The sequence below is a fragment of the Leucopleurus acutus genome (assembly GCF_964270905.1).
Source record: "Leucopleurus acutus genome assembly, chromosome: 2".
NCBI classification, from domain to species: Eukaryota; Metazoa; Chordata; class Mammalia; order Artiodactyla; family Delphinidae; genus Leucopleurus; species Leucopleurus acutus.
Window position 1 is genome coordinate 43,765,768 of NC_139143.1, and position 61,901 is coordinate 43,827,668.

General features: G+C 37.0%; 2 protein-coding genes across 2 annotated transcripts; both read left to right on the forward strand.

The window, feature by feature from the left end:
* Positions 1 to 30,064: 30,064 nt before the first annotated feature.
* Positions 30,065 to 60,696, forward strand: CR2 (complement C3d receptor 2; the record flags this gene model as incomplete). The annotated part of the gene is made up of 19 exons (XM_082864506.1): positions 30,065 to 30,122; positions 43,416 to 43,805; positions 45,210 to 45,398; positions 45,484 to 45,583; positions 45,811 to 45,893; positions 46,414 to 46,821; positions 47,422 to 47,598; positions 47,678 to 47,768; positions 48,061 to 48,137; positions 49,052 to 49,456; positions 49,843 to 50,019; positions 50,094 to 50,181; positions 50,538 to 50,620; positions 51,485 to 51,877; positions 52,918 to 53,103; positions 54,215 to 54,403; positions 55,728 to 55,751; positions 56,450 to 56,525; positions 60,606 to 60,696. 19 exons carry the CDS (start codon positions 30,065 to 30,067, stop codon positions 60,694 to 60,696), a joined length of 3,285 nt encoding a protein of 1,094 aa, XP_082720632.1.
* On the forward strand, positions 31,081 to 42,254 carry CR1L (complement C3b/C4b receptor 1 like; the record flags this gene model as incomplete). The annotated part of the gene is made up of 8 exons (XM_082833635.1): positions 31,081 to 31,171; positions 36,133 to 36,312; positions 37,675 to 37,774; positions 38,202 to 38,287; positions 38,857 to 39,255; positions 41,163 to 41,339; positions 41,422 to 41,524; positions 42,161 to 42,254. The coding sequence occupies 8 exons, from the start codon at positions 31,081 to 31,083 to the stop codon at positions 42,252 to 42,254; spliced, it is 1,230 nt and encodes a 409-aa protein (XP_082689761.1).
* Positions 60,697 to 61,901: the final 1,205 nt, after the last annotated feature.

Here is a 61,901-nt window from a genome sequence, read left to right on the forward strand (position 1 = left end):
TTAACTTCAGGATTTAATGAATTCAGTATTAGCCAATAATGTGATGAAATAGCCTACACTGCTTCTGTTATCCTGGAACACGCTGACACAAGTATAGTGTTCAGGAAAAGAGAAATGATAATCTCATTCTTCTCTTCACTGTTTATACTGCACAGTGTTGAGGTCAGCTTTGCCCACCGTATTTTAGAAACAACATAAGCAAACTGGGTTGTATCCAGCTGCGAGTGAAGACAATCGTACTAGAACTTGAATCCATAATGTAATTAATGAAAGAAGCAAAATACTTGCCCTATATAAGAGAAAGACATAGCTGGTGTCAAATATGTGAAGTAGCATTAGATTCATTCTGTGTAGTTCTAAGTGGCAGGACTCAGAAAGGCCAATGGGTGAAAATGGCAAGTAAGCAAATTTTGTCTGTGTGCTAAAATAAGTAAGAAGAGAATGGTTTAACAAATTTCAAGCCAAGAGGGAACTAGTAAAGCTTCTTGGGGATAATACTAACACAGAAACTCTTGCATAAGGTATAAGAATAAAATGTTTAGCAGCCTTCAATAATTGTTCAAATATTGGTGCTAAGCTGACTACATGCAAACAATCACCTGGGAGATCATTAAAAAAAAGTTCTAGATTCTTCACCTGGGGCTTCTAAGTTATTTGGACTTAATTGGGTTGTGGCACAGGAATCCAGATCTTTAACATGCTCTTGGGTGGTTGTGATGAACAGCCATGTTTGGAAACTACTGAATCATAATTTTTCCAAAAGTCTATTTCAGCTCTTAAATTCTATAATTCCAAATACTTAAAAAAGATCATATTATTGGCCAAATGATCTAATGAGATATTCAGTGAGGTTAAGATTTAATTTGTCATTGGTTAACATATATGAATGTCCTAAAAAAACATGACCTGAAAGAGAATTTGGAAGAAGTAAGAAGCAAAACCAAACACTAGGTTTTTTTTGCTATCTAGTCATTCCACTAGATCATTTAAGAACATAGATGTTTGTTAGATGTCATGGAAGCCCTGGGGTCAAATATAATACTCCTTTGCAATCCTGCAGAAAGCACCGGTCTTTCTTAGTTTGATATAGGGGTTTTCCAAAAGGGAGCAAGGGATCTTTTGTCCAAATAGCCAACTGTATTGTCTACTATTGCTGCTCATTTAAAAAACATATTAGAAAGAAAACTGTTATGATTAAAAGTTTCACAAAGCACAAATGTTCTTTAGTCAGCATGAACATAAGCCAGTAACACTTAGAAATTGTTTCTGCAATATCTGTTTTCTACTCCTGGATTCTTGTCCCACTGTGTGTACTCAAACATGTGGCAACCAGGACCTTGGACAGTAATTTGTTTCTTCAGAACAAGGATACCTGAACTGAAAAGGCTGGGATAAAAACAGAGTTTTATGGGTGAGGCCATAGACCTATTTTCAATAGGTCAGTCCTGAAAGTGCTAAGAGACTTAAAAACCATAACACACAAGAGTTGAAACAGCTGTTAAACAGTATAGAGTGCAACCCCCTTTACAAACAAGAAAACAGATCCAGAGAAGGACTGTGACTTGACGTAAGTCTTTCCCTTAGATAGTAATAGAACTGGGACTGGAATCTGAATCTCCAGTCTCAGGCCTGTTGAAAAAGAAAATCCAAGATACCACTTTGAGGAAAAGGAGCCCCATATAAATGGAGAAGTCGTGATGGGAGATGTAATTAACACTTGATATGCTCTGTGCTGACAACCAGAACTGGATAGTGATTTGCTCTGCATGTAGAAGGCTGGTAAATAGGATGACAATGAGGTGGAATCAATAATTGTGGTAATTTAAGAGCCAGCCAAAGAAAAGAACTGCAGGCTAAATTCAGGTTATTGGGATGAAAATTTAATCTGGGCTCTCTGCATTAGCCTTTATAAAATGTCATTTATGTCATAAATAGAACATGAGAAATAGAAAGAGAACCAGAATCTTAAGAGTACAAAGAGTGCAATCCTGAAAAGAAAGAGAATTAGACGCACTGTGGATTCTTTGGGGCTGGAGTGGGAGAGATAACATCTAGAGAGAAAGCATTGGAGTTCCCTGTACCACCACAGTAGTATCACACCATTCACGCTAAAATACAGTTCTAGAGCAATTTTAAAATTAAAAATGAGGTAAACGTTAGAAGGATCTTCAAATAAATTAGTGTCTAGGAGGGAATATTAGGAAAGAATATTCTAGAAGGAAGTTAGGATTTTGATTCACCTATCAAATTGGAAAACAAATTATAAAATGAGACTTTGTAGAAATGCTACAAACCTAAAACTTAACCAGCTGTCATTCAATCTTTTTGGATAGGAGTGTGGAGTCATAGTTAAATTGGGTAAATGGTTAAGTAAATTTTGGAATATGTTTGGTGAATATTATGTGACTATTAAAGTGACACATATGAAAATTTTAGAAATAAATTTTTTAAATGTAAGGCCTAGGATAAGTGAAACATATATCACAGGTTTATTGTGAGGATTAAAATAAATAATTGATGATAGTAATTTTAAACAATACAATGGCATTAAATATAAAATATCATTATTATAACTACAGGAAAAATATTTTTACATTTGGATAAAGATTTTAGAAGACCATAGAATATATATAGCTGTTGTTTTAAGAAGAGTGGTCCTAATTTTTCATAAAACCGTTCAAATAATAAGCATTTGTTTTAAACAGTTAAATTAAATTCTTTACCAAACGTGAGAACTCACATATAATGTAAACTTCAGGTGCTTCATAGATGGAACTTAATGGATAAAATTCAGTTTTATCAAACCATAAAATCTTTAGGAGGAAACACTCAAAGAAAACATGTACTGCACTTGTAATGATCTTATTGAAAGTGAAGGAATTGTAGAATTTTTTAGTGAAACTTTTTCACGGTATAGAATTAGAAAGTGGACCAGAGAGCTAATGACTGGGACAACAAAGTTGACCCCCAAACTCCAAACTGGTTTGGAAAATCTGCAAAATACATGACAAGATCCAGAATTTTGTGTGGGATAAATGGCAGCTTCCCAAACAGGTGGTGTCAGAATCACAAGGAAAGAAGTTTGTGTGCATTCCTGATTTAGCTAAGAGAAGTCTTCTGTCCTCATCTCACCTGAATCCTACCACAGTTAGCACTCAAACAGAAGTATCTGGATTGTCTTAATTCTACCGTGAAAACCCTATGCAGCTTGGAGATGACTAAGGACATTCTCTTTTTAAAAATGCTTCTCTAAGTCACAGACATCTTGATGTTTCAAGTTTTTAAAATTACCTGCTTCTTTCCTTAGCCCTCATCTTGACTTGTGTTGCCCCAGAAGCAAACCTGAGTACAAGTAGTCTGAAAGGGAAGCGACTCCAGGAAATACTAATAGGAGTATGAGAAGATGAGACATGGAAGGGAAAGAAACCAAAAGTGGGCATTATCACACTCCAGTCCACTGGGGAACTCCAACAGTGAAGAACCTACCTCAAATTTATCCCAACCGAGGGGAAGAGAAGGTGGGATGCTTCTCCACCAACTCCCAATTTGTCACTAGTTGAGAATTGCGTGGGGGAACATGGCTTTCAAACAGTTCTGACTTGCCCTCTTTGGGCCCAATATTCCTTCATAGTGAGAAAAAAGTCCATGGACAGAGGATCCCAGTGTTTACAGTAAACAGCCTTAGGTATGTAGAGGTAAAACAACAAGGGGACCTCTAGCTATAGTGTCATCTGCTACAGACCTTTTCATATAGGACAAAAGATATCCCTCAAGAAAAGTCTCTGTGCTTCTGCTCTTCTCTATATATATGAATTTATTCAGAGACCTAATTGTTACTTATCACTTTACACCTTTTCTGTGTTGCAAATTTGTAATCTGTATTTCACATTCTGTCTTTCCCTCAAACCCTAGTTCCACATCCCTGGCTGTTGATAGCATAAATCCATTTGGATATCACCATCAACAAATATCCACTAATATTTTCTGAGCCCTAGCTATGGTGCCAGGCATTGTCTAGGTAGTGGGGATATGCCAATAAATAAACTAAATTTGCCTTCACAGATTTTAAAGCCTGAAGATGAAGAGAGGTATATAGTCAAAACAAACTGGTGATTTTAGGGTGTGAAAAGCCCTGGGATACGGAACAGTCCAGAGTGCTGTGGGAGATGCCGGAGAGGCATAAGCTTGGGTGTGAGGAGTCAGGAATGCTCCTTGGAAGAAGTAAGGCCTGAATTGAGACCAAAGGATGAGTAGAAGTTAATGATCCTTGTCAAGGCTGTTTTCCCAAGACTCAGCTCAGGGCCTAGAGCAAATTCCCAATTAATGTTTGCCAAATGTGTGAATAAGGAAAAAACACTTCAGGTACAGATAAAAATGTATAGGGAACTCAGTGTTTTGAGAGAAGTCACCTTACATTTGGGCAAATGGTAGTAACATTGTATGGATAGAAAAGGGATGAATTTCCATCTGAGATGAATAATACTGATGATAAAACTATTCATTCCAATAGATAGAAATGTGATTGCAAACTTTTAAAAGTGCATTTCCTTCCTGTGCATTGCGCACTTCCTTCTAGCTCCAATAACACTGAGAATAGTTAAGCAGTAAAAGAGAAGGATCCCCAGGGGATGTGAGCTCTAAGTTTGAAACCTGAGAGATGAGTAGTTGTCCAAAAGAGGGAAAGTGGTAATAGTTGTGGAAAAGGAGTTGGAAAAATATCCTAGGCAAGGGAATACCTTGTTCAAGGATGAAAGCTCAGAGATTTGGCAACTTTAGGTGGTAAGGCAAGTGATTCAGTAGTGTGGAAGTGAAGACAAGAGCAAAAAGCCCAAAGGACCCTACTCCTAAGTCTTAAAGGTCTTGTTAAAATATTTGGACTTTACTTGAGGATAATGATGAGTCAAAGATTTTATATGGAGCCATGTGATCAGTTAGAAAGAAAGAGTGAGGTGTTGAGAAAATCTGACTGGATGGCCACCCAGACAAGGTTTCTCATGGTTACTATTTGTATCCCCACATTCCAAGGTCTAATCTTTGACTTCAGAGTTTCAGAAATTGGCTTTCGTCAACATAAGGACAATGGATTGTTAGTCTCACACTAACAGAACTTCCAAGGAACTTTTTCTATCAATTATATAAATTTTCCAGTGACCAGTATATTCATGTCTCCTACACGGAATCTCACCTCCCTTCTCTGTATCCAAGTCTGGACCTCAGAAAGTTACTTCTTAAGTTAGAATCAGAGAAAAGAGACAAGTCAAGTATATTGAGGGATATTTTACCCCAGCCTGCAGCTCTCAACCCTGACTGTACATTAGAATAATTCAGGGAGGATTTTTAAAAAATTATTGATGTCCCTTTTAGCCCAGTTAAATCAGAATCTCCAGGAGTGATCCCCAATTTACTTTTGTAAACCTCTCACATGATTCTAATGTACAGCCATTGACCTAGGCCCTGGTCTAACTTGATGAGACAACTCCACTACTGAGTAGATGTTCACACCCTTCCAAATTCAGTGTTTGCTCACTGGACAAGACAGGATACATATTGCCAACTTCTTGTCTCTGACCCCAGGTTTTCTAGTTTCTGTTGCAAACCACCTCTATTCCATTGACATATACTTTCTTTTTCACTTTAAACTATTTCAAACATAGACTAGAATAGAAAATAGAATAATGAATAACTGTGAATCCAAAACCAAACTTTCTCAAATCTAACAATTTTGTACATTTGTTTCAGATATTTTGTAAAATTACAGATATGAATTTTAGTCCCCTATACACTCTTGTCCAATCCAATTTTCCTCCTTCTCTGCTTAGAGGTAACCATGATCGTTAAAGTGGTATTCATTATTTCTAAGCATATCCTTTTACCAAAAATGGATGCCTTTTTAAACGGATGCAAAAAACCAGAACTGCTTTGTGTACTTGTAATTTTTATATAAATGACATCATCCTTCATGTAGCCTGCAATTTTCAATATCGATCAAGAGTATGTTTTGGAGAATTATTTATTTTAATACATTTAACTTCATTTCAACCATTTTCACTGATGTATAAACTATATGAATTTATATAAATGTAGCTTCCATGCTAGAGTTTCTCTTGGGTATATATCTAGAAGTGGAATTACTGGGTCAATATATATATATATGCATATTTAACTTTCCTTGATGTAACTAAATTATTCTCCAAAGCAGTTCTAATTTAGTCACCCACCAGCAGGGTATGAAAGTTCCATTTGCGTCACAGCCTTATCAATGCTAGACATTGTTGCCAATACGAACTTTAAAATTTTGCCAATCTAATGAGTGTAAAATAATATGGGTTTTAATTTGTAATTCCTTTATTACTAGTGAGATTGAGCATCTTTTCATATGTATTGGCTATACAGTTTTCCTTTGCTAGGAAACAAGAGTCAAATATTTTTATCCAGCATAGAAAAACTTAATGATCTTTTTTTTATTTGTTCTATATACAATGGAACTTGAAATGACTACTAATTACCAGTTAAAATTATATGTTAACTGGCAAGAATTTATAGACTTTCTGGGAGATTTACAGTTTGGGGGATGACAGATTGTCTAAGTTTCCTATTTGCTGTCACTGCTGATTTTGTGGATCTTTGCTCAATAAAAACCAGAATCAAAAGTGAGATTGTATACGTTGTGTGCTTTAGTATATTGACTCTATTGTCTTGTGATTACAAGTTGTAGACCCTTTATGAACTTTGACTTTTTCATCTACTTGCTATATGTGCAGATGTCAGCTATCTATTTCTACCAAATATGTATAAAAATACCATAATCCCAAATTGTTTTGTATTACCCAATGATCTAAGAACTTTAAAAAGGGATTTTTCATAATCTCTAGGTCCATGCCAATCACATTATTTCATTCTTTTTTATGGCTGAGTAATATTCCATTGATATACATACCACATCTTCATTATACATTCCTCTGTTTATGGACATTTATGTTGCTTCCATGTCTCGGTTATTATAAATAGTGCTTCAGTGAACATTGGGATGCATGTATCTTTTTGAAATATGTTTTTTCTGGATATATGCCTAGTAGTGAGATTTCTGGATCATATGGTAGTTCTGTTTTTAGTTTTTTAAGGAACCTCCATACTGTTCTCCATAGTGGCTGTATCAAATTACATTCACCAACGGTGCAAGAAAGTTCCCTTTTCTCCACACCCTCTTCAGCATTTATTGTTTGTAGACTTTTTGATGATGACCATTCTGACTGGTGTGTGGTAATACCTCATTGTAGTTTTGATTTGCATTTCTCTAATAATTAGCAATGTTGAGCATATTTTCATGTGCTTTTTGGCCATCTGTATGTCTTCCTTGGAAAAATGTTTATTTAGGTCTTCTGCCAATTTTCTAATTGGGTTGTTTGGTTTTTGATACTGAGCTGTATGAGCTGTTTGTATATTTTGGAGATTAATCTCTTGTCAGTTGCTTCATTTGCAAATATTTTCTCCCATTCTGTGGGTTATCTTTCCATTTTGTTTATGGCTTCCTTTTCTATACAAAAGCTTTTAAGTTTAATTTGGTCCCATTTTTTTCTTTTTCTTTTTCTTTTCATTACTCTAGATGGTGGATCCAAAAAGATATTTCTGTAATTTTTTTCAAAGAGTATTCTGCCTATGTTTTCCTCTAAGAGTTTTATAGTATCCAGTCTTACATTTAGGTCTTTAATCTATATTGAGTTTATTTTTGTGTGTGGTGATAGAGGATGTTTTAGTTTCATCCTTTTACATGTAGCTGTCTAGTTTTCCCAGCACCACTTATTGAAGGGACTGTCTTTTCTCCATTGTATATTCTTGCCTCCTTTGTTGTAGATTAATTGACCATAGGTGCAAAGGTTTATTTTTGGGCTTTCTATTCTGTTCCATTGATCTATATTTCTGTTTTTGTACCAGAACCATACTGTTTTGATTACTGTAGCTTTGCCATTTACAGCAACATGGATGGACCTAGAGATTATCATGCTAAGTGAAGTAAGTCAGACAGAGAAAGACAAATATCACATGATATCACTTATACGTGAAACCTAAAGAAATGATGCAAATGAACTTGTTTACAAAACAGAAACAGACTCACAGACTTCAAAAACAAACTTATGGTTACCAAAGGGGAAAGGTGGGAGGAGGGATAAATTAGGAGTTTTGGATTAACACATACACAGTACTACATATAAAATAGATAATCAACAAGGGCCTACTGTATAACACAGGGAACTCTACTCAATAATCTGTAATAACCTATATGGGAAATGAATCTGAAAAAGAATGGATATATGCATATGTATAACTGAATCACTTTGCTGTATACCTGAAACTAACACAACATTGTAAATCAAATTTACTCCAATATAAAATAAAAATTAAATTAAAAAGGAGATCTCTCAAACTTTATAAAATTAAGGTTTTATCATGTTTATTGCTGCTACCGCTTTTTATTGTTTTTGAGTTTAGAGGCATTGTTTTTATTTTAATTTTCAGATCCTATGAACTCAAGTGAACATACTGATTTAGAGCTTTTACAGAGGTCTTAAAATTGCTGTAATAAGCTTATCAACTTTTTATGTATATAAGTATTCTTGTCATGAACAAATTAAAATTTTCACTGGGTTAGTTATACTATTTGTCATATTAATTACTAATTTTACAGATTATAGATTTTGACAGAAATTCAAAACTACTTCACTTGATTACTCTTTGTCTTATTTCCGATGTTGAGAATAATTCTTTCTAATTCCTCTTAATACACAAACTGAACTCCATCTTATAAAAATTTGCTTCCTGTTAGAATACCAAGTACTCTTGGGCTTATAAAGATGCCTTTATAAACTCATACTTTGTTCTTTGTAAGCTTGTATATATATTTCAACTAACTACTGATAAACTGTATAATTTGGCACTGTCTTTCCTCAATCTTCAAATCTTCAGCGAAAAGTTTAAAAAATATACTTGTTTGCTGAGTGAAGTAGGGAAAGTGATTTTTTGAAAAATAAAATTATGTCTTAAGTGTTTGGAGTTTAAATTAGTGTTATCAGTAAATTAGTCTGTTGAAGTTATTTTTAAAGTGAACTCTCTGCAAGGAACATCAAATGAGGATTTCTTCACGTCAGGCAGAAATGCGAGACAATGAGCTGTGAGAGTCCTGTGTCTTCTTGACACCAAAGATCTTTGTTTAAATGAAAATTTGGATAAACCCCAAGTAAGAGAAACAAAGGAACCATTAAGAAGGTTGGAGAAGTCTGGAAGGAGTGTGAAAGGACACTTTCCTCCACTACTTACTGTCCCCTCACTACTCTTCTTAATCAGGCCTCCTCAGGAGGCAAGATAGGATGACAAAAAGGACAGCAGTCAGTCTCCTTTCCCAGGGCCTTCACAAGGAACATTCAGGGGTTCTGCACTTCTGAAAACTGTAATTGGTCAAGCCTTTGCTTCAGTAACCTATAAACACAGGATCACAGGATATAAGTTAAATATAGAAAAATATGATATGTAAATTCATGAGTTTTGCAGGTAGGTAGATCCAAATGGTAGCAAAATCTCTTCTGCCTTGACTTTAAAGGAATGAAAACAGAAATGGCGATGAAATGAATGGCTATAAAGAGTTAGGCAACCTACAAAGCCCCTGTAAATGTCCCTGTCCCCTAGTCTCCTGACCACCCCACACCATTATCACCACTAGCACCACCACCTGGACTCAAGGCTCTGAATTAGAAATTGATGTTTGACCACTTTCGTGGACATTTCATTCATTGATTAACATTATGTGATAGAAGTATTCTGAGGTAACTTAGTATAGGAGGCGCTTGTTTTAAACTGGCCACTCACTGAAATAATCAAGCAGTTTGGGAGGGGGAAGGAATTGTCCTAGCCAGAATCTAGACACTGATTCTACTCAGTCTGAAACTACATTAAATCTGCTTTCCAAAAGAGAAAGAACATTCTTCCTTAGGTGACTCCTGAATGAACTTTTTAACTATTGAGGTCCAGCATTCCACACCCCCAAGCCAGTGTGGAAACTCCCCAAAGGAGCAGTTCCTCTTCTGCTTTTTAAATGAATTGACCATATCTTTTTTCCCCAAGAAATCCCTAGGGATTCTTTCCTTCTTTCTTTCACACACATTACTTTTGTTGTATTCAAGAGACCACATTCCAAGTAATGTTAATGTTAATTAATTAGATGGTAAAAATATTGCAGTTCTTTTAAAACTCCATATCAATGTCATGATAGGATTAGTGTCATGATAGATTTTTTTTAACACTATTTATTTTAAGTTGCGAAAAATTAAATTTCATGGAGAATGATTTTCCTCTCTTGTAGCTATCTGGGTGCTCTCTACCATGCCTATACACACACCCCCTATACATATGTGTTCTTGGCAATACCCCAGGAGGTTTGCGTCCCAGATCCTGTCACCACTGAACATCACAATATGCAGATGTGGTAGCCCCACTCTTATAATGGCAATTGCTCCATGCTGGAGCCATGTGCCCACCCACAACCTATGGTAACCTAAGCGTAAATATAATTTTGTCATAGGAAAGGGGGACTGGGGATTATTTATGATGACTTGAAATCAATCTCCTTTATAATTCACCAGAAGTTTGGAAGTTCCAAAACTGCTCATAGTCATAGATAAATATCTTTGGGTAAATCATAGACTGGGAGGCATTTTGCGAGGGAGTTCTGGGTTGATTCATTCAACAAACTTAGCATGACTTTTTTTTTTTTTTTGTGGTACACGGGCCTCTCACTGTTGTGGCCTCTCCCGTTGCGGAGCACAGGCTCCGGACGCACAGGCTCAGCGGCCATGACTCACGGGCCCAGCCGCTCCGCGGCATGTGGAATCTTCCCGGACTGGGGCACAAACCCGTGTCCCCTGCATCGGCAGGCGGACTCTCAACCACTGCGCCACCAGGGAAGCCCTAGCATGACTTCTTGATCCATCTGCAGTAATGACCCTATAGATTTCCCTATTGTGGATTTTCATATGAATGGATCATATAATGTGTGAAATTTTGTGACTGGCTTCTTTTGCTTAGCATGTTTTCAAGGTTCATCCAACTGTAACATGTATCAGTACTTCATTCTTTTTATTGAAGAATAATATTCCATTGTATGGTTGCTTATCCTTTCATCAGTTGATTGACATTTGGATTATTCCCACCTTTTGGCTATTAAGAACAATGCTACTATAAACATTCGTTTACAAGTTTTATTATGAACACGTTTTCATTCTCTAGGGTATTTACCAAGGAGTGGAATTGCTGGGCTTAATCATTTGAGAAATTCCCAAACTGTTTTCCAAATAACCTGCACAATTTTATATTCCCACCAGCAGTGTAAGAGAGCTCTGATTTCTCCATATTTTTAAAGCACTTTTGTTATCTGATTTTGTTATTTTAGTCATCCTTGTGAGCCTTGATTTCTGTTCTCCGTGGCTCAAGAAACTTTTAGAATCAAAGCTCAAATTCTCCCACACCCCCCAAAATACCTAACTGGCTTCCCTCTCTCTCTTTTATTTTGCCCTGATAATTTCACTTACATATTCTGGTTACATATACTTATATGGATATCTAAATAGATCCACACACACACACACACACACACACACACACACACACACACACACTAGCACTTAGAATTGTTTTCAGTAGAATGATTTGTCTAATTTACCTAGGACATAATATAACTGAAAGTAGAAATTTGTTCTTTTGTCCATTTTTTATTGGGACCTTTTTATGATTGATAGTAGGAGTTCTTTACATATTCTGCATAATAATCTTAATTTTAGTTATATGTGTTGTAAATGTCTTATGTAGTTTATATTATTTTACTCTTAATACTTTTAATGAACAAAATTCTTAATTTTAATATAGTTGAATTCATCAATCTTTTCCTTTAGGGTTTTCATTTGTATGTCTATTATAAGAAATATTTCTTTACCCCAAGGTCATAAAAATACTGCCATGCATTTTCTTTTAAATATTTTAATGTCTTTCACATTTAAGCCTTTATCCATTCGGAATAGATTTAGTCTGTGAGGTTGGGATCCAATTTCATTATTTCATTATGTGTAACTGACTGTCCTAACAGTGTTTATTGAACAGTCCCATCTTTCACCAGTGCTATACAGTGCCACCTGTGTCATATAGCTCTCTTCTATATATGACGTCTTTTTCTTTTTTTCTCATTAATTTGTCTGTGTATTTATAAATACCACACTGTCCTAAATATTAAGAATTTATGTCTTGATACCTAATAGAACAAGTTTCACCAAGTGCCACATTAACTGTTTCTGTCATTTTGCTTTTCTTGTATATTTTAGAATTATATTACCAAATTTCTTGAAAGCTGTTATTAAATTTTGACTGTAATTGCATTTAATCTATAGATCAGTTTGTAGAGAGCTGATATATTTTCTTTGTCAAGTTTTCCTACCCATGGGTGAGCTTACTTATCCACTTATTTAGGGCATATTCAACTTCTCTGAATAATATTCTATAATTTTCTTCATAAAGAGTCTTCACATATTTTGCTAAATGTAGTAAGCGTCTTGTCTTCTTTGGATTTAAAACGGGATGCTTCTAATAGTTCACCATAAAAAATGGTATTAACTGTAGGGTTTTTTTGCAAATACCTTTATCAGGCTAAGGGAGTTCCTCTAAATTCTGATTTATTTGAGAGGGTTTTTTTTTTAAAAATATGACTTAAATTTTATTAAATACTTTGATTGTGAGTTTATATTTGGTTGATCTTAATCTCTGAAAAATCTGATAGCCTCCATCAAGTATGCTTCCTCTGAAGGAATGTGTTTCCTTCAGTCAGAAGCTGGAGAATCACAATAGCCCCCTTTTAGGTTACTCAGCTTAATTCAAGAATTTTAGATGGGGACTTCCCTGGTGGTCCAGTGGTTAAGAATCGATCTTCCAATGCAGGGGACATGGGTTGGATCCCTGGTCGGGGAAATAAGATCCCACATGCTGCGGGGCAACTAAGCTTGTGCACTGCAACTACTGAGCTCACGCTCTCTGGAGCCCGTGTGCCACAACTAGAGAGGAAAGCACGCCACAAAAAAAGATCCGGCATGCCACAGTGAAAATCCTTCATGCCACAACTAAGACCCATTGCAGCCAAATAAATAAACATTTTTAAAAAAAAGAATATTAGATCAAATTATCTACCTTTTGCAAATCCCTACATGCAAACCTTAGTCCCTTGATTGCAGTAAAACTTGACATTTGCTCTCAGGGAACCTGCCTTTTGTGAATACCTGTAATTCACTGTTACAGTTTCAGTTCCATTTAGATTTTTTAAATTGGCCCCACAGGCAAAAACATATGTATTCTGGATTTTGTTTATTAATAATAATTAGAAAATCCTCCCAATGCATACCTAGTGTCTTAAGTGCAGTACAGGAAGAAAACCCTGTGCAGCATCCTCATTCCTCCATTGGATTCATATATTTTTTAAATTCAACAAATTTCTATTGAGTGTCCACTATGTACCAGACAATATTCTTGGAACTAGGGAGTTTGGTCATGGATAAACAAAGAGACAAAAAAAAATTCTGCCTTCGTGAGTCTTACATTATAAACACAGATAAACAAGATCATTGTAAAATATATAAAGCATTCAATAGGGTTAAGTACTAAGGAGAAAAAATAAATAAATCAAAGGGAATATGAATGAAAAAGTAGGTAAAAAAGTGAGATAGGCTATCCAGGGAAGACCAGACTGAGAAGGTGTCATAGAGTAAGACTAGAAAGAAATGAGGGAGCTGGCCATTGGGATATTCAGGAGAAGAGTCTTCTGGGCAGAGCACACAAGAGCCTCTGTGGTTAAAGGAGCTTAGTTAGAGCATGAAGGGTCTACTCTAGAGCAGCAGAAGTCTTTGTGATCAGAGGGGGGAAAGAAAGGGAAGTTAGCAGAAGATATACTCAAAGAGGTTAAAGGGAACCAGATCATATAGGGCCATATGGTTCTTACTTTGAATGAGACAGGAAATTATTGGAGAGTTTGGAGCAGGAAGAAGTAATTTTTTTTCTGCTAAAGGTTTAAATAGAATCACTGCAAAACACCAGACACTCAGCACACTTACCTGCTGAGAACTTAGGTTTTGGTGTTGGTAAGAGGTGTTTATTTGCAAAAGAATATACTTTGGAAATCCAGGAATGAGCACAGGAGTAAACACCAAATGTATCATGGATTTACCTGTAAAATCAAGAAAATGATACAAGTGCAAGAACACATGGATGAATTACTTTATAACCTGGGTGTATTGTACATAAAGCTTTCTCACTATGGCTCATAATCCAGATACAATAAAAGAAAAGATTGATCAACATTTGATAAAAGTAAAAGAAAATGTTTACAAGGCAAAATCAACATAAATACACATCACTTGCACACCCCTCAGAAGGGCAAAAATTAGGAAGCTGGATAATGTCTAAGACTGGCAGGGATATGGAGGCAGAAGAAGCCTGATTCAGCTGTTGGTAGGACTGCAGACCGATGCAGGGGGGCCAATAGTAGCAGTGTGTATGGTCGAATAGTACAGGCACTCTGTAACCCAGTAACACTGCCCCAAGGTAAATTTCCCAATGAAATTCTTTTATAATTCCATATGGTACATATATAAGGATGTTCCTAATAGCATTGTAATAGCAGAGAGTTAAAGGCAATCTAGGTGCCCAACATCACAGGGAGTAGGTAAGTGAAATGTGGTACATGCAGCAGTCAGAAGTAACAGATTAGATGTACATTTAGCAAAATAGATGGATATTAAAAACATAGTGTTGATTGAAGAAAAGAAATAGAACAAGGCCTATATGATGATAGCATCTATGTAAATTAAAAGCAGATACCCATAAAACTATATATTTTGCAAGAACATATGCAAATAAAGGGATACACATCAAACACATTAGAATGGTTATTTATGGAGAGGAAGAAGAAGCATGAGAGTGAAGAAAGGAAATAAAAGCAAATGTCACGGAGTCTTCTGAGGCTCACCTATAGGTAATTCTCCTTTCCTCCTAAATGTAAGAGAGGATAGCACTTCCCTTCCCCCCTCCACCCTTTACTTGGGCAATGTCATGGGGTTAGTTCTGTCTTAAGAGTTGTAGGTGGAATTCATGTGTGCCAGTTCTAGACCAGAGCATTTAATTTCTGGTGGGAGATCATCCAGTGCTCTAGTCCCCTACTGCAAATAATCATGAAAGCACACATTGAGAAGAAACTTCCATCAGCCTGGATCTCTCAGCGAATACAAGGAGCTGAGCACTCCTCCAGCTTCTAACCCACTAACAGTCATTGGACAGGTAGTTTTAGTGAAAGATATATTTTTGCTGTTTTAAAATTCTGGGATTTGAGGGTGTTTGTTAATACAGCATAGTCCTAGCCTATTCTGATTAATACAGGGAATAATCAGTTAAATAAAACCAGAGGGGGGTCTTTCAGGGACCAGTGATGCTGAAGAGAATGACTAACTCAAATGTATACACCTGAGCTTTCCCCTACCCCACCCCAAGTGAGATGGAGAAAGAAGACAAGGTAATTGCCTAAGATCACACTGCCTTGAATTAGGGCATGATAAAAACCCTCAAAAGAATGAACAAGAATAAATGCTTCACCAGCCTAGAATTCAATGAAGTTTTCACAGAGTTCCCTGTGCCATTTCCAGAGATAGGATAGAGACTTGTAGGCTGAGGAGTATGGCTACTGGTTTTCTCAAGGATGAAAATCCATCTTATCCTACAAGGGCTGAAGAGTGAATCCATGTTAGCCTGAAGTTTCACCCCATTCAACTTTAAAAAAATAAATAAAAAAAGTCAAAATATAACTGACTTACTGGGAGAAAATATCTGCAAAAACTGATAGAAAAGTGGACAAAAGCATGAACAGAGAATTCACAAAAGAACAAAAAATTAATTGCTATTGAACCTATCAAAATATGTTCATACTCACTCATAATAAGAGAAATGCAAATTCAGAGTACACTGAGATACAATTTCTCACCTATTAGTTTGGCTAAAATTAAAAACTATGATAACAACATATTTGTTTAATGAGACTGTGGAGAAATAGAGTGCTCGTATGCAACCCAAGTAGAAATGTAAATTGATATAACTCTTATTGAGAGAATTTGGCAATATCTAGCAAAACAAAATATTTGTCTACTTTTTAAACCAAGAATCCCATTTTGAGAAACTTGCACTGAAGATAAACTTCCAATAGTAGAAAAATAAATACATACAAAGTTATCTTTTATAGCATTATAGAGAATTGCAAAATATTAACTACAACCTAAATGCCCATATATAGGAAAATGCTTGAATAAACTATGGTTATCTACATGAGGTCCTATAAGCTATAAAAGAATGAGGAATACCTCTGGACTTATGAATTCCAGCATATCTCTTCAGTGGGGGAAAAGTGCCTAAACTATGCTTTTTTTATGTAATAAAGAGAGATAAGAAGACATACATGGTCTGCTCATTTGGGCAAAATTTAAAAGATATATCCAGAAACTACTGAAATTGGGTACCCATAAAAAGTGGGTGGAAAGGAAGAGGATAGAGTAGAAGTGGTGGGCAAAAGGAACATGTCGCTGATCATATCTTTTTATATAGTTCTGACATTTGAAACTATATTAATGTTTACTGATACAAAAATTAAAAAATAAAAAAGGATGTGGAAAAAAACTAAAATGGAATACAAAGAAAAACAAATACATCTATCAGTATAACATACCCACACTGCAGGGAGGAGGTAATTAATCTAAGCCAATTTTGGACAAAGCAATGTTATTTTTATGCTCTCAGGCTAAAGGCAAAACAAAATAATTTTAAACTAATAGGTTTGATTTCCACCATGGTATAGGATTAGCAATTCCAAAACTTCTTTCTGTGTATTCTAGGACTGAGTAAATAAGTTAATAGATTGTGGATAATGGGAACTAGGTATCTCACTGCTGGAAAGAGAGTTACAAATAAGGAAAGAGGGAAGGTTAAAATAACATCCATGGTATTGGCCTTGAGTTTGAAGAATTGATATAAATTCATGACTTATACATAAATATGAATAGAAATAGATTTAAATAGGTATAGGGATATGTATACAAAAATATGTTTCCCAGCTCTGCTTTCTGAGAGAGTCTAGAAGCAATGTTACTCCAATGGCAATGAACACACTTAGTATCCAGATCTTGGTTTTCAAATACTTTTCTCTACCAAAGGAACCAGAATCCTTTGGAGAAATGACAAATTCTAGTGCTGGGTCTGGAAAACCCCAAGGTGAGCCTGGGACATCTTGTTTTGCCAGAAAAGAAATGTTCAAAGAATGAGGACAACCAGTCAAAATGACACAGGAGCTACTTTGAGGGCTCCCACCAGCCATATCAAGGGCAATCAAAATAAATAATGATAGTAATAGATTATGACTCATTAAATAAATGAAGTCTATATTGATATAGATATTGAGTCTGTGTTGATATAAATAAATGAATAAACAAATGGGAGAGAAGGGAAATCTTTTCTTTATAGTGGAATGTCAATAATAAATATAGAAGTAATGACTGAATGAGAAAAAAACACAGTTTGGCAACCATCATGGTAATAATCGATTTAGGCAAGAATCATAAAAATATTAAAACTAAAATTAGTGGGTAAAAATTTGATGAAAAATGAGATATCTACATAGTTTTAAAGAATCTCTTCATAAGATGCTTATTAATTACAAAAGGAAAATATTAACTTTACACTAGAACAACTGAGCAGACACCACTTTAACTAAGTGATCAAAATTAACACCATCCATAACAAGACAAATAGATAATATATGCCTCCTGATACAATGTACTGAAAAGGACATAATCTCCCTTCTGTGATGTTCCTGAAAAAAATGCATAATCAGAATCTAATCTGATGAAGAAACATCAGACAAAACCAAATTGAGGCAAGTGCTGGCCAGCCTCCAGGATGGCTCTGAGTGATCCCTGCTTCCTGTTATTCTCATCCATGTATAATGCCTTCTCACACTGAAAGGGGCTGATCTGTGTGTCTGTATTAGTCAAGGTTCTCTACAGAGAAAGAGATATAGAGACAGAGACACAGAGACTCATACACAGAGAAAGAGAAAGAGACAGAAAAAGTGACAAAGAAAGAGAGACAGAGGCAGAAACAGAGATTTATAATAAATAACTGGCTCACACAATTATGGAGGCTCATAATCCCCAAGATCTGCAAGGTGAGTTGGCAAGCTAGAGACCCACAAGAGCCAACAGTGTAGCTCTAGTCCAAAGGCCAGCAGGCTTGAACCTCTGGAAGAGCTGATCTTCAGTTCGAGTCTGAAGGCAACATAAAAGCCAATGTCCCAGTCTGAGGGTAGTCACACAGGAGGAATTCTCTCTTTCTCAAGGAATGTTCAGCCTTTTCTTCTATTCAAACCTTTAACTGATTAGATAAGGCACATTAGGCAGGACAATGTGCTTTACATAGTCTACTGATATTACACGTTAATTTCAAGGATTCCAGTCCAATATGGTGACCTGGGAGGTTCCTGAACTTACCTCCTCCCATGGACATGCCAAAACACCCATTCCCTGTCTTTCTCTGAAAGAGACCTATTTCCATATCTTAGAAGATATAATCTGAAGATCAAGCTTCTATTTTAACACATATCTCGAGGTGGATTGCAATCCTCTCCAGAGACCAGGGACACTTGCAGGCACTATCTTCATGTTCTCCCCGTGGCCAGCACCAGGTTGCTGGTGTCACCCTGGAAAGAGCTTATGTACACATCTGGCATCCTGGCTTTTGTGACTGCCATCCAGGGGATGTACCCCTTGGATAGCCTGGTTCTGATGGCCAGCACTGCTTGAGGTCCAGTTCCACCGGACTGTAATGAACAAAGAAGCACTTCTTAATCAGCTATCTCTACCCCAACCCTCCAGGCTTAGTCCACAGGGAGCAGACAGAAATGGCCATCTCCTAGTCTTTCCCTAAAAGAGGTCTATTTGCCTGCTTTAAAAGGTGCTGCCCAAGTGTCAGGCTTCTAATTTAGCAGACACCTAGCAGACTGTGATCCTCCCTGGAGACCAGGGATGTTAGCAAGTGTCATCTCCATGTTCTCCCTCTGGCTTGCTCCAGGTCACCAGTGTCTACCTGGAATGAGTTTGAACCCATGTCTGTCACCCTGGCTTTTGTGGCTGCCACCCAGGGGCCTTTTATCACCTGCTTCTGGTGGAAAGCAGGGCTTGTGTTCATGTTACCACAGACTGTAGCAAACAAAGAAACAGTTTTTAACCATCTATCTCCCCAGGGCTCCGTGCAGGGGGAGCAGACAGAAATGCTCAGCTCCCAGTCTTTCCTTGAAAGAGGTCTACATACACACTTTAACAGCTGCTTCCTGAGGTTCCAGCTTCCAATCAGCATGCTTCTAGGTGATGACTGAGATCCTTCCCTTTGGGACACTGACAGATCTTGACACACCCACATCTATTGGGAGCCTCTGAGAACAAAGAGGTGGCTTGGGCAAAAAAGTTTGAGAAACAACAAAGAGCTAGGGCTGGCATGAACAACATGATTCATTTTCTACATAAAACCACTCTGTCAAGACTGGAAGAGGTACCTGTTTTCTCTAATGCACAGAAATCAACAGAGAGAATAAAGAAGATGAAGGAACAGGAATATGTTATAAACAAAAGAATAAGATAAAGGTCCAGAAACAGACCTTAATGAAAGGGAGATAAGTGATTTACCTGGAAAAGAGTTAAAAATAATGATCATAAAGATGCTCGCTGAGATCAGGAGAACAATGCATGAACAAAGTGAGAATCTCAACAAAGAAATAGAAAATATATGAAAGAAGAAAACAAAAATCACAGAGCTGAAGAATACAATAACTGATATGAAAAATTCAACAGAGTGGTTCAACATCAGGCTAGATCAAGCAGAAGAAATGATCAGTGAACTAAAAGCAATTCATGCAATGAGTAAAGAGAAAAAAGAATGGGAAAGAATGAAGGAAATTAAGGGATTTGTGGAACACCATCAAGTGGATCAATATTCACATTATAGGGGTCCCAGAAAGGAAAAAGTCGAGAAAGGGACAGAAAGCTTATTCAAAGAAATGATAGCTGAAAACTTCCCTAACCTGGGGAAGAAAACAGACATACAGATCCAGGAATCCCAGAGAGTTCCAGTTAGATTAATGCAAAGAGACTTATACCAAAGTACATCATAACTGAATGGCCAAAAGTTAAAGACAAGGAGAAACACTTACAAGCAGAAAGAGAAAAGCAATGTATTATGTATAAGGGAACCCTCATAAGACTAGCAGCAGATTTTTCAGCAGAAACTATGCAGGCCAAAATAGAGTGGCATGATATATTCAATGGCTGATCAAGAATATTGTATCCAACAAAATTGTCCTTGAGAATTTAAGGAGAAATGAAAAGTTTTCCAGATAAGTAAAAGTGGAAGAAATTCATCACCACAAGAACAGCCTTATAAGAAATGTTAAAGGGACTTTCTCAACCTGAAATAAAAGGGTGCAAATTAGTAACAGAAAAACATATAAAAGTATCAATCTCACTGGAAAAGATAAATATATAATTAAATTCAGAATACTCTAATGTTGTAATGGTGGTGGATAAATCACTTATAAATCTAGTATGAAGTTTAAAAGATAAAAGTAGTATAAATAACTATAACTACAATAATTTGTTAATGGATATAATAAAGGTGTGAATTGTGATATCAAAAACAAAACATATGGGTGGGAGAGTGTGAAAATATAGAGCCTCAGTACGTGCTCAATCTTAAACTGTTATGAGTTTAAAATAGACTATTATAAGTACAAGATGTTTTATACAAACCTTGTGGTAACCACAGCACAAATACCTATAACAGATTTACAAAAAGTAAAGAGAAAGAAATCAAAGCATAACATTACAGAAAGCCATCAAGTCACAAAGGAATAGATACAGAGAAGAAAGTCACAAAGGAATTACAAAACAGTCAGAAAATAATTAAAATGACAATAGTAAGTCCATACTTAACAATAATTACTTTAAATGTAAATTGACTAAATTCTTCAATCAAAAGACATAGAGTGTCTGAATGGGAAAAAAAAAAAAGAGCCAATTCTATGCTGCCTACAAGAGACTCATATCAGCTTTAAGGGCACATACACAGTGAAGGAAATGAATGAAAAAAATATATTCCATGCAAATGGAAACTAAAAGAAAGCAGGGGTAGGTATACTTATATTAGACAAAATATATTTTTAGTCAGAGACTGTAAAAAGAGACAGATGGTCAATATATAATGATAAAGAGGTCAATCCAACAAGAGAACATAATATTTGTAAATATTTATGTCCCTAACATAGGAGCACCAGAATATATAAAGCAAAGATTAACAGAGCTGAAGGGAGAAACAAACAATACAGTAATGGTAGGGGATTTCAAAACCGCACTTTCAGCAGTGTATAAATCATCCAGACAGAAAATCAGCAAAGAAACATTATACTTAAATGACGTTAGACCTGATGGTCTCAACGGAAATTTATATGTTCTATGTAACAGCAGCAGAATACACTTTCTTCTCAATATGGAACATCTCCCAGGATAGATCATATGTAAGCCAAGAACAAGTTAACAAATTTAAGAAGATTGAATTGATATCAAACGTCTTTTCTGACCACAAAGACATGAAACCAGAAATCAATTACAAGAAGAAAAACTGAAAATTCCATAGGTATGTGGAAATTAAACATACTACTGAACAACCAGTGGGTCAAAGAAAAAAATCAAAATGGAAATTAAAAAATATCTTGAGACAAATGAAAATGGAAATAAAAATACCAAAACTTATAGGATGCAGTAAATGCAGTTCTGAGAGGGAAGTTCATAGTGATAAATGCCTATATCAAGAAGAAAGATCTCAAGTAAACAATCTAACCTACACCTCAACAAATTAGAAAAAGAACAAACAAGCCCAGAGTCAGCAGAAGGAAGGCAATCATAAATATCAGAGAGGAAATAAATAAAAGAGAGACAAAAAAAAAAAAAAGAGAAAAGATCATTGAAACCAATAACTGTTTTTTGAAAGATAAAAAAAATTGATAAGCCTTTAGTCAGGCTCATAAGGAAAATAGAGAGAGGACCCAAATAAATAAAATAAGAAATGAAAGCAGAGAAATAACAACCAATACCACAGAGGTACAAATATCATACGAGAATACTGCAAAGAATTATATGCCAATAAATTGGACAACCTAGAAGTTGACAAATTTTTAGAAACATACAACCTTCCAAAATTGAATCAGGAAGAAACAGACAATCTGAACATGCCAATCACTAGTGGTGAAATTGAATTTGTAATTTAAAATAACTTCCAGCAGACAGCTTCACAGGGGAATGCTACCAAATAGATAAATACCTACCCTCCTCAAACTATTCCAAAAAATTGCAGACTACAGGGCACTCCCAAGTTCATTCTATGAGGTCACCATGACACTGATACCAAAACCAGACAAAGACACCACAAAAAAGAAAATTACAGGCAATATATTTGATGAATATAGATGCAAAAATCTCAGCAAAATATTAGCAAACCAAATTCAACAATATATAAAAAGGATCATACACCATTATCAAGTGGAATTTATTTCAGGGATGCAAAGATGCTTCAATATTCATAAATCAGTCAATTTGATACACCACATTAACACAAGGAAGAATAACCACATTATCACCACAATAGATGCAGAAAAAGCATCTGACAAAATTTAACTTCCATTCATGACAAAAACTCTCATCAAAGTTGGTATAGATGTATATATCTCATATATGTTGGTACATATTTCAACATAATAAAGGCCATTTATGGCAAACCCACAGCTAACTTCATACTCAGTTGTGAAATTGAAAGTTTTTCCTCTAAAATCAGGAACAAGACAAGGATGCTCACTCTTGCCACTTCTATTTAAACATAGTATTTATTTAGCAACAGCTACAGCAATCAGACAAGAAAAAGAAATAAAAGGCATCCAAATTGGAAGGGAAAAAGTAAAACTGTCACTATTTGCAGATGACATAATACTTTATATAGAAAACTCTAATATCTCCACCAAAAACTATTAGTGCTAATAAATGAATTTGGTAGAGTTTCAGAATACAAGATTTATATACAGAAATTTGTTGCTTTTCTATATACTAATAATGACCTATCAGAAAAAATAAGGAAACAATCCCATTTACAATTTTAAGAAAAAGAATAAAATAGCCAGGAATAATCTTAACCAAGGAGGAGGAAGACCCATACTCTAAGAACTATAAAACATTCATGAAGAAACTTGAAAATGATACAAGGAAATGGTAAGATGTCCCATGTTCTTGGATTAAAAGAATTAATATTATTAAAATGTCTATGCTACCCAGAGCAATCTACAGATTGAATGTAATCCCTATCAAAATACCCATGATATTTTTCACAGAACTAGAAAAAAATCTTAAAACAAATTATATGCCAAATCTTGAGAAAAAAGAACAAAGCTGGAGGTCTCATGCTCCCTGACTTCAGACTATACTAAAAATCTACAGTAATCAAAACTTCATGGTACTGGCACTAAAACAGACACATTGGTCAGTGGAACAGAATACAGTGTCCAGAAATAAACCCACACACATATGATCAATTAATCTACAACAAAGGAAGCAAGAATATGCAATGGGGAAAAGACAGTCTTTTCAATAAGTGTGTTGGGAAAATTGGACAGCTACCTATAAAACAATGAGAATAGAACATTTCCTGACCCCATATATGAAATAAACTCAAAGTGGGTTAAAGACCTAAATGTAAGACCTAAAACCATAAAACTAGAAGAAAACATAGGCAGAACACTCTTTGACATAAATTGGAGTGATTTTTTTTTTTGGATCTGTCTCCTAAGACAAAAGAAATAAAAGCATAAATAAACAAATGAGACCTAATTAAACCTTTTTCACAGCAACAAAATGAAAGGACAGCCTACTGAATGGGATAAAATATTTACAAATGATATGACCAATAAGAAGTTAATATCCAAAATATATAAACAACTTATACAACACGATATTTAAAAAAAAAAATCAAAAAATGGGCAGAAGACCTGAATAGACATTTTGCCAAAGAAAATGTACAGATGGCCAACAGGCACATGATAAGATGCTCAACATCACTAATCATCAGAGAAATGCACATCAAAACCACAATGAGAAATCACCTCACGCCATCAAAAAGTCTACAAGTAAAAAAGTTTGGCAATTATGTGGAGAAAAGGGAACCCTAGTAAACTGTTGAGATTGTAAATTGGTGCGGCCACTGTGGAAAACAGTATGGAGATTACTCAAAAAACTAAAAATAGAATTGCCATATGATCTAGCAATTCCACTGTTGGGTATTAATGTGAGGAAAATGAACACGCTAATTCAAAAAGATACATGTGTCCCAATGTTCATAGCAGCATTATTTACAATAGCTAAGATATGGAAGTGCCCATCAACAGATTAATGGATATCATTTCAAACATTTAATGCCATAAATTTCTCTCTACATGCTGCTCTAGTTCCATCCTACAATTTTTTGTATATTATGCTTTTATTATCATTCAGTTTGAAAATTTTAAATTTCTCTTGAGATTTTTTTTCTTTGACACATGGGTTATTTATAAGTATTTTTTATAGGTATCTAAACATTTGGTGATTTTCTGGATATCTAATATTTATTGATTTCCAGTTTAATTTCATTGTGATCAGAGAATATATTTTCTAAGGTATCAATTATTTGACTTTTTTGAGACCTACTTTATGGATCAACATGTGCTTTATATTGGCAAGTGATACATGTGTGCTGAAAAAACTAATAGATTCATTGCAGTTGGGTTATTTAGCAGTCATTTGGTGTTGTGTTCTTTGTTTTCACTTTTGTGCTTTTCATTAAATGCATGCACATTTAGAATGTTTGTTTTCCTGATGATTGTTTCTTTTAATATTATGTATATTCCCTCTTATGCTCTTGTGAAATTCTTTGCCTTGAAGTCTACTTTGTCTGATATTAATGTAGACATGCCAGTTTTCTTGTTGTTACTGTTTGCATGTTATAACTTTTCAATTATTTTACCTATCTTTGTCTTTATAATACATTTCTTGCAGAAAGCATATGGATTTGCAATAAACTGATTTTCTAAGAAAAAAAACAGATGAATGGATAAAGAAGCTTAGTAATATGCAATGGAATATTACTCAACCATAAAGAAGAATGAAATTCAGTCATTTGCAGCAATGTGGATGGACCTAGAGGGTATTATGCTTAGTGAAATAAGTCACACAGAGAAAGACAATTACTCTATGTTATCACTTATATGTGGAATCTAAAAAAATGAAACTAATGTATATAACAAAACAGAAACAGACTCATACATATACAGAACAAACTAGTGGTTACCAGTGGGGAGAGGGTGGGGGGAGGGGGGAGATAAGGGTATGGGATTAAGAGACACAAACTATCATGTACAAAATAAATAACCTACGAGGATATATTGTATAGCACAGGAAAATGTAGCCATTATTTTGTAATAACTTTAAATGGAATATAATCTGTAAAAACATTGAATCACTATGTCATACACCTGAAACTAATATAATATTGTAAATCAACTATTCTTCAATAAAAATAAAATAGAATAAAATAAAATGAAAAATAACTGTACAAGACACACATAAATGCAAAGATATTCTGTGCTTATGAATTAGAAGACTTAATATTGCTACACTATCCATACTACTAAAAGTGATCCACAGATTCAATGCAATCCTAATTAAAATTCCAATGGTAGTTTCAACATAAATAGAAAAAATGTTCCCAAAATTCGTATGAAGCCACAAAATACCCCTAATAGCCAAAGCAATCTTGAGAAAGTATAACAAAGCTGGAGGCATCACACTTCCTAATTTCAAACTATAAAGACAAAAATTCAGCTTTTTACTTTCCGGTGTAGGGAAAACCCCAGTTCTTCCCCACTATGTTTTTCTTTCTTGTGTGTCTCCTTTTCTTTTAATAGAACACTCCTTCTGACACTTCTGGTGACCAAATGTGTGGAGGATTTTCCTCACATCAAGCAATTCTCTGCAACACCTGCTGAGGTCCTACACTACAATTCTGACACTACCTACACAGAGATTGCATTAGATCTCACAGGTTAGGGGCTCAGTTCCACAAAACTGCCCCCTCACCCCAATTCAGATGTCAGTCAGAAGCCCAGTTAATTTCCTGTGGCCGTGACCAACTGACTATATATTGGAGGTTACAAATACCCCCTCCTTGAGTCTGATAAATTTGCTAGAGCAGCTCACAAAACTCAGTGAAACACTTCCTTACATTTACCAGTTTATTAAAGGATATAATAGAAGATACAGATAAACAGCCAGATGAAGAGATACATAGGGCAAGGTCTGGGAGGGTCCCAAGTGCAGGAGCTTCTGTTCACATGGAGTTGGAGTGTGTCACCCTCCTGGTGTGGATGTGTTCACCAGCCTGGAAGCTCTCTAAGGCCATGCTATTGGGATTTTATGAAGGCTTCCTCATGTAGCTATGGTCAATTATTAACTCCATGTCCATCCTCTCTGGAGGATGCGGAGGGGAGGCAAAACTTCCAAGCTTCTAATCATGGCTTGGTCTTTCTCGTGACCAGCCTCAATCTGGATCCCATCCAGATTCACGTCAAGGGAATAAAAGATGTTCCTCATGCTCTTATCATGGGAATTTACAAGAATTTTATGATTCCTGTGTCAGGGGTGGGGTCAAAGACAAATATCAGAACAAGAGGTCCTCCTAGTACTCTTAACAGTTAGACAATTTCAAGGGTTTTAGGAGGTCTGTGCCAGGAACAGGGGGCAGAGACCAACATATATATTTTATAGTATCTCCTATGAACTATATTACAAAGCTATAAAAATCAAAACAGTATAATATTTGCATAAAAACAAACACAAAGATTAATGGAATAGAATAGAGCACTCAGAAATATACCCACACATATATGCTTAATTAATTTACAACAAAGGAGCCAAGAATATACAATGGGGAGAGGACAGTCTCTTCAATAAAGGGTGTTGGTAAAACTGAACAGCCACATGCAAAAGAATGTAACTGAACCCCTATCTTACACCATACACAAAAATCAACTCAAAATGGATTAAAGACATGAACATAAGACCTGAAACCATTAAATTCCTGGAAGAAAGCATAGGACCTAAGCTCCTTGACATTGGTCTTGGTAATTTTTTTTTTTGACATGAAAAGCAAAGGCAACATAAGCAAAAAATAAACAACTATGACCACATCAAACTAAAAACTTCTGCATAGCAAACATGAAAAAATGTTAAATATCATTAATTGTCAAAGAAATGCAAACCAAAACCAAAATGAGATATCACCTCACACCTGTTAGAATGGCTACTATCAAAAAGATAAGGGAAAACAAATATTGGAGAGGATGTAGATAAAAAGGAACTCATATAAATTATAAACTGGTGCACCTACTATGGAAAAAGAGTAGTTCCTCAAAAAATGAAAAATAGAACTGCTATATAATCCAACAATTCCACTTCTGGGTATATATCAGAAGGAAAAGAATCACTATCTTGAAGAGATGGATGAATAAGGAAAATGTGCCATATATATATATATATTCAGCCATAAAAAAGAATGAATCTTGCCATTTTTGATACCATGGATGAACTTTGAAGGCATTATACTAAGTGAAACAAGACAAGCAGGGAGAGACAAATACTGTATGATCTCATTTATATGTGGAATCTAAAAAAACTGAACTCATAAAAAGAGAACAGACTGGTGGTTGCCAAAGGTGGGGGGTGGGAATCAGGGAAAATGGGTGAAGGTGATTAAAAGGCACAAAATTCCATTTATAAGATAAGTAAGTTCTGGTTATACAATGTACAGCAGGATGACTATATTTAACAATACTGTATTGTATATTTGAAAGTTGCTGAGAGAATAGATCTTAAAAGTTATTATCAGAAAAAAATTTGTAACTATGTGAGGAGATGGATGTTAACTCAACTTACTGCGCTAGTCATTTGCAATATGTACATATATCAAATCATTATGTTGTATACCTTAAACTAATACAATGTTATATATCAACTATATCTCAATAAAACTGGAAAGAATTAAAATAAATATATCAATTATCCCCCAAAATTAATCTCAGCCAAAAACACCCTTACAGAAACTCTCAGAATAATATTTGACCATATATCTGGGCACTCATAGCCCAGTCAAGTTGATATAAAATTAACCATCATAGTATCCAACAGGATATTGTGGAAGTAATACAGTGTGAATTCTGAGAATAGGTTTTAAATGACACTGAGGCTTCTGCCTTTCTCTCTTGTTCTACAGGAAGCCAGCTGCCATGTCACAAGACACTCAAATAGTCCTAGGGCAAGGTCCTCTTGGTGAGGATATCCGGCCTCCAGTCCACAACCATGACAGTGAGTCATCTTAGACTTGGATCCTCCAGTGTCAGTCAAACTTTCAGATGACTGTAATTCTGGCCAATGTCTGCACTGCAACCTCCTGAAAGATCCCAAGCCAGAACCACCTTGCTTAGCTTCTTTTAAATTCCTGACACCCAGAAACTGTGTGAGATAATACATGTTTATTCTTGCTTTAAATTAATAAGTTTAGGGTAATTTGTTCCTATGCAATAGATAACTGATTTAAAAGTCATTCTACAAAAATAATTGCTGTGTACTCTTCAAAAATGTCAAGGTCAGGAAAACAGAAAAGACTTAGGATCTTTACCAGATTAAATGAGAAAAAAGACAATCAAGTGCAATGCATGATCCTAGAATGATCCTGGACCAGAATAAAAGGAGGGGTGTGTTCGTGTGTGTGCACGTGCGGGCATCCACCCGCCCGCACGTGTTTGCTATAATAAGGAATATTAGATGATTGGAGAAATCTGTACAATCTGTCCCTTATGTAATATGTTAATTTCCTCTTTTTGATCATTGTACTGAAATTGTGTAAGACTATGCTCTTGTTTTTAGGAAATACATACTAAAGTATTTAGAGGAGGGGTATCATGCTTGTAACTCATCTCGAAGAGTTCCAAAGTAAAAAATTATATAATTATACTTATGTACACATATAAATTATATGTGTATATATCTAGATCTCTCTATATATAACTATACTATAGCTATTTATCTAGAAATAGAGATGGAGAATGATAAAGAAAACACAGTAAAATGTTAACATTTGGAGAATCGAGTGATGGGTGTATAGGGATTCTTTGTATTATTTTTGCAACTTTTCTGTAGTAATTACTTCAAAAGAAAAAGAAAAGAACAGCAGAGCTGGTTTCTGTTCCTAAGTTTCCTTTGTAAATAAACGGTTTTCAAACGGAGGGTTGGAAACATTAATAACTTTTGAAATGAATTTAGCGAATCCAAACCAGAATTTTCAAGAGAGAGAGGGGAGGGGAGTGAAGGGGAAGGGAGGGAATGGGAGGAAAGGGGAGGAGTGGAAAGGAAAGGCGTTGATAATAGAATGGAACAGAATAGAATAGAATGGAAGCGAGCGTTGTACATTAGTAAAGCCAGTACTATTTTGTTTCCGTTCTCCAGAGAGACAAAAGTGGATGCACTGGGTGGCGTGGTCAAAAACGTTGGAAAGCCACTGCACTGACGAGTAGAGTCTGAGCCAAAGACTGAATCAGAGTTCTTCTGCCCGCCCGCCCCTGGCCAACCCCTCGCCCGCTCTGCAGCCCTCACCGCGTGGTCCCGCCCCCAGCAGCCAGCAGGTGCGCTCTCAAGCTAGCACGTGGTGCCAGACACTACTTAAGGGCCCACCTTCCCCTGCTTGCAGCTGCCCCCTTCTCCAGCCCTGTCATCCCGGAGCTGCCGGAGGCTTGCGGGTCTCAGACGCATCCAGCCGCTGGGGCTGCAGCCTTGGCATGGGCGCCTCGGGTCCGCTCTGGGTTTTCTTGGCTTTCGCCGTGCCAGGGGTCCTCGGTGAGCTGGGAATGGGAGCACGGAGGTAGGGACGCGTCTGGGGCTGGGACGGACTCTGTGCCGCGATGCAAAGGAGACAGTCAAAAGTTAGAAGGCGGAGAAGTCTTGCATGCCTCGCTCGCTTTGGGGGACCCCGAGATCTCTTGGTCCTGAACGTCCCCGCTCGCTCCTCCTGGGCTGGGACCACTAGAATTGTAGGCTGCATCAGAGACGCACTATGTGATCTGCACTATGTGATCTGCCCAGTGTGGCTTGTGGCGTGGCGTGCCCGCTCTGTGCCCTGCGGGCTCCCCGCCCCCGGGACTCAGCAGGTGCTCAGCGGTCTGGGTCTGGAGGTCTTTGAGCGCTAACGCCCCGAACACGTATCCGAAGCCTACTCGTGCTGAGTGCATGCGACTCCGTTGCATGCTCCGCTAGGCGCGGGAGTTTCTGTGCACACTGAACTCCCTCCTGCCTGGTAAAAGCAGCACAGCCTCCTGCTGCCTTCCCAGAATAAGAATACTGTCTGATCCCCAGGCGTGGTTCTAAACGACAAACATCTGGAGTTATTTAGAAAAGTTGATACGTGAATAAAAACTGCAGTTCTTTGTGTTATTTACCTTCTGTAATGGTAAGAGCTCCAGAAGGTATCATTAAACGTTTATTATAATTTTCTTCCTTCAGATTGGCTTAATTTTAAAGAAGTATTGTAATTTTTTAAGATTGGAGTCTCTAAGTGATAAGATAGGTATAACTTTTTAATAATTTTCAGAGTACATTGGATTCCCAGTTTATTAAGAAGTTTACTGTATACAGACCTCAATACTGTGTGACTTTTGGCAAGTCATTTCGCTCCCTCGCCTCAGTTTCTTCATCGGTAAAATGAAACTAGAGATAAGCAGCCCTACCCTTACTCGGCTGCCCTGAATATCAGATGAAATTAGGCAAATGAAAGTTAGATGTTGGATGTTACTTCTAGATGCCAGTAATAAGACGACTGTCTGGACCTGTTTTGATGGAGTCAGCATTTAAGCTTGACCACGCCCAGCTTGTTAAGGGACAGTGCATACGTTTGTTCTATTACAGCTCACTTTGTCTGCTTCCTGACATTCAACTTTATCCTGACCCTTAACTGAACATTTCCCCAAACCATTATCTTCATCTCTCTCTCTCCTACATGTTAACTCTTTGAACAAACACTTTCACAGCATTCTCTAACACCTCCGTGTGTCACAGTTCCCCACCTGACTTCTTACCAGAATTCCATTCCTTTTTCTAAATTTCAGAGAGGATGCTGTCAATTGAAAGTCAACTTCTTTTCCAGTCCTGTCAATTCATTGTACCCTACAAGGATGCCAGAGCATCCCCTTCCAGTACCAGAGCAGGACCACCCTTTCGGTCATTTAACTCCAGATGCATGAAAGATCAAGTCTACCTTTCTGTCGACTGTCACAGCTAATATGCTTCTGCTGTTTGTCTTATTCTTACACCAATATTCTAATCATATTCATTATGATTACCTTTGTAACAACCTCCTCTCTTACAGGTAATTCTGATACCAGTCTTTAACTTTTCCAATGGTGAAAACTAAAATTTAAAAACATTTTTTTTCATTATTCCACTCCCTTGCTCAAAAATCTAAAAGGGCTTCCTACTGCCTTTGGAATTTAAAAAAAAATCTGTCTTCAGCCTTTCAATCCTTTGGTAATTGGCTCTCACCTAAGCATGCCCCTCCTGATTCCCCACTGCTTCCTATCACAAATGCACTGCTCATCTTCTTGCCTGACTGACACCCCAAAGTCCTTTGCTCATGCTATACCCACGCCCCCTCCTGACTTTTGCATGATGGTTTGATTTACATATATTGTGGAATGATTACCATAGTAAGTTTAGTTAACATCCATCATCTCATATAGATAAAATAAAAAGAAAAGAAAAATTTTCTCCTTGTGATGAGAACTCTTAGGATCTACTCTATTAACAATTTTCCTATGTATCATAAAACCATGTTAACTATAGTCATCGTGTTGGACATTGCATCACTAGTATTTATTTTTCTTATAACTGGAAGTTTGAACCTTTTGACCACCTTCCTCCAATTCTCTCTTCTCCCACTCCCTGCCTCCAATAACCACAAATCTGATCTTTTTTCCAAACTTTGTCTTTTTGTTTTTAGATTCCTCATAAAAGTGAGATCATACATTATATGTATGTCTCTGTGTGACTTATTTCACTATTTCACTTAGTATAATGCCTTCAAGGTCCATCCATGTGGTTGCAAGTAGTAGGATTCCCTTGTTTTCTTAATGGCTGAATGATATTCCATTGTATATATTCATCCACAACTTCTTTATCCATTCATCTATTGATGGACACCTAGGCTGTTTCCATGAGTTGGCTATGTTTCCATTTGTAAATAATGCCACTGTGAACATGGGGGTGTAGTTATCTTTTCAAGTTAGTGTTTTTGTTTCCTTTGTATATATCCCCAGAAGTGGAATTGCTGGATCATATGGTAGTTCTGTTGTTAATTTTTTGAGGAATCGTGGAGCCTTTTAAAAATACAGGTTTCTGGGTTCCATCTCACCTTCCAGAGATTCATATGTTTGGGGTGGGGGTGGCCCAGGAAGCTGAGATTTAACAAGCACTCTGGAAAATTCTGAAGCAAGTGTCTTAAAGAGCAAATTTCCTTCTCAGAGTGTTTTCATTTTTCTCCTTTTATCTATTTGCATAAGCAAATTCAAATTTCCTGTGCTCTTAAATTTCACTCTTGCCTTGACTGACTGCCTCACCTTAGCCAACACTAAGAAAATAAAATCATTAAGTAGGAATTCCCTTATTTTCCAATCATCTACCTCCATCTGAGATCAGATCTTTTTCTCTCCTCTGGTTAAAACCTGCCAAGGGCTACCCATCACATTAGGACAAAATCCATGCTCCTTAACCTCAACTCCAGGCCTCTGCTTCTCTGAAGTTCTCTGTACTCCTCCCTCACTGATTCTTCTCCAGCCACACTGGCCTTCTTTCTATTCCTTAAATGGAGTCATGTTTGTTTAGCTATGCACTAGGTGTTCCTCTCTTAAAATGCTCTTCTATGGGTCATCCCTTACCTGTCTCCTCAACATTCAGATCTCAGCTCCACTGACACTTTTCTGTGACGCTCTGACTCTTACCTGAAGTAGTCTATTCCCCAGGTCACTCTCTATCACATAACATGTTTTATTTTCCACAGAGCACCTATCACCATATAAAACCTTCTTATTCATTTACTTGCTTGTTCCCTCACTGGTATACAAGTTCTATGAGATCAAGGCCTTTATCTGTCTTTATTGCCTGATGAATCTCAGTACATGGTATTACCATCAACCAAGTCGCTCAAGTCAAAAGCCTAAAAGTCATTACTGAATCCTCCCATTCCCTTAGCCCCACATTTAAGTACAACAGAGTCACCCATTTCTCACTGTCTCCTTGTGCTCAAGCTTCATTATTTTGGTCTAAGCTACTATAATAGCCTCCAGACTGCACTCCCTACTTCTGAAAGTAAAAGTCCAGTCCATTCTCCATCCAATTGCCAGACTATATTTTTAAAAAGTTAAATCAGGCCATGTGACTCTTTTGCTTGAGCTCTCCAGTGACTCCTACCCAGAATAAGATGGGGACATCCTCCTGTGGACTACGAAGCCCTGTGCAATCCTACCTTCTGGGCTTTTTAACTCGATTCCATTTCACTCTGATCACTAAGTTCCAGCCACACTTGCTTTCCGTTTACCCCTAAAGTATAGTAAATCCATCCCTGCTGTTAGGCTTCTGCCTAAAATGCTTTTACCCAGCACTTTACCTGTCTGGCACCTTCTTATCCTTCAGTCATAACTCAAATGTCTCCTCTTCATAAGCCTTCTTTAACCATCATAACTGAAGTCATATGCCATCCTGCCCCCTCCTTTTTCCAATGCATTACATTTTGTTACATCACCCTGTTTATTTCCTTTACCTACCATCTATTTATTTATTGGTATTTATTTATGGTCCCTCTCCCTCTATTGGAATATAAATTCCATGAATGTGAGAGCCTTGTGTCTAATGTTCACTGATGCATATTCTGTGCTTAAGACAGTATCTGGGTTCATATGCACACCCATCATTCAAAAATGATCAGATAGACAGGAAACCCAGTGTTATGTTATCTGATCATAATAATTCTCATTATCAATAATAATATTTCCTCCTACCTGCTATCTGACCTAAATTTCAGGGTTATTTTGATCATCTTGTATATTTGTTCTTCATTCATTTCAAATGGATTTCTAAGCCAGTCCAGGTAAATCCCCTTAGACACAAATAAAGAGTTAAATGTATTTCTGTTCTCTAGAAAGTCCTTTGCCTAGTTACTTTTAACATGGTTCAAGGGATGTGTATGTCAATGTTTTGTCACTATATTTTATTTTAGATCCAGTCATGATCTACACTGATGTTTACTCCTGATTTTAAAAAGATGTGAAGAGGGTCCAATGACTCTTAAGAAAATTAATGTTACTTAATGGTTCATAGGCTAACTTTCCCTTTTCTGATATGGAAGAGAACATGATTGCTGGAAATTCTGTCCTGTGACCTGGAATTTTGGCAATATCATTACTAATAAGGGCTGGTGTCCCCCGAGAGAGAGATGTCCCTAAGTCTCATTGAAGATAAAAATTTCCCATTGTTTCTCATCCAGAAAGTATGATTCTTATCTCCTTTCACCTTCTACTTTTTTTGCTTCAAGATCTTGGTTACTTCTCGGTCCATGTCATCACTATTGATTAAATCTTGTAAACCCAAATTGGTTTTCAGATTGTGGAAAATTATTTAGGATTGTTCTTATTCACATTGGATAATTACAGGTTAAATCATTTGATTAGGGTGAATTAGTACAAATAATGGCAGGGTCGTGAAGTTGGTCTTCATTGAGGTCAAACCCTGACTTTCCCTATAGAGTCTTGCTGTTTTGAGAAAGTATGCATTTGGAAACATTTGTAGGTGTTAATGGAGGAAACCAAAGGAGTTGAGGAAAGAAATAGGAGACCTACAGTGGGATCTGGGTCCCAACAGTAATGGCTATTCTTAGATCCTGTCCATATGACTTCTCCAACAGAAGTGTTGGGCCACAAAAAGGCTGGGTCTGGCCACAACTTTGGGAGTTCTGTGTTTACCTTTGTGTCAGTTAGTCCATGTTTGTTCTTTGACTTGCACCTGTATCAGTTTCAGATTTGTTTGAAAAAGGAGATTTATAAATTTGATATTCAAATATACCACCATTCTGGAGTTGAAACTTGAACTCTCTTTCATACCTAGAAAAATTCTTTTCCAGGTACATCCTCAAGTATCTGGGTGTTACAGTTTCTTACCCATCTCCTAGAATAAGATTTGTTTCATCTTCATCATCATCATCATAATTATTTTAAGTCACAGAGAAGTGTCTTGAAAAAACTGGCTCCTTTTATCTGGTACCCATCAGGAAGTATTAACTCTTTTGGGGGTATATTACTCTACTAGGTTAATGGAATAAAATAATAAAGAATAAAAAACAACCCTATTTTCTTCTTGCTAGGACCTAAAGGTTTAATGACTAAGATAGTAATGTTAATTCATTAAAGTAATTTTAGAGGATCATACATGTGATGAGCTTTCAAGGTCTGATATACTTGTTTCCTGTGCTTTTCCAGAAAAGTTTTTACTTATAAGGTTTTAGTTTTTATTTATGAGGTTGTAAGAAGATAGAACAACTCCAGGGCCTTTATGGAATTTTACTAAAAAACGATTTTCTCCAGCTCTTCTTCTGAAGTCTATCCTAAAATGCCTTTGAACTCCCGAGCTTATTTCTCTTGCATTCAATATGCATTCATACCGCAATATCTTCTTTGACCCAGAAAATATTGACATCTTGGGTTTACTGTCTAAAGATCAAAGTTGTCATTGTAACTGGTGACAAAACAAGCCGAATAGAGATTTTAGTCTCTCTTAGTTTTGATATTCCTGTGGTCTTTGTCTCTAGGTCAGTGTAAGTTCCTGCCAAGGTATCCTTTTGCTAAGCCTAAAATTCAGAGTGATCAGTCTGAGTTTGCTGTTGGGACAACTTGGCAATATGAATGTCTTCCTGGGTATGTCAAGAGGTCATTCTTTATCACCTGCCTAGAAACCTCCAAGTGGTCAGATGCTCAGCCAGTCTGTAAACGTGAGTAATCAGTAATAGAAGAATCTTTGGGTCTATAGCATGTCTCTGTGGGCTAACCTATTATTTTCAAGATAAAAGATGAGAAAGTTAGTAAGTAATCTCAAATGAAAAGGGCTCCTAGGTTCTCCATGTTTTCTTTTACTCCTAAGGGTATTAAGTATCAGGTATTGGGGTTAAGTCGCACAGCTGGCCAACCCTGTTTATCCTATAATCTTCATGACCTTGTTCTATGGTCTCTGTACTGTGTTACAGTGATCTTAGAAGTTAGTATACAAGGAATATTAGTTTCACCTCATATTAGTTTTCACCCAACTCAATTCAAGAAATATTTTTGAGTAACCACTGGGTATGAAGCGTTAGGCTAGATGGTGGGGCTTGGAAGAGATATAAAAATTAATCTGCTAGTCTCTGTCATTGAGGAAGTCCTATGTTATTTGTAAAGACTGATTTTTAAACAAATACTGTACTATGGTGTAATTTCTTTTATTTATAGAGATAAAATTTTATGATATCATAGAGAAGTAAATAATAAGTACTATCTAGAAGGATAGAGAAATCTAGGCATTACAGACAGAGGAAACAGCATATGCTAACGCATAAAGGTATGGAAGAATATGATGTCTCTGGAAAATAGAAAAATACAGAGTGGTTAGAATATAAGGTGCATCATGAGGAATAGTAGTTGATTAAGTGGATTGGAGTTTAAGTGTGGTGGGCCATGCATTCTTTTCCAATAAACAATGGTAATCATTGTAAGTTTTTGAAAGTGGGGAGTGGCGTGACCACATTTGTACTTCTGAAAGATAATGTGTGCAGCAGCATAGAAGATGTGCTGGACCAATGGCGACCAGCATTAGAAAGGTAAATTTTATTACTCGATGATCCAATGAGAGATTATAGTGGTGGCAAAATAGTTGGCTTGGAGAGATTTCTGGAATCCAGTCATGAAAACTTGGTGATCTATTGAATTAAGGACAGGGGGTAGAGAAAACGAGTTACAGATAGGAAATGATGACTGTGAGTTTTTTTTGTTTTTGTTTTTGTTTTAAGCCATAAGACTTGGTAGATGTTGCCATCAACTGACAGAATATAAAAAGGGGAAATAGAGATTATAAATTATGGCTGACTACAAATAATGTTTGCATCCATGCTCAGAAACATAGACTACATGCATTAAACAAATAGTGTTATGGTGTTGACTGATCCTTTGGAAGACAGAAGTTTTGTAAATGCCCCAAATTTCTTTGAATAAACATAAGTAGACTACTCAGCAAGTCCAGTCAGGTTGGAATTTAATGTAAAACACAAAACATCCCCCAAATCCCAGTCCCAAATCCTGTTTTGTCTTGTTCTCCCTTATAGGTAAATCATGTGTGAGTCCTAGAGAACTCCTCCATGGCTCTGTCCTTGCACCCAGGGGTATCGTGTTTGGGTCAACAATTACATATTCTTGTGATAAAGGGTGAGTCGCCAGGAGACATCTCCAGAGTACATGGATATTAGAACACTAGTTTCAACCCGAAATCACCCATCTTCCAAAAGAGAGCTGAGTAATTGCCACCCACCCTTAACCATAGATAAGTAAAAAGAGAATCACCTCTCTGATCTGCTCCAGAGGCAACTCTTCAGGATTACCTAGTAGAGAGGATCCCTAGAAGAGAAAAAGATTTGGGCTATTCTTCTTCCAATTTTAAATCTTCAGTGTTACTGACCAGGAGGTCAAGTTTCATTTGTCTTTAGATTGTTGAATCTTTTGTATGAGTCCTTAATCTGTCACCATTATTTGTCATATATGATATTCTATTCTTTGCCATTCTTTCAGTGGGAAAAGAACTAAGCTTTCCTAAAATGTCCAGCTGGGAGATGATCACTCATCTCTTTGTCTTTAGATATCGACTCATTGGTGACTCCTCTGCCACATGTATTATCTCAGACAATATTGTAACCTGGGATAAGGAAATGCCTTTTTGTGAATGTGAGTAGAATTTTCCCTTTATTGCACCTAGGTAATTCCTCTTGTCCCCCTCCAAAGAGAAAGTGGGCATCTACACATCAAAATAAGTACCCAGGTGGGTTACACTTGGCTTGAGTAGTTCTGAACACAGATCTGTGGTTTATCTTCTTCCATGCCCCCAATCCCATTACACATTCCTTTGCTTATTGTCTTTTGATGATACATTATCTCATAGTGAATAAGTGCTCAAATCTAAAATATGCCACAAGATTACACACTGCCAACTTTAATCCATGCAAAACGTTCGCCAACCTAGGTGTCTTTTTTTAACAGTTTATCTGTACTTTGGGGTTCAGGACTGGTGACCAGATCAGATTTTTGTGGGTTTTTATCAGGCCAGTTCTGTGTATCTTCCTACCTTGCTACTTCCCATTTAGAACCATCTTTGAGATGAGGATACAGAATTTCAATAATAGGGGTTAATTGTAGGCTAAGTGGAAGTTTGGTTTGCAAGAGTTAAGACAAAATTCCCAGAAGGTATAATATTTAAATGCCTTCTCTCTTTTCCTATGTACCCCATCCTCCCCAAGCTATTCCTTGTGAGTCACCCCCAGCCATCTCCAATGGAGGCTTTTACAGCAGCAGTAGCGAGGACTTTTACTATGGAATGGTGGTTACTTATAAGTGCCATGTTGGACAGAATGGGAAAAAGCTGTTTGACCTCGTGGGTGAAAAGTCAATATATTGCACCAGCAAAGACAATCGAATTGGCATCTGGAACAGCCCTCCCCCTCGGTGTATTCCTGTAGTCAAATGCCCAATTCCAGAAGTTGAAAATGGAATTATGGAATCTGGATTTAGACGCTCATTTTCCTTAAATGATTCTGTGATGTTTAAGTGTAAGCCCGGCTTTACCATGAAAGGCAGCAACACAGTATGGTGCCAACCAAACAGCAAATGGAACCCTCCACTGCCAAGGTGCTTCAAGGGTGAGTTGGGCTGAAACTTTGGGGACATAGAAATAAATTGAGACTTTGGGAGGAATAGATACATGGTACCTATGAGAAGAGGAGGATAAAGACAGTGTATGTAGTTGGGTATCCTGGTTAAAGAATTTAAAAGTAAACTTTGAAAGTAGTATCTAAATGTTGAAGAGTTGGGAAATTTACTATATTCTGGGACAGTGCTAGATATGCATTAATGTAGGGGAAATTAGAAGACATTTTAAAAAAATGCAGGTAGTACCAGAGCTAATGATCAGAGATTTTAATATGATTAAAATCATATGTGATTGCCAACAAACACATGAGATTGCCAACAAACACATGAAAGAATGCTCAACATCATTAATCACTAGAAAAATGCAAATAAAAACTACAATGAAATATCATCTCACACCCGTCAGAATGGCCATCATCAAGAAATCTACAAACAATAAATGCTGGAGAGGGTGTGGAGAAAAGGGAACCCTCTTGCACTGTTGGTGGGAATGTAAATTGATACAGCCACTATGGAGAACAGTATGGAGGTTCCTTAAAAAACTAAAAATAGAACTACCATACGACCCAGCATTCCCACTACTGGGCACATACCCTGAGAAAACCATAATTCAAAAAGAGTCATGTACCAAAATGTTCATTGCAGCTCTATTTACAATAGCCAGGAGACAGAAGCAACCTAAGTGTCCAACAACAGATGAATGGATAAAGAAGATGTGGCACATATATATAATGGAATATTACCCAGCCATAAAAAGAAACGAAATTGAGTTATTTGTAGTGAGGTGGATGGACATAGAGTCTATCATACAGAATGAAGTAAGTCAGAAAGAGAAAAACAAATACCATATGCTAACACATATATATGGAATCTAAAAAAAAAAAAAAGATCATGAAGAACCTAGGGGCAAGACGGGAATAAAGATGTAGACCTACTAGAGAATGGACTTGAGGATACAGGGAGGGGGAAGGGTAAGCTGGGACAAAGTGAGAGAGTGGCATGGACATATATACACTACCAAACGTAAAATAGGTAGTGGGAGGCAGCCACATAGCACAGGGAGATCAGCTCAGTGCTTTGTGACCACCTAGAGGGGTGGGATAGGGAGGGTGGGAGGGAGGGAGATGCAAGAGGGAAGAGATATGGGGATATATGTATATGTATAACTGATTCACTTTGTTATAAAGCAGAAACTAACACACCATTGTAAAGCAATTATACTCCAATACAGACGTTAAAAAAATCATATGTGATTAGATTTTATTTAAATGAGGATAAAATAAACTCTCAATCTTATTGGCCAGGCCAATGGGGGAAATGGGCTGATCAGAATTTGATTCAAATTACTATAGGTATTATACATTCTCCTATTGAAAAATGTAGCCTTTATAGAATAAGGCTAGAGTTAAGATCAAGTCACTTCCCCCATTCCCCCTTTCTCCCCTACTCTTATTGAGAAGTGCCTGACTTACTAAAAACCTGGCAACATTGGGAGCGCCTCCCATAAGGCTCAGAAACTTCATCAGTGGTTTGGGAAGCAGGAAGAAAGAGGAGATTTTTGGTGGTAAAAATGCATTATAATAGTTTGATTCCCTTGGCTACAACATTAATGAGAGTATATCCATTTAAATGAAATGGGAAAATGATGAATGGGAATAATGTTTCCTGGCATAGATCAAGGTACAGAAGGAAGATAGATGCAAGGTTGATCGTGTCTAAAATATGTAACACATGTTAGCCCCACTGCACCTCACCCAAAATAGTGTCTGCCTTATACTTTGGAGAATTGACATGACCACCTTCATCCAACTCCTGCCAACCTCAAGTTGGCTTAGGTTGTAGAGAAGAAAGTTCTTATTTCAGAAATAAAAGGACTCTGGTCCTGTTCTTTTCTCAGGGTGTCTACCACCTCCACATATCTACCACGGTAATTATAACAGATTGGATGAGGAATTCTTTGCAGTTGGACAGGAAGTGTCCTACAGCTGTGAGCCTGGCTATACTCTCATTGGAACTAACCCTATGCAGTGTACCTCCTTGGGAACCTGGAGGCATCCAGCCCCCAACTGTGAAGGTGCCTAAAGGTCTATTCCATCTCAAGGAAACTTAGCTGTTTCCTGACTCTTCATGTGCCAGCCTTGTCTCTTTTTTCCTAGCGAAATCATGTGATGCCATTCCAGACCAACTTCTCAACGGTCATGTGGTAGCTCCTCCTAATCTCCAGCTTGGGGCAGAGGTTGCATTTGTTTGTGATAAGGGGTGAGTGCAAGGTGATGGGGCCTGACTTGGGGCCTATGATCCATAGCTAAGCATTGCAAAGTGTGACCTTTAAAGGTAGTTAAAATTCTTTTCTCTCCTTTTCTTTACCCTTTATGATTAAGAATTCTGTTATTAAGCAAATTCCATTGATTTTCTCCAAATGTGTATATTGTGCATGGCCAGCCAAAGCTGAGAATTATCCTTTCATCATGTGCAAAAGCAAAGTTTGGGCTCCGAAGTTAAGGTTTCTATTATGGAGTCTGAATAGATGTTGGGGGTTCAGTAAGAGGAGCTCTTTGAAGTGAGATTAGGGAACAAAGTCTTTGATGTTTTCTTTACTAGGAACTGAGGTTATGCTCTTCTAATGGTCAAGAAAATCGTGATATTTGGATGCCAAAGAGGAAAGAGAGAATTCAAGAAAAGAACAGATCATTAGGACTGTTTTCTCTGTGTTTTTAGCTGGTCTGAAGTCCTCACATAGCTTGGCTGATTCACAATCTTAGACATTTTCCTTAAGCCAGAAATGCTTATAAAAATAGAGGCCATTAATACCATATACTTGAGAGAAGTGATGAATTCCATGCAACCGAGAATTGTTTTGTTCTGGTGATGATTTGCTGCCCCTTATTGTTTAAGGTACCGGTTAAATGGCCAATCTTCTAGTCAGTGTGTCTCAGAAGGAATGAGAGTACTCTGGAATAATAAGTTTCCTGTCTGTGAACGTGAGTAGAAAGCAAAAATAATCGAGTATGGATCGTGCCTCTTGATTTTTGGTGTATTCTCATGCATTTATCAATTATAAAATCTTATCAATATGAACATATATATGCCACTTTTCTGTATGTTCTAGAATGCAGAACAAAGCTAAATTTATTCAGTTGACTACATATGGTATTGAGTATTCTATGTGTATAAGGATAAAGGCTCTCGAAAGTTACCCCTACTGAAAATGAATAACACTGATGTGCTGAAATGGTTTGGCTGTGTCTTCTTATGCCATTTCCTCATCTGATGAGCAATTCTTGGAGCTAAATGGAAATCAACCAGAAGTTTTGGAGGTTGGCAATTTTTCCTTTATTCTAAGACTCACTCAGGAAAGGTGTGCATATACCAACACAACTATAAACAATTAATATTCTTCATGCCTATTAGGACAAATAAATAAAAGGTATGAGGTCACTATTCCAAACCTCTGATCACTTCCTGTGGGTCTTTCAACTGGGACCAGCATCAAAGGATGACAAATGACTTGCAGTGAGGCTGCAGTATCTTTTGTAACGGGACAGAATGTGGTCTCACTACTTATAGCACCAGCTGTGTGTTTGAAACAGGCACTGCACAATTAGTATGTTCCAGGTACTGTACTTGCCCCTTTCAGGTAGTTTTATGTCACTGGATTCTCATTACAACATTGAATTATACTAGACTAGGAAACTGAGGCTTAAAGAGGGTGAGACTTGCCTAAGGTCACACAGCTATTGAATGACTGTGGGGATTTGAAACCAGGTCTAATGAGCCCAGATTTCATTAGTCCATGTGCCTCTCCACGTGTGATTAGTATGTCATTAACATATTATTTTCATGTACTGTTTGCCTTTTGTTTCATTATTAAAGTTGATTGGACACAGAACTATTTAATAAGTTCTGTTTCATTGTTATTGTTTGGTCAAGATGGCTTATAGTCCTATATTGCTTTGTTTGCTGAGGATCAAGAGAAAGGTAAGAATTTAGGAACTTGGGGACAGGCAGGGACTATGAGTAAGAAATAAATTATACAAATTTCTAAGTCTATTTCTGAAAAAGTGACATGACCTATATTTGGACTTTTATCTAAATTTGAATCTTATTGTCATGATCAGTATGACCACATATTTTCTTTTCTACTTTGCAGGGATTTTTTGTGACCCTCCTCCTCGTATCAAAAATGGGCGGAATAGTTATCATCCTAGTCCCATAGCTGTTAACGCTGTGGTGAGGTACAGCTGCTCGAGTGCCTTCCGCCTCATTGGAGAAAGTATTCTTTTTTGTATAACTAAAGACAATGTAAATGGAATCTGGGATAAAGCTGCTCCTATCTGTGAATATTACAATAAAAATTCTATTTGCTCTGAGCCCATAGTACCAGGTGGATACAGAAATAAAATGTCTAGACCACCATACAGACATGGTGATTCTGTAACATTTACCTGTAATGCCAACTTCACCATGAAAGGAAACAAAACTGTTTGGTGCCAAGCAAATAAAACATGGGGACCAACACCACTACCAACCTGTGAGAGTGGTGAGTAGAATGAAAATAAAACTGATTCAGGAGCTTGGAGCCTCGCATTTCTGTGCAGATTAAGTTTGGTATCATTCTGAAGGAAGAACAGTGTGGATGTATGAATGGTAAGGGTGGAGGGAGGAAACAACGGAAAGGGTGAAAATTACAGTTTCCTGGCTTTTTCTTGGTTGTAGAGGGATGTAAATGTTCATTCAACAAACATCAGTAGAGCAAAGAATTTTAAACTGTAATGGAAAAATCTAACTAAACACACCTATTAATTGAATGGAATAAGTCCCACAAGGATGGGGGCCAGAGTTTGTTTGGACTGCGGGAATTGGGTTTTACAGTTTTCAACTGCATATCTGGGTTATTGTTAAAACGAGAAGAAATGTGGGCTCTAATAGCAAAAACACAATGAATAGATTTACAATTGATCTATAAAAGCTGTTAGTATAGTCTGGCAGAAATGATGTGCTGTTCTCTTTGGCCTCTATAAATACTTTCTGAGTGATCCACTATTTTTCAAACTCATGTCCTAAGCCATAACATTTCAAATCAAGTAACTTTGAAAATAAGAACTACTGTAAGCTCTTCCTTTCCTTATTATTTGGTGTGGTTTATGTTGCTGCTGAACTCTAAATCTGAATTTCAGTTATGTAATTATGGGAACCGGCAATATTTGACAAAAATTATACCATCAAAATAAGGTATTTATTTTCTTAATAAAGAACAATATTGATAAATTCTAAATTGATTAAAGGGTTGAAAAATTATTATTAGAAAAATATGGTTCTATCTGTCTGTAAACAGATATATAGTCTTGGAGGGAGGGAAGATCTGAAGATAGTCTCAAGTGGGGTGACCATGCAAAACAATTAAAGATTATAGATAGGATTAAAGATTATAAAGATTTAGATAGGCCTATATATATTGACATGGAAAGATATAGATTATTAAGCAAATAAAGCAGGGCCTAGAATAATATGTATTAAGTATACATACACACCCAAAATATGTGTATAGATATATCACATATAGGATCCAGAAACACTATATTACTAGATTCTGGCAGGATAACCCCATAAATAACAACATGCTACTTTTGGAGCAGAAAATAGGCTTAAGGGTAGAATGAGAGTATGAGTGAAAATGGACTTTTTTTTTGGTAATTGAAGTTTTTCACGCTGCAAATGTGATTCATAAAGTGTAACTAAAAATAAAAAATAATGTACTATTTGTGGTATAAAATGGATATAATTAAACCATACCTGTTTGATCTTTAAAAGACTGAGTTGAAAATTAATGACGACTGCTTAGCATAGACCATGTATCATTTATTTGGATGTATGTACTAAGTCAAAATACAGACTGTGAAGGAGCTATCTGATGACATTTTTCCTAATGTGTGTGTGTTTAAAGATATCTTCCTGGAGTGTCCATCACTTCCCACAATCGCCAATGGGTATCACACAGGGGAGAGCGTTGATTCCTTTGCCCCGGGATTGTCTGTGACCTACAGCTGTGAACCTGGTTACTTGCTTCTTGGAGAAAAGACCATTCGCTGTTTGTCTTCGGGAGACTGGAGTGCTGTCGCTCCCACATGTAAAGGTACCCTAAATTTACAATCAATGTTAAGAATTTGGGCTACTATGTTACTTGCCACACTTTGCTCATCTCTGGCTTGTTTTCTTAGAGGCAGAGTGTAAGCCTCCAGGACCATTTCTCAATGGGCAGTTAAAGAGGCCCACAAGTCTTCGGGTTGGTGCAACTGTGAACTTTTTCTGTAGTGAAGGGTGAGTGTCTAGAGGGCCTATGAGATTTAATTCATTTGACTTATGTGTGCATGGTGTGTACTGTGAAAACTGCAGAAGGTTTCTCTGTGACGGTCGATGGGCAGCTTAAGGTTGTGAGAGATAATGCCAATAAAAGGAGTTGGTGCCCACAAATTAAGTGAATTTGGATTTTAAATAGAGGGTTTTGTTCTGCCTAATAGTTCTGAATGACCTCCCTTTGTCTCCAGGTATCGATTACAAGGCCAACCTTCTAGCCAGTGTGTAATTGTTGGACAGCGTACTTTTTGGACCAAATTTCCAGTATGTGAAGGTAGGTTAAGTGACTGTGGTTTGCAACTAGTTCCTTGGCCAGAGGTTCAACAGGACACCACATTCTCAGCTTAACTGAAAGTTTTCATCCATTTCTTACTATAAAGGATCTTATAGAGCAAAGATCTCCCCCAGAGATCTTTAGATCTTTAAGGGATATGTTCTTCACTGAAACATCCTTGAATTACCTCTTTGTCCTTTGCTTACTCAAGTAAAACAGGGTTTCTAAGCTTTTCTTTCTCTGAAAACTATGTACAATTGCCAGCCAGGCCATGCACATAAAGGAGATTATATACTTGGTAAAAGAAATCAAAGGATCAGCAAAGTAGATATATTCAGGAATAAAGTTTTAAATCATACTTTCTGAATTATATTGCTATAGCTGCTTTGACAGATTCATTACAGATTCCAATATTACTGTCCCTGAACCCAGGATGTGAGAGTGGCATGTAGCAACACCCGAGACATTCTTTGTTTGTAGTACAGTCGGAATCTTGTCATCTCTCTCTGTAATTTCCTAGAAATTCTTTGCCCACCACCTCCTCCTATTCTCAATGGAAGACATACGGGCAGCTCTTCAGTGAATGTTCGGTATGGAAGCACAGTCACTTACACCTGTGACCGGGGCCCAGAGCAAGGAGTGAACTTCATTCTCACTGGGGAGAGAACTATCCGTTGTACCACTGATAGTCAGAAGACTGGGACCTGGAGCGGCCCTGCCCCACGCTGTGAACTTTCTGTTTCTGAGGTTCGATGTCCACCTCCCCAGATCCTAAGAGGCCAAATATCATCCGGGCAGAAAGATCAATATTCCTATAATGACACTGTGGTATTTGCTTGCGTATTTGGCTTCACCATGAAGGGCAGCAAGGGAATCCGATGTAATGCCCAAGGCACATGGGAACCATCGGTACCGGTCTGTGAAAAGGGTGGGTATTCCAATGCTCGGAACAGGTGCCACTGATTCATCCTTCTGAAGCGTTAGAGAAGGGGTTATGGACTTCAGCAGGGCCTTTTCCAACTTCCAGTCTCCTCAATTTTACAAAATATAGTGAAGATAAATTATAAAGAAGGCTTTTTAAACACTGTCTCCCATTCATTTTGTAGGATTATCCTTGGGGGAAAAAATCATTAGGGACCACTAAGTTGCCTATTTCTTTAAAGAGGAAACAACTGGGAAAAAATGTTTGTCTTAACAGTGATTTCTTAAAAGAAAAGTGATTTTGACTTCAGCAAAATAACCCTACAGGTAGGTCAGAATCTCCCATTAGAAATGTACAAGATGATTCCTTGTACAACAGAGGAATTGGAGCACCCAGTGGGAATGGAAAAAAAAAATCTGCAGCTGCCTAAATGCAGGAAAAAAATTGACAACCACTGGTCTAAAATTACCCAAAATTGGGCTGCAAGATTATTTCTGTACTGTGCAATTGCCACCAGAGTGGAATTGTAGCATAAATGTCACTTTCTTTGGCTCAGTTTCTTTCTATCATTGTTTACATAAGAAAAATTCTCTGTCTTTCTTTTAGATTGTCAAGCTCCTCCTAAAATCCTCCATGGGCAAAAGGAAGATAGACACATGATTCGCTTTGACCCTGGAACATCCATAAAATATAGCTGCGACCCTGGCTATGTGCTGGTGGGAGAAGAATCCATACATTGTACCTCTGAGGGAGTGTGGATACCCACTGCCCCCACATGCAAAGGTTCCAGGCTTTGAATGTCGATGTTTTTTGGTTTTGAGATTGCCTTGAGTTGATTTCTCATCCTCCTCTCTTTTCTTAGTGGCAGAATGTGAACCTATAGGAAAGCAAGTCTTTAAAAAACCCAAGAACCAATTTATTAGACTAGATGTCAACTCTTCTTGTGATGAAGGGTGAGTGAGGACTGTCTCAGTCTGAACTAGGTCTGGTTTATCAGTTACACTGCAAGCTCTGTGTAGGAGTTTATCTCAAAGACCTCCCTGTCACGTGTTCATGGAAGTGTTGATCATTATGTTTCCATTAATGGAAACCATGCTGTGCAATGAGTGGGTCGTGCTGCTGCTGGCTACGTTTTTTTTCCTATTGATTCCTGTACTGAAAGTAATGTGTCTGCTATTGAGCCAATAGCTCTTGCTTAGGTTAGTGGTCACCAGATGGCAAAATGTCATGACTGTTTGTCCCTAGGTACCGGCTAAGCGAGAGTGTTTATCAGCAGTGCCAAGGCACAATTCCTTGGTTTATGGAGATTCGTCTCTGTAAAGGTGAGTAGAAAAATAACAAAGGATCTCGAATAATGTGAGATCTATAAATATGAATAACAGAGAGTCTAGAATCCTGTGAGATTTCTGTTTTAGGCATGTTATGGGATTAAGAATATTAGATTCCATTCTATTCACTGTGTCAACAGTTATAGTTGCACAGTTTTGCTTTCTTTTACTTCAAAGCCTAGCAATCACTTAATTTAAATGCATTTAGTTACTGATTCTCTTTTGTGATATGGGAGAATAAGAGTAGTGAGGTCAATGAGTATATGAGCCACCATCCTTAATTTTGGGTACACTGTAGTTTAGTGGAGAGAAAGGGAACTGGTGTGGGATCTGAAGTCAGGTTCTATTTCTGCTGCTTATTGACCGGGGGCAATTTATGTAACTTCTCTGAACTCTAGCCTCTTATCTGTAACATTAGCATCAGACTGCAGACCTCAAAGTTATTATAATTAAATGGTACTATCCCCTCCTTTGCAGATGAGACAATTGCCTGTCAAAAAGTAGATGTTCAATCAACAATAAATATTCTTGGCTAGCCTGTCATATCACCACAGCAAAAAAATGTACCATCTCAAAAAAGTTTAATTCTATCCCCCTGTGCCTTTTATTGACCTGCTGGTTATTAAAAAAATAATTCTTTTCTTAATTAATAATTTGCTATCAGACTTTACTGCCTCACAATATGATATTGATCTACATCTTCACTTTTAACACATTACAAAAATCTTTCCTATGAAATCTTTTAAACTGAATTTTGCGTCATAATGAGCTTTGATAGAATGCATATCATCACATCTCACCCATAGCCTTCAAGAAACCTGATAACAAAAGATTCATACCAGCCTCATTTCTCTTCTTTGGTGTTTAATACTGGAACAGAATTGTACAGTAACTTTTCATCTCTCCAGATATCACCTGCCCACCACCCCCTGTTATCTACAATGGAGTACACACAGGGAGTTCCTCAGATGTCCTATATGGTACCACAGTCACTTACACATGTAACCCCGGGCCAGAGAGAGGAGTGAAGTTCAACCTCATTGGGGAGAGCACCATCCGTTGTACAAGCAATGATCAAGAGACAGGCATCTGGAGTGGCCCCGCTCCTGTCTGTAAACTTTCCCTCCCTGCTGTTCAGTGCTCACATGTCCACGTTGCAAATGGATACAAGATATCTAGCAAGAAAGCCCCATATTTCTACAATGACAGTGTGATATTCAAGTGTAATAATGGATTTACTTTGAAGGGCAGCAGTCATGTTCGTTGCAAAGCCAATAACACCTGGGATCCTGAAATACCAGTTTGTGAAAAAGGTAAAAACTCAGTGGAGAGGAAAATGAGGTATTTACTTGTTTATTCTTGTTTGTTATCTCCCACCCAAAGCTAGAGTTATGGAAAAAAGCAAGGGGGCATAGATTACTGTCCCATTTCTTCCATTCTGTAACAAAACAGTCTATGTGTGTTGTTGTATATATTCTTTATGCAAATGCTCCCTTGGATCTGGGATACAGTCAGGGTAGATAATTGAGAGGATCTTTTTTAAGGTTCCAGGTTCCTTCAAAAGAGCAGAAAGCATTCAGTAATGAATAAGAGCTTGATGATCTTTGGCTTAAAAGTTTCAGACTGTCTATTGTCAAACGTTGTATACTTAGTGTTCTTGAGTTTTTGTTGGTATTTATGTGGGAAGTTTTTTCTTTAGGCTGTCAGCCACCTTCTGAGCTCCACCATGGTCGGCATACAGGTGGAAATAGGGTCCTCTTTGTCTCTGGGATGACTGTAGACTACACCTGTGATCCTGGCTACTTGCTTGTGGGAAACAGATCCATTCACTGTATGCCTTCAGGAAATTGGAGTCCTTCTGCCCCTCGGTGTGAAGGTACTTTCAGTTCCTGAGTTGTCTTTCTCTTTTATATCAGGCATGTATAAGTAATTCCAACTTTGCTCCTCTAGAAGCACCATGCCAACCTTTGAAAGAAGGTCTTCAAGAGGTTCCAGTTGGTTCACCTGTGGTACCAGTTAATATGTCCTGCCAAGATGGGTAAGTATGATTCATTCTCAGAAAGGGTGTCCACCTTGCTTTGTGCATTAATTCTAGCCTCAGTTTGTCTTGGTGACTCCCTCTAGAGGTTCCTCGTTGTCACACTAACAGAGATTGTGAGGTTCCAAAGGCCTAAGTAGCATCTCTGACTTTTCAGTCCTTTCTTGACATGGAAATGGCTTTGCTGGGAGTAACTCTTAAGTCTAAAGTAGTTTGCTTACTTGAAGGGCCAGGAGTTTTGACTCCTTTCTGCCAAATTTCTTATTTAGAAGTGCTTCTGTATTAGTGGTTTGAGGAGGCTAGGTTTCAGAGATGTGATTTTTAGGAAGAGAAAACGTATTATAATCTCTCTCTAGGTACCGGTTGACTGGACATGCTTATCGGAAATGTCAAGATGATAGGAATAGGGTTTGGTTCCAAAAGATTCTACTTTGTAAAGGTAAGTTAAAAAAAAAGTTGTCAGTGGGTTGTAGGGGGTTAAAGAGAACAGGTCACTACAGAACTAATCTATACCTTAACAGTCGATGTGTTCTAGCTCAGTGTACATAAGAAACATGTTTTAGTGTTTGGATGGTACTAGCATTGGGAAACAAAATTGTCAAGTAGGAAATGAGTACCGTTGGCCCTCTGTATCTGCAGGTTTCATATCCATGGAGTCAGTCGACTGCAGATCAAAAATATTTTTTTAAAAATCCTGAAAGCTTCCAAAAGCTAAACTTGAATTTGCTATGTGCTGGCTACTATTTACCTAGCACTTACATTTTATTTACAACTATTTACACAGTGTTTACATTGTATTAGGTATTATAAGTCATCTAGAGATGATTTAAAGTATATGGGAGGTTGTGCGTAGGTTATATGCAAACACTATGTGCTATTTTATATAAGGGGCTTGAGCATCCTCAGAATTTGGTATTGATGGGGGATTCTGGAACCAATCCCCTGTGGATACCGAGGAATGACTGTATTTGCCATATACCTGCTAACTGCTCAAAATTTTAAAAATAACAAATATAGACTATTTCTCTATTTCATGAGAACATAGCTGTATTTATTCCTTTCTTAATACTTTACTGTATTTTCTGAACTTTTTTTGGAATGAGTATGTGTTATTCATGTAGTCAAAAATTTAATAAAGCTTTTTAAAAGAAAGCATAATCTAGCATCTAAAATTTAAATAACTTAATAGCTACGTGCACTACATGCAGTTGCATAGTTTTATTATTCAGTTTTATAGTATCTGATTGAAGACTGTCCACCATGGTGTACTAGCTGAAGTAGAATTTCCTAATCTCTTCTGCAGTTATCCACTGTCAACCTCCACCAGTGATTAACAATGGGAGGCACAGGGGTGTAATGGCAGAACACTTTCTGTATGGAAATGAAGTCTCTTACGAATGTGACCAAGGATTCTATCTTCTGGGAGAGAAAAGTATACGGTGCATAAGTGATTCTAAAGGACGTGGATCTTGGCGTGGACCTCCCCCACAGTGCATAAAATCTCCTCCTGTGACTCACTGCCCTAATCCAGAAGTCACACATGGATACAAGCTGAATAAAACTCGTTCTTCATATTCCCACAATGACATAGTACATGTTGCCTGTGATCCCGGCTTCATCATGAATGGGAGTCACTTGATTAGGTGTCATACTGACAACAAATGGGTGCCAGGTGTACCAACTTGTATCAAAAAGGGTAAGATATTTTCAGGACTAAAATATGGGATGTTGCACAGAATAAAGAAAAAGGGTTTTGAACCTGCACTTGCCATGCCGCCTAAAGAAAAGCAAGTAAAAGCTAAGGCAGTCATATTATTTTACAAAATACCTGCCTTGCCTTATCTTCTCAGCCCATTCTTTTTTTCCCTTTTCTTTCTAAGCTTGTTGAAAAAAAGTACATGAAAGGATAATGGTTAACTTTGAAACTGATGGAGTCTCCCAAGTTTATTATTTTTATTACTTTAGAATGGGGAAAATGCACATACCATTTTGGGCAAATGTTTGGCAGTAATATTGCTTGATAATTTGATATTTAAGGCTGTGATACCAGCCAGAAAGGGATCTTTGAGTATTCTGGAGAATGGAGCTGGCCTTAAAACTCACTGAATTGTCTTGTAATTTTAGTTATTATCGGTAGTTTTATTCCTATCAGTGGCTATCTACAACAGAGGCTGCCAACTGGCAACCAAGAACTGAGTTCAAAACTGTTTTCTTTGGCTAGCACAGTATTATTTTAAATGAAACCCATCTCCACCATCCAAGGCAAACAGTGAACCTGTGATAAAGTGAGGGCCCCCTCTGCTTTCCTGCAAGGTACCATTATCTTGAATTGGGCAGTGGCTGCCATTTTTAGAAGGACAGGTGCTCTGTGACTTACCATATCTGGTGGCTTCACTTCCTGGCTCCTGTAGATATTTGAGGGTGTGACACTTGACTACAGCCTTTTTACCATTTAAAGAGAAAAGAAAAGATTACTATTCTCTGATAGATTACAATTGTGGGCTCTAACCACTGATGTTTCATTATCTTACATTTGACATTTGTCTTCAGATCATATATGATATAGGTAGGAAATGCAAATCTCTGTCCTGTACTGTTTGGTTTGGGCTAAATGAATACTTTTGGATACTGACTAGTTGGCTTGTTGCCTGCCTTCTTTCTGTATCGCTATCACCCATTTGCTGGCTATGCGTTCCTCTGTACTAAATTAAAGATCTTTTTAAATTGGTGTCTAAGCTTTCTTAGGATGTCAACGTCCGTTTAAGATCCCCCACGGAAATCATACCGGTGGAGACATAGCTCGATTTTCTCCCGGAATGTCAATCCTGTATAGCTGCAACCGAGGCTACCTGCTTGTAGGAGAGGCAGTCCTTCTTTGCACACATGAGGGAACCTGGAACGGACCTGTCCCTTATTGCAAAGGTGTGTTGTTTATTTGTTTTCTTATTTTTTAAATAAAATTTGTCCCAAATAGATATATTCAGTTAGGTACTTTCAACTTAAAGTAGCCAAATAAATGCATTAATTGGATCATTTAATTAAATTCATTTAATTGGATTAATTTAATTGGATTAATAGATGAAATCATCTAAATACTACAAAATAAGAAAAGTGGCTGAGGCTCTATCTGAGCTATCACTTATGTAGTCATTTAAATATGGAAAGTTGAAGTCTTTATGTAAATCAAACAACTAAAGTACAGATTGAATTTACACTGTGGTTACAGTTATGATAAGTGTGCATTTGACAAAATACTCATAAAAAGTAAAGTTATCTTTTGAATATGTTTCCTCTAAGTGGTGATCGGATTTGGGTATATTTTTATAAAAGTTTCAGAATGTCATTTTCATTAGCAGTGCATATGAAATATGAGTAATGAATTAATACGGAATATTAGTTGAGACTTCTTACCATATGCCAGATTCTGTGCACAGCACTTTGCATGCATTATCTCATTTAATCCTCCTGAGAACCATATCAGTGATTGGTTATTGGTTATAATACAGCCATTATCCCTGTATTATAGATGAGGTCCCAGTAGAATGGAGAGATTTGTAACTTACACAAAGTCCCACAGCTAGAAAATCCTAGAGTCAGGTTCAAATCCAAAATCTCACACTATTGGCCCCTACACTGAAAAGATGAAAGAAGAAATGAGGAAGCATTTACATGTAAGAAGAATTGGAGAATAAGAGTCAAAGTTGATGAAACAAAAATTCAGAAGTCTTAATGTTACCCATTCAGCCCTCATCATTTCTCTAAGAATCCATAAAATTTATTCAACATTATTGGTTTAGAAACTAAAGCACAAAGAAGGAAAGTAATCTAGTATGATTACCTGGACGTTCCTGAGGTAGATGGCTGACACTAAAAGGCTATGCCTAGGACATCATTTTGTGTTATTTCAGTGAAGTTTTACTAACTGAGAATAAACTAAATTGGTTCCATAAACCTTTCCATTAAGGGCAGTATCTACGTTCTTGGTAAAATGTCAAAATATGAGTCAGCTTCAACTAGATTTCTTTAATTTCAGAGGTGAACTGTAGCTTCCCAGAGCATATAAATGGAATCCAGAGTGGTCTGGAGCCTGGAAAAATGTATCAGTATGGAGCTGTCATCACTTTAGAATGTGAAGATGGATATACCCTAGAAGGCAGTCCCCAGAGCCAGTGTCAGGAAGATCACGGATGGAACCCTCCCCTGGCTGTTTGCAAATCCCCAAGTAAGTGCAAAGGGCTTCACTGCAGCTCCTACTTGTTTCACTGGAAAGAAGAGAGTGAGCAGTATCCCTCAATGTTAGGGACTCCTGGGTTTTAAATTGACATAGGTCTGTGACCAGTGGTATAGTAACAGACGAATTTGAAGTCGGTGGTCTATTGTAGTAAAAGTGACACTTTCTAAGAATGGGAGAAGGAAAGAAAGAAAATAAAGAGAGAAGAGCACTAACTTAAAATGTGCAAAACTAACAACCTTATAGAGTTGTCCTTTGGTACCCTCAGGGGGATTGGTTCCAGGACCCCCTTGGATACCAAAATCTGCAGATGTTCAAGTCCCTTATATAAAATGGCATAATACTTGCATATAACCTGTGCATATCCTCCCATATACTTTAAATCATTTCTAGGTTACTTATTATACCTAAAACAATGTAAATGGTTGCTGGGCTCGCAGTGTGAGTTTTGCTTTTTGGAACTTTCTGAAATTTTTTGCTTTTTTGAATATTTTTGATCTGTGGTTGGTTGAATCCACAGATATAGACTGTATTTTGAAAGGAGTTGCTGCTGAGACTTCTGTTATTGCTGAATCTTGATTTATAAGTGCTTAGCAATATGACAGGGGCCTCCAAAAATATGTTAACCAACCTGTTGTAACAGTTAATGTTTGCATTCTGACCTGAGAAATCCCTGATTATAAAGCTGATTTTATTGGGTTTTTTCATGGATGAACTACCCCAACTTAATAAAGGTGGAAAAAAAATGTAAAGGCCAAGGGAGTTGTTACATAAGAAATGAAGAAAAAGTGGGTAAGGACTTCCGTGGTGGCACAGTGGTTAAGAATCTGCCTGCCAATGCAGGGGACACAGGTTCGAACCCTGGTCCGGCAAGATCCCACACACCACGGAGCAACTATGCCCGTGCGCCACAACTACTGAGCCTGTGTTATGGAGCCCACGAGCCACAACTACTGAAGCCCGCGTGTGCCACAGCTACTGAAGCCCATGCGCCTAGAGCCCATGCTCTGCAACAAGAGAAGCCACTGCAATGAGAAACCCGCACACCACAACAAATAGTAGTCCCCTCTCACCGCAGCTAGCGAAAACCTGCACGCAGCGACGAAGACCCAATGCAGCCCTAAATAAATAAATAAATACATTTATTAAAAAAAAAAAGAAAGAGTGGGTATAATTCAGGGTTCCAATATCTCTTTTTAAGTAGACTTAGAGAGGAGGGGGCTGAGATTAATTTCTGGGACATTACCATGGGACTTTGGGATATGTGGGACCATGCAACTAGACTAATATTTTCATGATTTTGTATTCTCCTTAGGCTCACTTGTTCCTCTTATTTGTGGTAAGTTCTCTTAAATACTTGAAGAAAACTTCTAATGGTGATTTATAAAAATGTATGTAAAATGTGAGGCCCTATATCCTGACTGCTAATTTTTTTTTCCACTTTAACTCATAAGAAGTTATCTTTTTTTTAGTGTTTTAAGGATCTTTTAATGTGCACTTCACATCACAAACTGTCACTTTTGGATAGCATGGAATAAATGACTTGAACAGCTATTCCCAGTTTTTAAATTGAAAGTTAAAGTTTACCAAAAATTTAGTTTAACTCTTGATCTTTTGCATGATTTGGTTACTATCAAAATAGGCTGGCTTATTCTGCAGTAACAAAATATATTTCACAACCGAGAGTTAAATGTTGCTATGCAAAGTCATGGGATCCTGGTGTCCTGAGCTCCTAATTTCACCCCAGTGACAAGAATATTACTGATAAAACTGAAAAGAACAGAAAAGCTCAACAGAAACTTGACTGGAGCCCTGTGGTCAAATGGTTGGTCCTTTAGATTAAATATGGACTGGATTGAATCCAAAACTTTAGGCCCACATATGATGATCTAGGAATTCAGTATTTATATGGCTGAAGAAGAACAAGTAGAAAAGTCACGTAACATTTTCCCCACCACTAGGAATAGGCCCCACAGTCACTTCAAAACAAGGTAGGTCACATTTTTCTAGCATTTGATACTCTGATTTGTTTTCTAGGTTTTTCGGCAGGGATAGTCACTCTTTTCTGCTTGGGTGCTATCACCTTACGCATGATATTAAAACACAGAGAACGGTAAGTTCAACGCATGCTTGATCAAAACGCACAAAAGATTTTGACTTCTTGCCTGAAACTAAACACAGAAGGACAAGTTAAATGAAATAAATACTGCAATGGGATAACTGCAATAAGGTATCTTGTGTTAAATAGAAGGCCCTTTCTGTAAGAACTTAAAAGATAACAAACTAATTTTATTTGAATGGTGTTTATTCAGATCAGATTATGTTTATTTATACATAATAAAAAATCTGGAAAACAGAAAAAAATCCCAGTCATAACAACTGTAGGTATTTTGTACGTTCCTATACAGGTATGATCATTTTTCTTATATTATTTATCTTTTTCCTTTTAAAACTGAAATTTTGGCCTTAGAGTCTCCTGCCTTAATTTTTTTTTCATTTAGCCTCATGTACAGATTTTTTTTTATTAAATCATGTTTTCTTCTTACCTACTTAATTGCATATTTTTTTCTATTATATGTATCTATATTGTGGAAATTTTAGGTTGCTTCCACATTTATTTTGATAATAAATAAGATATGAGAAACACATTTAAAGAAACTTTTTCCACATCTCCTTATTTCCTTAGCCTAGATTCCTAGAATTGCTAGGGATAAGTGTATGAACATTTAGATGCTTAGTAAATATAGCCAAATGACTTTCTAGAAGGTTAGTTCTAACTTGATCATATGTTAACATATGATAACATCAAATAATTAACATATCTGGATGTATTGTGTTTCTGGATTCTTTTGTTGTTGTTTTTGTAGTGATCTGTCTATTCTATCACAAACCACTTTGTGTTTACATAGTATAGCTTTCTACTATTATAATATCTGATAAAGCAAGAACCCCGTCACTATAATTTTTTAAGCTTTTCCTCTCTCTTCTGTTTGTTTTTACAGGAGTATTAGATGATTTGTCATTTTCTAAAAACAGATATGTTGTGATTGCATTTAAGTTTATAGATTAACCGTTGAAAACTGGCACACTTTCTGTAATGCTTTCCCATTCAGAAATTTACTAAGCCTTTCTATTTGTTCAAGTAATCTTTTCTCTTACTTGGTTGTTTTCATGACTCCTTAAATATACTACTAGGTTTCTATATTTTGCTATGTTTTATTAACCAGAAATTAGACATACTTTTACATTTTAACTTATTCTTTTTAGAAAACATTTGTATCCATAAAGTAATGTTGCCATAGTGGGTCATGTGATATTTGGTGAGGACACATCAAATGGACAGTGCTTGGGAATTTTAATCAGAAAAGTTTCCATAGTGGAGGAGATATTTCAGATGCATCTCAAGAGAGTGTAAACAAGGGGAGAAAGGTATTCCAGGTAGAAGGAGCAGTTTGAGCAAAGACCCAGAGGCTTGTCATTCCATCATATATTATGAGAACTACATAAGCAGTTGACATGACTGGGAAAATAGTATGTGTGATGGTGATTGAAGGTGAAGGTGGCATAGGTTTATGTGGAGGAGTGGCATAAAAGACCCCCCTGACCATATAAACCTTGTGGAAATTACAGAATATTCTGATAGGTGCAAAGGATACATTTTTAGCAAATGATATCATCAGGTATCAGCCTGGAAATGTTCCATGTACTCAGGTTCTTAAGTCTCCATACATGCTAGTGTTAGGGAGGATAATTATGTGAAGTCTTACCAAATTTCAGGTAACTTCCAGTGGGGGATGACCAAGTCATGTCACCCTAAACATGTCACCCACAAACTCCAGCAAAATTACTTTAACATGCCCAGTCACTTGGATTTATCTAAATGATCTGATTACACTGTTCACAGTTCTATAATGCCTAGTGCAGGCATCAGACATGAAGGGGTTACATTGAAACTATGTAATAGTGGCATCTTTGAACCTGAATAATTTGCTCTAAGCCTGGGAGGGTCTGAGCACAGTTGGTCTTGCAAGGGTCTACATTTGAGATGTACTTTTGGCAGTAGTGTTTATCAGAGTATGTATCACATTACCCTGGTTTTGTGAATGATTTCAGGAGAAACAGTGCTCTCTGATCAAAAAAGATTGGGAAATAATTCATACTACATTTTTCTCATGGTGATTCACAATGACCATGAGAATATTTAAAGTCCTACAATAAAGACGCCTGTTTAATTTTTTAAAAACTAATCTCTCAAACTAGTTGGACTGCAGAACTTTTTTTTCTCATATAATGAATGCTTTTAACATCCCATTGAACTAATGTTTAAAACAGTTTTGGGGAAATCTGGAAAGATGGTCAAGAGCTAGATCATCAAAAGCCTTGCATGTGATGACAAGGAATTGGTGTTTATCCTGTAGAATCTTAAGCAAAGAAACAATACGTTCAGATTTGCATTTTTAAAAGAAGGGGCGGTACTGGGCTGTCAACCAAAGCAGCAGTGGTGGGGCTCAAGAGGACGGAATAGATGTAAGAAATACTTTCACTATGAAGAAGATAGGCTTTCCAGGATTTAGTGAATTGATGAATGTGGGGAGAAGGGGACACAAAGAATGAGTCAAGCAGATGTCACTGGGTGGACCCAATGGTTCATCAAAAGAAGGGAGGGACATGTTTGTGGGGAAAGATGATGAGTTCAGTTCTGACCTACTACTTCCAGGCACCCATGACGTAGGAATCAAGAGAGAGGACTGGACTCAGGTAGATGACATTTAAATCACAATTGAAGCCTTGGTACTAAACAGAACATAGAAGATTAAAATAGGGATGAGAACAGATCTCAGAAGGACAGTAATGCTTAAGAGGCAGGAGGGGAAGGAACAGTCAGAAGTAAGATGAAAGGGGAAAATAGTTTCACAGAATTCAAGACAGAAAAATGTCTCAAGAAAACAAAACTAGGGATGTCATTTGCATGGCTTTCCTCACAGGAAGTTAGAAGATAATTTTAGCCAAGGGTAATTTAAATAGAAATTTAAGTAAAATAGAAAATGTGGTCTCTATCTCCTTCCTTCCTGCTTCTAAGTTTGCTATCAGAGCATTGCATGTGTAGGAAAATTTGCAAACTTCAGGAATGCCTACAAGCTCAAACAATTCATAATGTTCCAGTCTGATTATTAAGGTTATTAACATGTTTTTATCAAATACTATATTTAAGTGTCTCAGTTGATATGAACCAAATATATATGTTAAACTAAATTCTTAAGCATCACTCACTTGTTTTATTTCCATTTTCTAACTGACTTCAATTTAGTTTCTGATACTTGATGTAGACATTTGAGTTGCCTTAAATACTTTTTGTAAGTAAGATGAGTAATGAATCATTCGAAAATTGATGTCTAGTAACAAAATTAAATATTTTTAAAAGTCATCCTAACACGTGAAGAAGAGGCTATGTTATTTTTTTTCTTGTCTTCTAAGATATTTTAATAAAACCTAAATCTCACATTAACCTAAAAGTTACCATTTTGTAATAATTTTAATGTATATTCCCCTTAAATATGTAAGTTGACCTCTTAAATATGATAGTGAGTGACAGGTTGTAAGTACCCTCAACAGTAATCTTTCTTCCCCAATAATTTTGTATTACTTTATCTCAGAGTTCTACATGATAGTACAATCACATTTTATTGTCCTTTGCTAATTTTGGCAAAGAGTTTTAGAAACACAGCAAAGTACATGTGCTTTCAAAGAATAAAAGTAAAAATGTCTTCAAAATAATTTAAAGCTTTTAGTACTGCATGACTATGTAAGGATTTTGAATTAAACATCAAATCTAAAAACTTTCTTTTTAAGTTAGATTGGAAGATTGGTTCCCCAAAGGTAAATTTATGATCATATTATAAAATGAAAGCTTATGACATTGTTTTCAATCTGGGAGTCATAGTTATTAGTCATTAAGAGTCCTACCTAATATCAACTTCTGTCTCGGATACTTAGCAGCTTAGCAAGTTGTTTTTATGGGTCTTTCCAAAAAATGGGGGTTACTTCATAGGATATTTAAGACAATAAAATGAAATCATCCATGAAAAGTACTTACCTGGTGTTGGGAATTATGGAAAGGAAACAACTTTTACACCTTTATAGTAATCATGGCCAATGAGTAAAGAATTTCTTTTTTCTTTTTTCTTCCATTTAGCAATTACTATACAAATACAAGCCGTAAAGAAGACGTTCGTTTAGAAACACTGGAAGTATATTCTGTTGATCCATACAACCTAGCAAACTAATCAGAAGACAAACTGGTATCTAATGAAATTTTAAATATTCTTATTAACTTATATGTCAAAATTTCCTTCAATTTAAATTTATCACTAAGCATAGTACTAAATATATATGGTTCTGTTGCACATCTTTACTAATCATGCACAAAAATTGTTAACATCTATTTCACATTGCCAACTATGTCCCTGTTTTTGTTAAAATTTATTCATCTATTCAACAAATATCTAAATAAATAGCAAAATAATTAAGAATAAGGTAAATAAGAACATGATAAGTATTGTGGAGGAAAAGAAAGCAGGAAAGGGGATAGATAGGGCAGGGTAGTTGGAAGAGAAGTTCTCACTAAGAAAATGACATTTGAGCAAAGACTAATGTGAAGGAGCTAGCCTTGTAAAGGAAAGAGCATTCCAGGAAGAAAGAACAGTAAGTGCAAAGATCATAATAAGGTGGTGTGTTCCTGCTGCAGTGTGGCCTTGCATGGACTGACCAAGGGAGAGAGCGGCAGAGACGAAACCAGAGAGGTACAGGAGGAGGGTGAGGATGGTGGATCCTACAGAGTATGCTAGGTCATTGTAATGAGCGTAGTGTTTATTCTGAGATGGGAACCACTGGAGGGTTTTAAGCAGAGAAGCAAATGATCACTTTAACTGCTGTGTTAAGAAGAGAGTGTAGGTAGCCATGGGTAGAAGATGGGGAATCCCTGTGGACCCTATCACAGAACTCCAATAAATTGTGAGTGGCTACCAACAAGCTGGTGAGAAGAGTTCAGATTCTGCATGCATTTTTGAGATAGTGACAGTAGAGTTTGCTGACAATTTGTATCAGGATATGAGAGAAAGGGAGGAGTCTATGAGGATGCCTGGGTTTTTTGGCCTGAGTAACTGGAAGGACAGAATTGCCATTAATTACGACAACTGAGAATGAAAAGCAAGACTGGGGAGAAAAATGAGTTCCACTTTGGAGATGTTAAGTGTGAGATAATCTAATAGACATCCACATACAAGTGCCGGAAAGGTAGCTGGATGTACAGGTCAGCACTTTGGGAATAGGACCAGGCTTGGCATACAAATTTGGGCCTTGTCAGTATATGGATGTACAGAATAATGAAACCGAGTAAGATCATCAAGGGGGTGAAAGAGGCTAGCGAAGAGGCAATGTCCAAGTGCTGAGCCCTGGATCCTCCAACATTAGGAGTCATGGAGTGGGGAGG